The sequence below is a fragment of the Papio anubis genome, chromosome 14 (genome assembly GCF_008728515.1).
Source record: "Papio anubis isolate 15944 chromosome 14, Panubis1.0, whole genome shotgun sequence".
NCBI lineage: Eukaryota > Metazoa > Chordata > Mammalia > Primates > Cercopithecidae > Papio > Papio anubis.
The window spans coordinates 102,553,363-102,625,451 of NC_044989.1; the positions used below are offsets into that span (position 1 = coordinate 102,553,363).

Consider the following 72,089-nt stretch of genomic DNA (forward strand, 5'->3'; position numbering starts at 1 on the left):
GTACAACCCGACGGACTGTGCTGACCCTTGGCGGGCAGGAAAACAAGGGGCTTTGTCAGCTGTGACAGTGTGAAGGAGTCAAGGCTTAGGCTCCGGAGAGAAGATAAAAACGAATCTGAGGCCCGGCTACCTTGTGTACTCCTCGTGTGACCTTTGGCACTAACATCCTATGTCTCAGTTTTCCTACCTGTATAACAAGGAGGATAACAAGCTCGTCGGGTTGCTGTGAAATAATGAATGTTAAGCACAGCCCTGGCACAGAGAAAGAAGTCAGTCACTGTTAGCCATTATTGAGAGGTCATTTAGGTTATTCATTTAAAGCCACAGAGCCAACGGCTTTGCTGTTGTTTGATACAGGTCACTACTGACCAGTGGACAGTGTTCCCATACAGAGGGGTGTCACCCAGGAAATGTTGGGGGAACAGAGAAGCAGGCCCCGGCTGTGTGATCCGTCCCCACCCAACGCTAGGTCCACACTGGCCAATGCCTGAGGGCTAAGGATGTTAGAGTTAGGAGGGGATGTTAAGTGACATGAAATAATGAAACATCTTGTGCACAAAGCATCCCGTGTGTCTGGGGACTGTAGACGTTCGCCACAGAAGGCCATGCATCCCGTGGGTGCAGCTCTGCACTTTTCCACCGCAGGACCTGAGAATGTGCTTGGGCTGCAGTGACTGCCCTTTTATTTACCTGGCGAAGTTAGCTCCAGACAGCCTGGGCCTGGGCGCTGATCTGAGTCCTAATCAGCTCCTCACATCTCCCTCTCTTTAAGGAACCCTGGACACTAATCACATCTCCAGGGAGCCGCTGCCGCTCTGCCAGCATCTGCAGTGGATGCAGGGCGGGCCTCGTTCAGTCTCTAGGCAGTGGCCAGGGAGAAAAAGGGATTTTTTTAACTTTGCCGACAGTTTCAATTAAAAAACAAAACAGAATAAATACTTGTGTCTGTTGGCCATACTGCAGTGACATTTGTATTTTTTCAACGATTACTCAAAATTACTTTCTATGCAACCTCCATTTTAGTTGGTCTTTAAAGTTGCCCTGGTCTATCGATGTGTAACTCAGGGCCCCAAGAAACTGTGACAACAGCCCTACACCTCCCTCTAGGTCTCCCATACGCACTCTCGGGGGTCGCACTGGAGGAACCCCTTTTCCATACGGACACCCCAAGAAAGGACCAGGACTGTTACAAGAAGGGTTTTAATGTCCTTGGAATTGGATGCAGCCCTTCTTTCATTGAATGTATATGTGCTACGGGCACAGCTGGCTGGAAGAGGCCCTGCCCTCAGGGGCTTCCACTCAGAGTGAGATTCTAGATGGCTTCAGCCTGTCCGGTTGCCTGGGGCCTTGCTGGTCAGCTCTCCCTGTTGGACACCCACCCCCTTCCCCAGCAGATAGTGCTGGGGTGCATCGTAAGAAAGGAGGTGACACATCTAGGGAGGAGGTTGGTGGAGGCGAGGCCCATGGCTCCGTGACACTCATGCCCCCGTGGACGTCTGCCCTGCACTGCACCTGTCACCCGGCCCCTGGGAGACGGTAGATAATGACTGCAGGGACTCCTGGGGAGGTTTCCCTTCCCACCGCTACATTAAAGAACTCTTATTCCATCAGAGTTTTTTTTTTTGTTTTTTGTTTTGTGTGTGTGTGTGTGGAAGGGGTGGGGGGGGGTGTTGGCCTAAGTCTAATTAAGTCTAATTGGTGCAGTCATTATGTCAGAATGAATGTTATTATTTTAGTCAAAAGCAGTAAACTAGAAAAGACAGTCTGTATGACAGCTTTCCTCTCTGTCCCAGGGCTAAGGTTTTTAGGAGAGGCCCAACAAGACCTGAGTGTTTACTGTTGTCATCAACCCAGACCTTCCAGGTCCCCAGAGAACAAACAGAAAACGGACCTGATGAGTTTTGCCTCCCATAATCTTAAGTGAAGCTGTGAAGGTTCGCATATCTAGACTACGTCTACCTAGAGGGGGAAGACAGCTCCGCGTTCCTTTCCTCCTAGGAGTTGCTTGTCTACCCGGTGGGATTCCTCACCATCGAGTGCCAAACACAGTAACGGGAGGGCAGTGTGCGTTTGTTGAATGAATGAATGAAATATTCAGAGTCTGTGTGTGTGACGCACTGTACCATGTGAGTGCTGCACGAAGCAAATTAAACGCAAGCCTCACCTTTGGTGAGCTCACGTCCTTCTCACCGCCTGCTGGCTGCTGGGTGACATGAGAAAACATACAGAAAGGAATTCGTGTTTATACTTCCACCCAGCAAAATGCATATCTGATTACAGAAAAATCAGAAATGTCTGTAGATAGAGTGCGGGGTTTTATCAAGTCATCAAAGTAAACCGTGTTTTGCAAAATTGCCACAAAATTGTGCATGTTCTCATGGCCCTAATTTAGAATATGTTCCTTAAACAAAGAACATCTTTGTTTGATTCCATTTGTTTTGAAGCCCACATTCTACAGATACATTCTTTCCCAGTATGATACAAAAATGTAAGAATGCTAAGTGGAAAAATTAGATCATTTTGTCAGATGCATACATTTTCCAATTGGCAATTATATAGAAGACTAAAACATGGTTAAGTGTAATCAATAAGCATTCAGTCTAATTATCATCTAATAGTTTGGAACCTTGTGCTTTGAGGTTCATCTCCCTAAGGTGTTTGTTCGTGTGCTTATTTGAAATCTGTCAGTAAAGACAACTATTTCGTACAGGACACACAACGCCCCCTCCATGGATGGTTCTTGGAAGGTTTCCTGAGAAGTGAGGGAAGTGTCACAGGAAACCCATGGTGATTTTGAGCTGGAATCGCTAGCTCTGCCTTTGCTGTACTATAAGGTGTAATAATTAGAAGTAATTCTAGAAATGCTGAAGCCATCTAGAATCTTGCCCTAGCAGTTCTCTTACACCTGAGAACTGTTGTCCACGGCACAGGTTTCTCTTAGAAGGACTTTGAAATGAGCGATTGCATTCGTTTGCTAAGGCTGCCTTTACAAAATACCACAAACTGAGCAACGCAAACTACAGGGAGGTGTTCTCTTGCAGCTCTGCAGGCTGGAAGCCTGAGACCAAGGCGTCAGCAGGTGTCCTTCTGAGGGCTGTGATGGAGAATCTGCTCCAGGCCCTTCTCTTTGGCTTGTAGGTAGCCGTCTTCATGTTCACACGGCATTCCCTCTGTGTGTGGGTCTGTGTCCAAATTTCCCCTTTGTATAAACTCATACGGATTAGGGGCCCATCCTAATCCAGTGTGATCTCAATAGGCCTATTTCCAAATATGGTCACATTCTGAGGTACAGGGGTTAGGACTTCAACCTGTGAATTTTGGAGGCCGCACTTCAACTCATAACAGCTGTGGAGGCAGCTGACTCTGATACATTATTTGAGAGACTGAGGAAGGCCTCTCGTTCTCCCCTCTCTCCTCTCCCCCTGCCCCTCCGAGCTCTTTCCCTACCCTTCACCCACCGATGTCTGAAAACCCTTAGAGACTTGCCCCTTGGCATTTTAAAGTTGGCTTGGTCTCCTGGAATCTCACCCAGATCGCAGTCATGCCCAGGAGAGGCAGCGATAAGCCATTTCTGGTAAGCTCCCGACCGTCGTGGCTCTTAACCTCCACGAGTTCAGGTCTGTCCACACCTTCACTGCCAGGCCCGGCTTTCTGACTGGAAGGCTCGCAGCATACAAGAAAGCCATGGGGCACACTCAGTGGGATGGAGGAAGCGGTGGGAGATAGGTCCAGAAAGATCCAAAGGCAAAAATCAAAGGCAGCGATATCAGAGCAAGAGAAACCGGGCGGACCTGGGTTTGAATCTTGACTCTGTTACTTCTGGCTGGGTGACTCGGACAAGTCATCTGACCTCCCCATCTGCTTGATGTGCTTCTCGTCATACCTACCTGCAGGTAAGGATGGCATAAAATACCCAGGAAATACATTATGGTGGTTCTAATATCCTCGATGACGTGATCACTCTCCCTGGGCCCAGCCCGGCTGGCAGTAAAGGTGTAAGCTCTGCAATGCCTCACAAGACACAGCGGCTGTGAACTTGCCTTTGCCACAAAAGCTGCTCTTACAGTGAGAACAGGGCCCGGAGCCCCCAGCTCCCCAGGCTCCTGACCTGCGGTTGAGTTCTGCATGCACAGCCAGGGCTGCACAGCTTCCTGAGCAGCGGGGAGGCTGTGGGCAGGAAGGGGAAATGAGAGTGGCCGAGGCTGTGCACACCTGGGCTGGATCAATGGCCACGTTGTAGAGCCAGCCCTCTGGGACGGCCTGCAATGCCCGGATCTATAGCTGTGTTAGTCATTGCCTCGCCAGGCCTTCGTTTGTTTTTTAAACTTTCATTAGTGTAACTTTCACCTCCAGTAACTCATCTTTAACTGCCCTGCCTCCTATCTGACCCAGTTCGTTCACCATTCATCTTTTCTTCTTCCTAATACATTTGTTTTTCTTTACGCTGTCTTAGTTGTGTTCTCTCTCTTTCTCTTTAATTTTCTTCAGTCAGCTAGAGATGGGGAAGGAGACCACCTGAGATGAAGGAGAAAAGGCCACCTAGCTACATTAAGCTGGGAAAGTCTGTTTAGCCGACTTTGAGGTCTGCTAGCTCTCGGTCACTCGTCCTAGCAGACATGAGCAGCACCTTCCATTGCTAGAAGTAATCATTTACCTGAATTCCAGTTATCTGCAGGCTGAGCCCATTTCAACTGGAGAAGTCCTTAAGAAGGTTGCCTTGCCCAACCACACATTGCAGATGAGAAAACCAGGACTCTGGGAAGCTTACCAATTAGTTGTTCAAAGACACATAACCAATTGCAACTCTTGATTCGAGGATCTAAATAAACCTTGCCACATAGACTTGCCCATACCTTCCTTTGTTTATTCACATGGGAAATTTGTCTCTTAGAGCCTCTGTGAAATATCACTTTGAATGCCCACACGTTTACAAATGTCCTGAATAACCTCTCCAGATAGCCATTGAATGGAAGTGTGTTTCAGCACCACACTAAGATGGGCCCTGCCTTTTCATTCTGATTACATGGTGCAAAGTTATATAAAATTCCAAACCTTACAAGAATGTACGTAATCTCATTTCTAGGGACATGCTGCCAAAAATTGGTGCATAATTCTCTGTCTTCTTTTTTTACACGGCTACTAACTCTCTTACCGATGCTGTTGATTACTTTGGATGCGGACTCATACCGCCAATGCTGTTCAGAGCTTGTGTGTTTCACTTTACATGTCAGTAGGGACCTGAAGGTCTAACCCATTCTTAAGACATGTGCGATATTTCATCGTTCGGCTGTACCAACATTTATTTAATCTTCTTCTTCAGAGTGCATTTGGGTTACTTTTACGTTTTTAATACTTTAAAGTCTTTAAACAAAGCCCCAAGGAACATTCTTGAGGCTTTAGAGGCTTAAATGTTAGAAGCAGAAACACAGAGTTAAAAGATTAGAACTTTAAACATTTCCGTAGATATTGCTAGGTTGCAAGCCAAGAAGGTGTACTGATTTACACTTGCACCAACAATGTACCTGGGTGCCCATTTACTTTCTATACCCTCACCAGTGCTGAACCTCATCAGCTCATTTTTACACTGGTCAATTTGATAAATGGAACAATATGTCATTGCAGTTTAGTGAGCACATCTTGATTAGCCCTGGTTTCCTCTTCCTGGCCAGTTGCTGCTTCTTGGCTCTTCTCACCCCTTAATGCATATATACATGGGAAGTATCCACACATTTTTAGTCGATGTTTTGGTTAGCAAAACATAGCCAGAAGGCAAATAAATCGCAAATTCACACCCTAAAGTTCAGAGTAGAGAGTAAGTCACTGTCAGACAAGTACCATTACACGCCTCCATTAGCCCGGCTACGTGTCTGTAACCATATTCAAAACTCATAACCAAGGCATTTTCTAGCTGCCTTGACACAATAGGGATGACATTAACTGGATGAGAGCACTGAAGAACAATTCTGTTTCACAGGCAAGTGTCTTCTCCAACCAATCAGGCAGCCACCTCTACAATCCGAGGGTGATGCCTCACATCAGATAAAACTTGCAGGACCAATAGTGAGAAATGAACCTCGGCCCTGCTTGCCTGCACCACCTCAGTCTTTAATCCTCTTCCACTCTGGCCTGTTGAGCTATTTCCCCTCGAAGCATGGGGCATATGCTGGCTGGTCCCCAATAGACCTCATGTATGGCGGGTGCTGATGGCCATGAGAAGGAAGTTGCTAGGTAGATAGGTTCTGACTCTACCCTGGATCTGATTGGCTCTGGTGTTCATGGGGGTCCACTCTGTTTGGATTCCCCAGACAACGTGACCTGCCCTTCCACCCACCCCCTCTATTTTAACCTCATCTAATGATGCCTGGAAATGAGCCAGTTCCAGAACTGGCAAGAAACCTGACTTGTCCAGGTGGCCACAAGACCACCCCCAAAGCCAGCTTGGACCTCTGCCCCTGAGTGGACCTGCTCATAAACATGTTCTGTGTTTCTCCTCTCAGACACATATTTCTGAAATTAATATGTCACCACCCTCACTGGGGTCACTGCCTGATGCAGGGCAAGGCTATGTATACTCATGTACCCGGCAACGATATCTGATTTATTTTTTCAAGAAAAATGCTCACATTTGTAGCACTACATATGTTTCTTTATTTTTCCTAGATTAGTTTTTGAGTACCATGTTGCTTTCATAGTACTCGGCCTAAACACAATGAAGCCTACTTTAAGATTCACACTTGAAGAGTGTGAATGACATAACTCATTCAACCCCACTTATAAAAAGAGGAAACATGCAAGACTCATTAGGGTTTCTTAGGTGTTCATTTAGAAATTAATTACCAGTGTTTTTACACCCATCAGAACCTTCCCAGCTCTCTTTAGGAGACATTCCTAGAATCAGGACTTTATTACCACTTTTGAGCACATTTGCTCCATGACACCGTCTTTGAAAAGAAAAATTATTTTCCTTGGATATTCAAACCTGCAGAATATTGTGGACTAAAGTATGAATGAAAACTTGTTGAGGGTTGTGATGAGTGGGAGAGACTCTGTTGCAAAGGGCCCAGAAGATGATTAAGGAATAAGGAAATGAAATAGTTAAAAGACACTGGAATAATTCAGCCTGGGGAAAACCCCCAATAAGTAACTTAGGGGGAAAAGAAAGCTCATTAAGTTCTCTCCATCATGAAATTATTTATGCTACTTTTTTTTTTTTTCCTTTGTAGAGACAGGGATGGGCTGGTCTCAAACTCCTGGCCTCAATCCTCCTTTCTCAGCCTCCCAGAGTGCTGGGTTTACAGATGTGAGCCACCACGCCTGGCCACATATTCATGCTAATCCTAGAGAATACAATTTTAGAAGAAAGACAAAGGAAAATCACCTAAAGAAAATGTTGCTAACATTTTTATTAATTTCCAGGCACTTTCTATACACACATTATTTTTACATTGTTGTGATTAGATTATATATGTAAATAACAGTCATGTCATTGTACATTGATACGGATTCCCAAGACAGTTTGTTTCATGATCCTGGCTGCTGCTACCCTCCTCAAGCCCTGTCTGTTTATTTGTTTATTCAACAAATACTTACGGAATCGCTCATTAAGGGCCAGGTCCTGAGAAGACTGGAGGGAATCAGACAGAAAGGAACCAGCTCTAATGGAATACACATTCTAGATGAAGGAGATAAATGAGTAAACAAGAGTTAAGTGTGATGGGAAGCTACTGGAAATTTGTAGGCAGAGAGTAGCGTCATCTACTTTACCTGTTTTAAAAGGTTTCCTTCCTTGTGGAGGGTGGATTGCAGGCAGAGGAGAGCAGCAGCAAAGAGGGCAGGTGGGAGGTGGCTGCGTTCCTGGAGACCAGAGAGATGGCGGTGTATTAGTTTTCACGCTGCTGGTAAAGACATACCCGAGACTGGGCAATTTATAAAAGAAAGAGGTTTAACTGGACTCGCAGTTCCACGTGGCTGGGGAGGCCTCACAATTATGGCGGAAGGCAAGGAGGAGCAAGCCACATCCTACACAGATGGGGGCAAGCAGGCAAAGAGAGAATGAGGGCCAGGAGAAACGGGTTTCCCCTTATCCAAGCATCAGATCGCGTGAGACTTACTACCACAAGCACAGTTTGGGGAAAACCACCCCCATGATTCAATTATCTCCCACCAGGTCCCTCCCACAACCCACGGAAATTATGGGAGTACAATTCAAGATGAGATTTGGGTGGGGACACAGAGCCAAGCCCTATCAGGCAGTTTGGCTGGAAGGGATGGAGGGAGGTGGAAAGGAGAGGAAGGGACAGCAGTGGGGTCCACAGAGCTTGCTGATGTGTGTTATGAATATTAAACGGATGTGAGGGAAAAAGGAGGAATCTAGGATGGCTGCCAGGATTCTAGCTTGAATGACTGGCTGAATGAGGGAGACACAGGTTGGAGGTGAAATGGAGAGCCCTGTTGTGGGTGGGCCAGATGCCCATTAGACATCCAGGAGGACACATCAAGCTTGTGGTTGGATGGGTGCCTCTGGAGTCCAGAGCCAAAGTCATCTAATGGAGACTTGTTGACACATGGCAGCATATAAGACTGTGAAACTGGAGGAGACCTTGTGGAGAGAGTGTGAATGGAGAAGAGGAAGGCCCTGACTTTTAAAAGCTGAGCAGACGGAAAGGAGCAACATGGCCTATACCCCAACCACATGCTCCCTGCCCCCCACCACGGTCCCTGGGATATGTGAAATAAGAGATAGGCTCTTCTCAATAAATTAGACCATTTTTATGCAGGAATATGTAGTATCCTATAACCTCTTAAAACTGTGGAATTCAAAGCAGCATTCTACAATTTTGATTTAAAAGATGACAAGCTGTGTATTGACCATCCAATAAATCACATAATAAAATATATTTAAATTATTTTATAAGCCCACATTATAAAAATTTTTATTTTCAAGGGCTGCTTTTAAAATTTGATGGCATTTTTACACAGTTCTGTGTACATTTTAAAGTTTCCTTTGGAACTTACTTCTTGACCAATGGATTATTTAGAAGTGCGTTGTTTAATTTATAAGTGTTTAGAGATTTTCCTGACTTCCTTACCTTACTGAGTTCTGGTTTGATTTTATTATGGTCAGAGAACATAATCTGTATGATTTGAATCCCTTTACTTTTTTTTTTCTTTTTTTTTTTTTTTGAGATGGAGTCTAGCTCTGTCACCAGGCTGGAGTGCAGCGGCACGATCTTGGCTCACTGCAATCTCTGCCTCCCATGTTGAAGTGATCCTCCTGCCTCAGCCTCCCGAGTAGCCAGGACTACAGGCGCGCACCACCACACCCAGCTGATTTTTTGTATTTTTAGTAGAGACACAGTTTCACCATGTTGGCCAGGATGGTCTCGATCTCTTGACCTCATGATCCACCCACCTTGGCCTCCCAAAGTGCTGGGATTACAGGTGTGAGCCACCGCACCCAGCTGAATCTCTTTAAATTTTTTAAGGTCTGTTTTATGGTCCAGGATAGTGTATGTTTTCAAAAAGCCCTTGAAAATATTTGACATTCTGTTGTTGTGGGGTGGAATGTTCTATATGTACCTATTAGATCCTATTGGCTAATTGCATTGTTTAGATCTTCTCTCTTCGAGCTAATTTTCTTTCTAGAAATTCTATCAGTTGCTGAGAAGAAGCTGATGAAATATCTAACTACAACTGTGGAATTGTTTATTTTTCCTGTCAGTTTTATTAGTTTTGCTTCATGGATTTTGAGACTCCATCACTTGGTGTGCACATACTTAGGACTGTTATTTTTCCTAGTGGATTGATTCTTTTATTATTATATAATAGCCCTGTTTGTCCCAAGTAATTTTCTTTGAGATCTACTTAATCATATATTAATACAGCTACCTCTGTTTTGGTATTATTGCTTGCATCTATCTTTTTCTATACTTTTGCTTTCAATGTACCTGTCATTGAATTCGAAATAATTTCTTATAAGCAACGTATAGTTGAGACACTTTTTAAATCTCTAAACCAATCTCTGCCTTTTAATTAGTATATTTAGACTACTTACATGTAAGGTAATTATTGATATGTTAGAGCTTAAGCCTGCCATTTTATTTTCTGTTTTTTGTAACTTTCCTGTGATTCTCATTTCTGTTTCTTTTTTGTAATTTCCTATAGATTACTTGCACAAGGTTGAGAATTCCATCTTGATGTGTTTATAATGTGTTTGAGTGTATCTCATTGAATAGCCTGTTCAGTGGTTGCTCTGGGTATTATAGTGAACATATGTGACTTATCGCCGTCTACTGCTGTCAACATTTTACCACTGCAAGTGGCATGTGAAAACCTTACTGCCATTGAGGCCCCTTTACCTTCCCCTCATTGACTCAAGTGAGAACTGGTCTTATAATTTTTCATTCCCTCAATCAAATATGATTGATGACACTCCTAAGGAATAGGATAGCCTATTGTATGTACCCATATATGTTCTCTTTCCATTGTATTTGCTTCCTGATGCTCAAGATTCTTTCTTTCATCATTACCCTTCTGCTTGAAAACTTGTCTAGCCATTCTCTAAAATTAGGTCTGTTATCTGCACAATCTTTTGGTGTCTTGTCATCTGACAATAGGTTTACTTACCATTTATTCCTGAAGGATAGTTTTGCCAGATATAGAATTTGTGGCTGACAGGTATTTTTTTTCCTTTCAGAGCTTTGAAAAACGTGTCACTTTCTTCTGGTCTCCAGAGTTTCAGAGGAAGAGAAATCTACCGTCACGCAAACTGGTATTTCCCCACAGGTAATGTGTCATTATCCTCTGGCTGCGTTTAAGAATTCTTTTTGGTCTTAATGTTTTCAGAAGTTGAATTATGATATGTCTTGGCATGGATTATTTTGGATGTGTCCTGTTTGGGATTCGCTCACTTCTTGAATGTGTAGGTTTATGTCTTTTTGCCAAATCTGAGACGTTTTCAGCCATTCCTTCTTTGAATTCTCTTTCAGCCACAGAATCCTCTGGGACTCTGATGTTACAAATGCTGGATTTTTTTTTGTTGCTATTTTGACACAGGTCCCTGAAGCTCTGTTCTTTTGTTTTTCCGTTTATTTTCTCTCTGTTGTTCAGACTGGGTGAAGCCTTCAGGTCCTTCCTCAAGCTTATCAATTCTATCCTCACTCAGCTCCACTGTACTATTGAGCACATGTAATGCCTTGAAAATTTTTCAGTTACTGGGTTTTTCAGTTCTATAATTTCTGATTGTTTCTTTTTTATAACTTCTATTTATTTTCTGAAATTTTAATTTTTCCATTTGCGTCAACAGAATTTGTAATTCATTGTTAAAGCAGTTTTACAACGACTACTTTTAAATACTTGTGAAATACTTTCAACATCTGATTTGTGTCAGTATTGCCATCCGTTGATTGTCTCTTTTCTTTCAAGTTGTGATTTTCCTGGTTCTTGGTACAATGGGTAACTTTTTACATTATATCCTGAACAGCCTGGCTATTATGTTTGGAGATTATCGTTTTAGGTTTTGTGTGTGTGCTGGTTTTGTGGGCTGTGGGTGCAATGCTAATTTCATTTTCACAGCCTTTGTGGTGCTACTTTGGTCTTCCTGGTTTTTCTGGAGCTGCTGAGGCTCCCACTGGACCCTGCTGGTGCTACCTAAGGGGATATGAAGAATTTCCCTAGGCTGGCTCCTCTAAAGGTGGAAAGGGATCCTTCTATGCCTTGGAAATAAAGAGTGCTTCCTGGGCAGGATCCCTCTTGCTGGGGCCACCCTGCCACCCATGTCTCTGGGTGGGAGAGAGAAATCTCAGATCCCTGGAGACTAAAAGACAGAGAAGACGGGGCTTCCCACGGCAAAACCCCGCTTGCCAATACTGCCCAGCTTCTGGTGCCTCTCAGTGGAGGAGAAAGGTCTCAAGCCTGCAGGAGAGGAGAGTACTGCCCTTGTAGCTTTTTGTCAGTGGATCTCCTGATCCATCCCTCTTGGCATTGTCTGGGGAACTCTTGTTTCATCCAGCAGAGGCATGAGCCTTCCTGGGCCACTTCCTATTGCAAATTTGATGTTGGGAATCACAGATGTGAGTCTCTTTCTTCGAGTGGGTGGAAGGTTGTACACACAGCATAGCCATGCTGCCATGGTGTTCCTCCACTCCTTAGTTTCCAATCAGTTCACCTTCCTCTTTTCACCTTTCAGAGCACCCCTTTGGTTACCTCTTACAATAAAGAGAAATTCTTTGGGACTTAGGGCCAGGCAAACAATTCTTAGGCTTGACACCAAAAGCACAATTCAATGGATAATTTGGTCCTCATCAAAACTAAAAACTCCTCTATGAAAAATTCTATGAAGAAGATATAAAGGTAAACTACAGACAAGGAGGAAATATTCCCAAGCCACATATCCAATGAAGGGGATAGTATCTTAAAACTCAGTAGAATCAAGAGAATGAGAAGACAAGCCACAGAATGGGAAAAACATTTGCAAGAGACACATCTGATAAAGGACTGTTATCAAAAACATGCAAAGAGCTCCTAAAACTCAACAGCAAAAAATCACACAACCCAATTTAAAAATGGGCGAAAGGCCTGAACAGACACCTAACCAAAGGAAATATTCAGATGGCGAATAAGCATTTGAAAGGATATGAACAGACATTTCTCAAAAGAAGACATTCATACAGCCAACAAACACATGAAAAAATGCTCATCATCACTGGCCATCAGAGAAATGCAAATCAAAACCACAATGAGATACCATCTCACACCAGTTAGAATGGCGATCATTAAAAAGTCAGGAAACAACAGGTGCTGGAGAGGATGTGGAGAAATAGGAACACTTTTACACTGTTGGTGGGATTGTAAACTAGTTCAGCCATTATGGAAAACAGTATGGCGATTCCTCAAGGATCTAGAACTAGATGTACCATATGACCCAGCCATCCCATTACTGGGTATATACCCAAAGGATTATAAATTATGCTCCTATAAAGACACATGCACACGTATGTTTATTGCAGCACTATTCACAATAGCAAAGACTTGGAATCAACCCAAATGTCCATCAGTGACAGATTGGATTAAGAAAATGTGGCACATATACACCATGGAATACTATGCAGCCATAAAAAAGGATGAGTTTGTGTCCTTTGTAGGGACATGGATGCAGCTGGAATCCATCATTCTTAGCAAACTATCACAAGAACAGAAAACCAAACACTGCATGTTCTCACTCATAGGTGGGAACTGAACAATGAGATCACTTGGACTCAGGAAGGGGAACATCACACACCGGGGCCTATCATGGGGAGGGGGGAGGGGGGAGGGACTGCATTGGGAGTTATACCTGATGTAAATGACGAGTTGATGGGTGCAGCACACCAATAAGGCACAAGTATACATATGTAACAAACCTGCACGTTATGCACATGTACCCTACAACTTACAGTATAATAATAATAAATAAATTAAAAAAAAAAAAAAAAGAAAAGATGTTCCACAAGGGTACATATTACATAATTCCATTTATGTAATTTAATTGAAGTAAAAATTATAGAAGTAGAAAACAGATTTGTGGTTGCCAGGGACTAGGGACAGACAGGAGTCTGGGGAAGGAAGTGTGTGTGGCTATAAAACATCAACAGAGGGATCCCAGTGGTGAGGGAACTGTTCTGTATTTTAACTGTGGTGGTGAGCATACATACACACACCCTTACATATGTGATAAAATTGCATAGAATACACACACACACACACACACACACGTACCAGTAAAGCTGGAGCAATCTAAAATCAGTGGATTTTTATCAGTGTGAATATCCTGGATGTGGTAGTGTGCTGTAGTACTGCGAAACATTACCATAGGAGAAAACTGGATAAAGGTGTCTCTGTGTTATTCTGAACTTGAATCTATAACTATTTCAAAAGTTTTAAATTGCTTTAAAAACAATCAGTGGGTAATTTACTTCTTTGGTTGAACTGAAGCTGGGGTGTGTGTGTGCAGGTGCGCATGTATGCAATACAGAACAGAGTCTCAGGTTTAGTATTTGTGATTTCGGGGTCCCATGGGGTTAACTGGCGACTCAGTTGTCAGCCTCAACCCTTCCTGGATTCTGGAGAATGAGGACACTTAGAGGAACTCCTCTTTGTCACTTCTCCCCTTCCAAATACTACTGATTCCAACATTTCACACAGCTGTCTGCATCAATTCTAAAAACAGAGACATTGGTCTAGGTGAGGCTTTCCTTGTCCACAACACTTTTCTGTTGTTCTTTGATTGTTTGCTTTTTAATGGGAAAAATGGTGGGGAAAAAAATGGGAAAATTTTCTACCGCTGTGGTAGAAAATTAAATAGTTTATAAAGTTTCAATACTCGTTAATAGATGTTAAGTACTGCGACTTATTAAAATGCTAATAATTCTTTAGCATGTAAAAATTAAGCATAAAACCTCTAACATGATCAACTTAATTGTCTGTGGTACTGATGCAGAAGAATGGTAATGGGGAATGCAGAGTGAAATCTTTATATTGTGTATTTGTAACAAAAAAGAGCTTGGCCAAAGCATTATCTGAAGAGAAACTTAATTAGACCATTGGAAACATAACAGAAAGCGTCGAGTCAGTAATTGTGAGCAGGAGTCCAAATTCTCCAGGCTCCTAGAGGAAATCTGGGAATGTCTTTTGCTTCCTATGTAGATAACCTGGCATCCTCCCAGGACTGATTTTTTTTTTTTTTTTTAAACTTTGTATCAGATTATGGTATGAACATTTCTCCAAGTCAATAAAACTCTTAATACACATAATTTGGTGCTTTATAATGCTCAATGGAGTAAATGCATCATTATCTTCTTAACCATTAGAATATGTAGGCTTTCTTATTTTGCTTTTTATACCCATGGTGTTTATTATGTTCTTATGTGATAGTCCCAGGAGAAATACCAGATGAGAAAGAATGAACATCTTGATGTAATATGATGTAGTTTTGTCTAGATTTTTTTTCCAAAGGTGTTGTGTAAATTTACATCCCTTAGGAGAGGGTTTACCCCAGGAAAGCCTTTCCAGAATCTAGTGGTGTATGCTTAAAGAGAAACATGTGCTAATTTAGTAACAGGAATATGATATCCCACAGTTCTTTTAATTTGCTTTTTCTTGTTTGCTAGGTGGGTAAAACTTTTGCCCTGTACATCTGTTAACAATTTAAAGTCGTTTTTGAAAATTGTTCATGTCCTTTAAGTAATACCTATGAATGATTTCATCTATTTTATTGACTCTAAAATTCCATTGAGGAGCCAAAATGTAATTTACTTCATCCTTTTTCTGCTGTTGGATACGGGTTGTTTATGAATTCTACTATTATCAACTGACTCTTGTATTCATACAGTGGATGTTAAAAGGATGGCTTTTGTGTGTCAGTCACTGTTCCTATAGCAGTGAACTGATCAGACAGAGGGACTGCCCTCAAGGAGTTCACACTCCCCTGCAGGCAGATGAAACAGATCCTAAACGGAGAAGCACATGATATGTCAGCAGGAGCTGTGAAGCTCCTAGCAGTGCTGTGAAGAAAAATAAACAGGCTAAGGGGAATCAAGGGTGGTGGGGAGGCAGAGTCCAAGCTATTTTATGGGGAGTATTTAGAGAGGCTCTCATTTATAGGAGACTAGAAAGAGATAGGGGAGCAAGCCAGCAGATATCTGGGGAGAAAGTACTCCAGTCCGAGGATACAGACAATGCAAAGGCCCTGGGGCAGATATTAGAGAAAGGATAGGAGGCCCACGGGCTGGTAAGCAGCAAGTTAGGATGAGGTGAGAGACATGGCCGGGAACCGATTTGACTGTAAGCAGATAGAAAGCCGTCTTGGGGCTTGAGGCATGGAAGTGGTCGATACCAATGACCAATGACATGGCTTTTTGTAAAAGGCTCCTCTGGCTGCTGTGTAGGGAAAGATGATAGAGGGGCACAGGGGAAGCAGAGCCCAGTGAGGCCACTGCAATATTCCTGGTGAGTTATGCTGGAGGTGGTGAAAAATGGTTGGACTCTAGATGTAGTTTGAAGAATTGGCCGATGTGGGTTGATTGTGACATGTGAGAGAAAAAGAGAAGTCAAGGACAACTCAATTTTTTTTTTGCTTAAAGTACTACTCATGTGGAAGTAGAAAATGGCACATTGGCTCCAGAACTCTATTTTTGGATATAGGAAGTTTCAGACGATCCTTGAGCCAAGGATAGATGTGATGTGGGCAGCTGGTGGGAGCCTGCCACTCCTGTAAGAGGCCTGGATTGCAAATCCAAACCCAGTGGTCATGAGCAACTGGAAGTCCTAGTACCTCCTAGGGAGTGGGTTTGGAGGGGAGGAAGAGCTGAGAACTGAGAATTAGGCCCTGGGTACTCCATCGATCTCCAGGTAGGACTGATGAAGAGGAAGCAGTCTAGGAAGCAGCACTGAGATAGGAGAGCCAAGAGACGTGGTGCCCAGGATGCCAGGTGAACAAAACTGTTTCAAGGAAGAGATGGTGCGTTGGAGGAGGGCTGGAAACCAAGCATGACAGAAGCTGATGTAGATGCAAATGAAGGTCAGATTGGAGCACACTGAAAAGAGATTGGAAGAGAAAGTGGAGATGGAGACTAACAGACCACCATTTCGAGGCGTTTTACCACAAAGAAGAGCTGACAAATGGGGGCTGTAGTTCACAGGGGATGAGTAACAAGAGGGTTTATCTTCCTTTTTTATAAACTGGGAGATATTTCACCATGCCTGTATGTTCATGTAAAGAGGGGAGAAATTATGATTTGAGAAAAAGAGGGGCAATTGCTGGTGTGAAGCCCTTGAATAGGCAAGAGGGGACAGGAGCAATGCCCAAGTGGAAGTGTGGGCTGCAGTGGGCATATGATCAATTCCTCCATGGTAAGCAGGAACAGGCAGAGGACCTAGGTCTAGATTCGGGTGAGTTCCTAGGTTTGTTGGGGGAAGCTTGCAGAAGTTCTTTTCTGATTGCTTCTCTCTTTTCATTGGAATAAGCAGCAAGTTCATTGGCTGAGAGGATGGTTGGAGGCAAGAAGGGCGAAAATAGCTGTCAGGGAGAGCAGAGTGGGCACGTGAATGGATGAGGGGAGTTCAGGAGTGCTCAGGCACCACTTGAAGCAAGTGGGAGGGATTTTTCATTCAGACCTGCTGGCTGGCTGTGTGGTTGTTGTCAGCCCCATTCGGCTGCTCAGTTGCAGGTGTGAAGAGGGTTGGGTTTCATCATGATTGGGGATTTGCCAGCAAGTGTAGTGCAGGGCAAGAGGGCCAGAAATTCTAAGGGATAAGCACAGGAATGATCCCACTGGAATCTAATCCTGGACAAAAAGGAGGCTAAACGTTAAAGGATCTACTACGATGTTCTTCATGAACATAGCTTCTTTCATAGTCCCATCTTTAGACACAAGAGTCACAGCAATACCTATAGAAGCACAAATGTACAGTGCTCAAAGCTTAAGAGAGATAAGTTGAAAAGTTAGCTGCCTTACTAATTAGCTCCTAGTTAACTTCTTACTAACTTGATTCAGGAAAGTCTGAACTTTGCTAAGGCATCTTCTAGGGATAATGCATTTAAAAAGAAGGGTGGTAAAACTCTGGCTTGGGGAAAGAAGAAGGTGCATTTTCTCTTCAAGCTGCTTAACTAACATGGTGGCCTGGGCCTCACTCAGCCCATTAACTGGATCCAGGAGAAATTCTGTTATGCATTTAACGAGGTTTTTAGGTACCACTGGCAGCTGCTTGAGTGATGAGCTCTCAGGCAGTGTAAATGACATTCTTACTCAACCTCCAATCCGTTCAGTGAACAAATAGCAAAGCTCCTGCCCTCATGTAGCTTACAGTCTAGTGGGGAAGGAGGCAATAACAGAATTGAGAAGTAAGATACAAGGCAATTAAGAGGATAGAGTGTTTTAGGGGTTGGGGTTGGGGATTACACTGTAAATAGAGTAGTCATAGACAATCTAATTTTGAAAGTGACACTTATATAAATACCTGAAGGAACTAAAGGGGTGAGCCTGTGAATATCTAGGGAAGAGTGTTTCAGGCAGAAGGAACAGCAAATGCAAAGGGAGGAGTGTCCCTGGTGTGTTTAAGGAGACCACTGAAACTGGAGCAAATGGAGAGGTGGAGCTCTCCTCTGGTCTGTGTGATAAGGATAAAGTTGGAGGCGAGGGAAGGAGCAGAGAGAGCTGCAAGGTGATCCCTGCAGTCACCCAAGTGAGAGGCTATGGGGGCGTGGTCAGCGGGGGATGCCATCATGGCCCTTCACTCTCAGTTCTCATTCTACCTTTGCAGACCTCCTCAGGGAAGAGACCTATAGGACTTTGAGACAAGGAAAGTCTAAATAATTGAGGAAGTTTGACAAGGTCTCCACTGAGAACTAACTTGGAGAACAAGAAAACAACAACAACAAAGAGTTTCTGGGTTCCAAGCAGGAAGGAAGTCAATAACCATAGTCCAAGAATGGGAGAACTTGGTTGGATTTCTTGGTTCTTGCCACTTCCCCGTATTTATTAGCTTGGCACCCTCAGTGCATTTGTGGTGATTAGCCATAACAATGAAACGCCTCACAGAGACAGGAAGAGATTGGGAAGTCAAGCAGATGGAAACTTTCTTTGCAGCCAGGCTGGAATGGAAAGTAACTCACAGGGAACTGGGACCATGGTGACAACTCTAGAAGGCTCTGGTGCAATGGGGTGGGGGAGGTGCTTATTGTTGATGACAACTTTCTAGAGGCCTCTGAGCTATCCGAAAGTGGTAGAAAACAAGGACATTGTTTAATGCTTTTCCTGAAAGCTGACTATCTCCAAGAAGCCACATAATATCACCTAGCCATCTCCATCTTCAGAGAAGTGCCACCGGCATCTGAATTAACATCTGTTGCATTTTGTGCTGGACTGCAAAATGATGGTAATTTAATTTCATCACACTTTTGCTCATTCACAAGCTCATATTTTGGATCAAATGGTTCAGGGAGTTCAGTTCACTCCAGACAAGTTTCTAGATGACCCAACCACAACCTAGTTGCTTGGAAGAAGGAAAAGACTCACCCACAAGTGTCAAATCAGTAGAATTTTTGACTTTTACCTCCAATAGTGTTCATTCTTAAAGGTGACTTGATTCTCTTAAGAGCCTATTTTGTGGATATTTAAGGACAACCCTGTGGTGAAGGGATGTGGTCTGAAAGGAGCAGTTTTTCACAAACATCCAATCAAGAAGAAATAGAACAATCTAAATAGACTACTAACAAGAAGAGAAATTGAGTTATTAATCAAAAAGCTACCCACTGAGAAATACCCAAGTCCTAAAGTCTTACTGGTAAATTCTACTGAACATTTGAAGAAAAATGAATGCCAATTCTTTAACAGGTTTCCAAAAGACAGGAAAGGAGGGACCACTTCCCAACTCATACTATGAGGCTAGTATAACCCTAATACTAAAGGCAGACCAAGACATCACAAGAAAAAAAAGCCACAGACCAATATCTCTTATGAATATTGATGCAAAAATTTTCTGCAAAATACTAGCAAACTGAATCCAGCAACATGTGAAAAGGATTACAAACCATGATCAAGTAGTGTTGTATTAGTGTTCTCCAGAGAAACAGAGTCAATAGGATGTGTATATATACATTTATATGTATATGTAAAAAGACATTTATTATAGGGATTTGACTCATGTGGCTCTGGAGGCTGAGAAGCCCAGACCCAGGAGAGCTAATGGGATAGATCCAATTTGAGTCTTAGTCCCGATGTCCCAGCTCAAAGACGGTGAGGCAGAAGAGAGAATTCTCCGCTGGGTGCGGTGCCTCACACCTGTAATCCCAGCACTTTGGGAGGCTGAGGCAGGTGGGTCACTTGAGGCCAGGAGTTCAAGACCAGTTTGGCCAACATGGTGAAGCCCTGTCTCTACTGAAAATACAAATATTAGCTGGGCATGGTGGTGCGTGCCTGTCATCTCAGCTACTCAAGAGGCTGAGGCATGAGAATTGCTTGAACCCTGGAGGTGGGGGTTGCAGTGAGCCGAGATTGCACCACTCCAGCCTGTGCAACGGAGCAAGACTGTCGAAGAAGAAGAAGAGGAAGAAGAGGAAGAGGAAGAGGAAGAAGAGAATTCTCTTTTACTCAGCCTTCTGTTATATCCAGGCCTTCAGCAGATTGGATGAGGCCCTGCACAGTGGGGAGGGCCATCTGCTTTAAGGAGAGGAGCCTCTGGTCAAGATTACAACTACAAGTGGCCCCATTAAAGGTAGTGATGTGATTACTCCCAGCAGGTTCACAGATCCATGCAAGTTACCCAGGGTTCTTGTGAAGAACTGCTCCTTTCAGACCACATCCCTTCGCCACAGGGTTGTCCTTAAATATCCACAAGCAAACAGCTACCTATCAATTGAATTTTGGGAAACCAACATGCCTCCCTGACCTCAAATGAGTCCCCAAATCCCTCATTCAAAGAACTTTAGCAGATCGGATCACAGTTTTTGTTTCCCGTAACTAAGAAAATGTCCCCACGAGAGATATTTACACTTTGGTAATGAATAAAGTTACACACATTTCATGCTATACATGGATAAAAATGGAGAGACGTTGAGTACCTCTGAGGACCTAAAGATAATCTAGGAAGCAAAGGGTGATGAAAAGGAACCATTTTTGATTTTCAATGTTGGCTTTGACCCCTCTAATAGGCAATCAAAAATAAAGGAAGATCCCTTATCCTTGGATAAAGCTTTTCCATTGATAATGCATGTGCATGATCTCATTTGGTCTTTGTGAGTAGCTCAGTGAAGTAAACATGAATGTGATTCCCATTTTCAGGGAAAGAAAGTAGAATATAAAGATAATGATCACCCAAGGTCACCCTGCTATTGAACAGTAGAGCTGGGACCTAAGCCCAGGTCTCTAAATTCCAAATCTTTCAACGACACTGATGTGGAAGAATTTTGTCTACTTTTCCCCAGACAGAGGTTTTAAATCACAGCTGGTACCCTTTAATATGAGACAACAATTCTTTAAAAAATAATTTTCAAGGAGTTCCTTATATCAACTGAAAACTAGGAGAAGAAGAGTGACAAGCACTCCTTTTATAAATTCATCATTGGAAAGCTTAAGTTAATCTCTTGCCCCCAAAGACTGCACCCTATAGAGGATGTGTAAATTGCTATGCCATGAGCCTGCGTTTGAGAATTTGCTGTTTTAATTCAGGCCCTTGATGCAGCAATTGGGTTCTGACAAATGAATTAAGGAGAGTTTCAGAACTGGCCCTTGCTGGAGGGAGGAGGGGTTTGATTGAATTACGCTAAATCCTAGGAGACATGCTAATGATATTAGCATTTGTGCTGCTCAGAGTCAACAGGAATCTGCCTTGCCCAAGAGTACCTGTGCTGGTGGCCTGAAAGTGGGTCAGAGATTTTTTTTTAAGATAAACATTCTTATATTTCCATATTAAACACTATGTAGGTCATTGCATACCAAAGGGCTCAGTTGATATTGAAGCTGAAAGAATCAGAATTGTACGTCTTTCTGCTACACAGGGTTGTGGTGGCTGAGCAAGGGGCTGTTTTTGATGCAGGAGGTGGGGTGCAGTGGAGTTGAATGGGAAAAGAGAGGAAGGAAGAGCATGCCAGCCTCAGATCTTCTCTCTGAGAATCAGAGACCTTGGAAGGTAAAGCAGGACAAGCATGAGGTCTCCAAGGCAGGGCACTTTGATAGAAAAGGAACCTTCAACCCTCATGAGCAAACATGAACTGTACCCCCGGATCACAGGAGGCCTTGGTCACCCCTCTGTCCTTGTCCTCTGGCTAGCTAGGGGACCAGGAGCAGGCCCGCCTTGAGTCTGATGAGGTGTGCATTGAGTTGGGGGTGCTGTGAGGCAGGAACTGCATGTTGTTCAATCAGTTGCATTAGCAATGAGATATGGCATCTGCACCTCCTGTATCTTGTAGCCCTGACACAAAATCTGGGTTGCCCCACCCTGGTTAGGACTCTGGCACTGAGGACACCAGATGGGATTGAAGGATCACCTCCACCCTTGCTAATTGGTTTTTCTATGATCTTGGGGCTTCTTGCCTGCTTCTATTAAAACACTCCAGTTAGAGAAAAGCCTTTCTGGGAAACAAAGGGAGTCAATAGGATGTGAATATATACAGGGAGGTATGTCATCGTATTTTTATTGAGACATCTGGGGATGCTTTGAAACATACACCTTAAAAGAGTCATATTTCCAAGGCCTGAAAAAGAACAAGCGTGTGAAGTGACCTTGACCATGCAACTTCTTTTCCCTGACCTCAATTTCTTCATCAACTGATGAACTCAACAGGGATATTTGGGCTTACTGATATAATGACTGGAGGATTCCTTGAGGACACTATTCTGCCTAGGAAAGCCTGGAATATAAGGATGTTAGAGAGATACTGGTCAAGACCTTGTGCTAAAGTTGATTACTACTGCAGTAAGGGCTCTGCATCCCAGCGGGGCTGTCTGATGCCCTGGCCATGGGGAGTGGGCTTTTCTAACACCCTTTCCTAAAGAAGACCTTAGTTCACTCCACCTGGTTTACCTTTCACAAGTGGGACCCAAGACCCAGCTCTCAAAGTGAATGTGTCTAACACTTGTGAGCAGCTCTCGGGGCAGAGCTGGCGTGGACACCTCTGAAGGACCATCCCGGCTCCAGAGCTTCCTGCGTGGTTGGCTGAGGCCTTCGGTGGGCATCACAGCCCAATTTCTCAGCCTCCCAATCCCACCTCCTCTACTGTTGATCCTGAGAGCCCAGAGGAACTCCAATGGCAGAGATGGGATTGGGGATCAGACAAAAGGGAAGAGGTTGGACTAGATGACCACAGAGGTGTCCTGAGGCTGTGATGCTAAGTCTGTATTCACAACCCCAAGGAGTCTGGGCTACTAACTAATATGACAGATTCCTGAGCCCTGCCTTGGCCAGCCCCACTGACCTGCATTTTTAGCAAGCTCCAGGACCATTCACCCAACCACTAAGAGAGAGCAGCTGCCTTAGAAGGGAATCCTTGTGGTCTTGACTCCAGCATGGCTACAAGGCAGGTCGGTTCTTCTTTGTTAATATTTTAATATTTTTAATTTTTATTTATTTATTTTCTTGAGAGTGGGTTATGAGACTGGCTAATCTTTGTATTTTTGGTGGAGACAGGGTTTCACCATGTTGTCCAGACTGGTGTTGAACTCCTGGCCTCAAGCAATCCACCTGCCTCGGCCTCCCAAAGTGCTGGGATTATAGGCATGAGCCACTATGCCTGGCTGCGAAAGTTCTGAGTCATCTGAGGTCAGTGGGGAATTTGGCTGATGGTCTTCTGGGTGTAAAGGAAGAGGGCTGGGGCCACTGGGGAGCTGTATCTTTCACAGAATCAACTGTCATTTAAGGGAATATCAGCACCCACTGCCACCTCTTCTTGGTCCAGCACGCTGTCCTCACCTCTCAGAGTGAAGTGACCTCCAGATTTGAATGGTTTTGCTATTCCTGTTTCCTGCAAGGTCTGTTAGACTCCAAACAGATTTTTCTGGAGAGGTAATTTACATAGGTTATATTGAAAAATACAAGGGTCAGAGATTATTTGCAACTTTCAAGTGCAATTATCCAAGGATGTTGAGACTCATCCAAAAAAAAGAGAAAAACCTCTAATAGGCTATTAAATATTTATAGGTCATTTTATTATTAATTTATTTCGGCAGGAACTCAGGAAAGCCCCCACACTTTATAGCTGACCTAATCATTCAGAGCTAACCCTGGCCGCACAAAATGAGCATGAATCATATCATGAAACTCTGCAGCAAAAAAACTCAAATCTTAGCTTTACAGTTTTCTTCATTACCAGTTGAGCTGCCTTCCAGCTTTGCACCCAAACACACTTTCTCTCTGGTCAGTCCTTGCTTCGACAAGACCGTAGCCAGGGCAGCATGCTGCAGGGAGGGGCACGAGGCTTTGCACGCAGAGCTCCAGCGCTGGGTAGCCCCATGGCCTGGACAAGCTACTTGACCTTTCTGAGCCTCACCTCCCTCCCCTGTAAAATAGGGCCACTAAATTCCTTCCTTTGCAGGTTTCTTGTAGGGCTTAGATGAGATGGAGGCTGCTAGCACATAAGACGGGCTGAAGCTCCTATCAAGCGAGACTGGATATGCCTGAGTGCACAGTAAACAGTCGGATACATCCTCCTGCTCGCGGTGTTAGGCAGAATTAAATAAATGCCCAGAGCTGGGGCAATGGCAGCGGAGAGGCTGTGAGGGTCCTCACTACCTAGTCTGTGAAGGAGAAACAACAAATGACAGGACAAGGAGACAAGGCTAAGCACCAAATGAGCAGCAAAGATAAATACTCCAGAATTAATGCTGCAGAAGCACGTGATCTGGAAGGCCCAGGATGGCTTTCTAGAGCCGCGGTTCTCAACCTCGGCCGCACAGTGGCATCCTCTGAGCAACTTAAACAAGGTGCCGAAACCTGAGTCCTGCTCCCAGCGACTCTGATGGAATCTGTCTGGGGTAGAGGCCAGACATTTGTGTGTCTGGAAGTCTCTCACTTATTCCAGCGTGTAGCCAGCTGGGATCTGCTACGCTACAGGAACGTGACCTGAAAACAGTACTTATTTCCTCTGACATCTGAACGGCACTTGGCCATTTCCAAGCACTTTCACCTGCATAGCTTCAGGAGACCCAGACTGGTGGGGGAAGGGGAGGAGTTTGGACCAAGGCCTAGAGGGCTCTGTGACAGTGATGTTTCCCTTCCAGAGAATTCTGGGTCTATTCCTTGGGTTCTGTGGTCACAAAGCTATCAAAGTCACCATTTCACTCATTCCTTAGAGAGAAAAAACAATTGTCCCTTAAAACAGGTAAAGAGCCTTCAACATCCGGTAGAAATAGCTCCCAGTCTTTGCAGCTCATACCATTTGAGCAAAGGATACAAAATCACAAATACAAAAACCTTAAGCTTCATTAGCTTTAGGCTAGATCAGCCCCTGAGAGGGGGGTCACGTGCACTTCGCCCCTCACGAGGTTAGGTAATGTGCCCGAGGTCCCATGGCCAGTACCGGGTAGGACTGGCGTCGGAGTCCAGGTCTAACTCTGTAGCCTCTTCTTGGCTACTGGGAACCCCAGTATCTGTCCTGTCAGAGTCACTGAAACGTTTTTATTTGAATATTGGTCCCACAGTGGAAGTTAAACTTGTCTGAGCCCTGACCAGCTGTTCGTCTCCATCTGTAGGTACTGTCCCAGAAGTGCTTCCCAGGACGGGGGCCAGGAAAACCTCTACTGCCAAGGCCCACCCTTGCACACAGCGGCCCCCAGGCGAAGTGCCAAGGACTGCACGGGGAAACCTCTGGTGTGGCTCCAGCCAAAAGAAGGATGTTTATGGGCTGGCCCTGCCAGAACATTTTCTGGGGTTTAAAAACAGAGCTGGAACTAAGTCCTTTTAGGGAGGCAGGAAGCCAGTGAAGGAGTTGCTGCTGGCAGAAGGGAGCCTGGGGCCGTGAGGAGCCCGCCTGGGGCTGCGAGGAGCCCGCCTGGGGCTGGCAGACAGTGACAGAGAGAAGCTCAGGGATGGGATGGGGTAGGGTAAGAGCCAAGGGGCCACCGTAATCCCGGGAGCGCAGGCCAACCCCAGTGGTGGGGAGCAGAAGAATCAGTGTCCAGCCACCTCCACTCAGCCTGTGGGCCTTAAATGTCCTTTCATCCTTGTAGAGGGGAGGTACCTGCTCAGAGTCCATGGATCAGGGTTCAGCTGCCAGCTCACACTTCCACACCCTTACCTTGACTTTAGACAAGGCTGCTTGTCTCTTTTGGCCCAGGTTTTTCATCTGAAAAATGAGGAGATAATTATAGGTTCCTTGCATGGCAGTTGCAATGACCAGAGAGGAAGTATGCAAGAGTTGAGGCATGGTTTAAGGCCTCAGTGAACCACAGCTATGCTTGTGACACTAGCTTTTTAGAACATTTTATTTATTTTGAATGAATGAGGAGTAACATTGCTTACTCTCACAGTGAAATAGACATGGAGAACCTCAGGGTGGAAATGAGGACCTTGAGACTCCCAGAATCACCACAGCTTCTAGAACTCAGTGGCCTGCAGATGGTCAGTGGTGGAGAAAGCCTGGTGGATTGACCAGGCTCAGAACTCCAGAGAGCCCATGGTTGAGGGTGACTCTGCTAACTGAAGGCCTGCCTACAGGCAGCCTCCAGTTTGGCTTTTAGTGACAGCCCGTGAGCCTCAGGCTAGGAGCGCTGCCTGCGGTGCGCGGGGTCAGAATGCGTGTCTCCCATGCTAAGCCACGGTAGACAAGTCACGGTGAGGCTTATGTGACCTTTTCTGCTGTTAAAAGGAGAGGATTCTTTCTGGCATCTCGTCATAGGCTGTACTGATGAGAGGTGCTGGAGCGAGCCAGGAGGGCTGGTGTCCAGACCTGGCTCTGCTGTCGGCCAAGTGTGTATGACCTGGAGATGGTGTTTCTCCCTGCTGAGGTCCAAGAGGCCTCATTAGCCAAATGGAGGTGTGGCCTGGGTGACCTCCAAGCTGCTCACGCACTTTATTGCACCTATTGCAACAGTCCATGAAAATACATCTAATGAACCAACTTTGGCTCTGTTGTCAAGCAATAAATACAGTCAATGAATAAACGAATCAATCAGCCAGGCATTCAAAGAGGACCCATTCAGGGCTTAGTGTGGTTCTAAACACTTGGGAGCATTCAAGGAAACTTCGCTGATAGTTAACTCAGCCTTTCAAGAACCCACAGTACAGCTGGCATCCAATGTCCCACCCACTGCAGTGGCCTCTCCCAATTCTATCACCCATGTCTTTGTTTGAAACTCTCCTATGCACACTGATCTCGTTCTCTAAATGCCACTTCCCTATACAAGAAACCAGGGCTGCTTGGAGAAATGGCTGACTCCAGGACTGGGACAGGAAAGAACAAGATTGACCTGGACCATCTTGTAATGTCCGAACTTGAGGAAGTACTCAAAGAATGCTGGGGACATGTTCAAAGGACTCAGGAGACAGAAGCCAGCTTGAAAGGGCTCCCACTGACCAAAATATGGGACAATTTGAGAGCATCTAAACACGTCATGACAGTCATATATTTTAAACCATTAAAATAATAAGATTCCTCAAGTCCATGCCTGCATAAATACATAGTCACTACTGGGAAAGCAGTCACGTGTGGTCAGTGCATCCTGCTTAGCTGTGGAAGATGGGCCTTGGGCCTTGAACATTTTCTCATGGGAAGATAAAGAGCCTGCATAGCCTGTGCTGGGCTTATCACCTGGGAGGGGATAGCGCTCTCTGTTACAAATTCCATGTCCACATCAGTATGTGGGCTGATGGCCATCAGACACATCCCCAGCTTTTTGTATTTCAGACCCTACATGGGGAGAGCTGGGGGCCCTTGAAGTGGGTTGTGTGTGATCACACTGCCTACATCACCTATGGAGTGGACCCACCAGCCATGGGGTCCAGCGCAATGCCAGGGGCTACATCTTGCGTGCATGCTCTCTCTCTCCTGGCTGCAAGTCATCGCTGGGCCACTCGAGCCAGGTGTGCATGTTGTCTGTTTTCAAAGACCTTAAACCATGTCTGGTATCTTCCCTGGGTGACACTTACCTACTTTTTAATGTCGGCCATATGCATGTTATATTCTATCCTGCAGCCCCGCCTGACGACATGCTGAACAGGGAAATACCCTCAGATATACAACAGAGGGAAAACTCTTTCTTACAGTCAATTGCCAACTAATACATGTTGAATAATGGAGTTAAAAAAGAATGATGGAGTGGTTTTTTTTTTTAATCGGTATTTTGCAATTATCATGGTAATAACTGAATTAGGCAAAGAATCAGCAATTTTGCTAAAATGGTGGGGTGAAATTTTGATGAAGGCTATGACAATAATTACAAAAGGGAAATTGGTAAATTTAACAGATAAGAAACCTTCACCAAATAATCAGAGTTAATATCACCAACAATGGGACAAGCTGACATCAGGCACAGTACATTGAGAAGGATAATATAGATGTGAATTCCTGAATTTGGTCATTGTGTAATGTTATGGCAGATACTTAAGGTGGTCCTCATGGTCCCACCACCTGGTGTTCTTTTTTGAGATGGAGTCTCACTGTGTCACCCAGCCCGGAGTGCAGAGGCGTGATGTCAGCTCACTGCAAATTTCAACTCCCGGGCTCAAGCCTCCCAAGTAGCTGGGATTACAGGCGCCCACCATCATGCCTGGCTAATTTTTGTATTTTTAGTAGAGACAGGGTTTCACCATGTTTGCCAAACTGGTCTCAGACTCCTGACCTCAAGTGATCTGCCAGCCTTTGCCTTCCAAAGTGCTGGCGTTACAGGCATGAGCCACTGCACCTAACCCATCTGGTGTTCTTGACTTGTGTGACACCCTTCCCTTGAGAAGGCGCAAGACCTATGACTTTCTTCTAACCAATGGATTATGGCAAAAGTGACTAGAAGTCTGCAGTTATGTGCACATCATTACATGATTGTGTTATGTAAGATTGTAACCCCTTCCTGCTGGCGTCTCTCACTTTCTTGCTGGTTTTGAAGAGTCAAGCTTCCATGCTGTGGGTTATCTGTGATGGGAAGCACTGAGGGTGACCTCTAGGAGCTGAAAGCAGCCTCCAGCAGAGATATCACAAGGAGTTGAAGCCCTCGGTCTTACAGCTGCAAGGACTGAACTCTGCCAAGACAGGCAGATTCTTCCCCAAGCAAGCCTCAGATGAGACCATAACCCTGACCCACCCTTGATTACAGCCTTGTGCAACCCTATCCAAAGAACCCAGCTAAGCCATACCCAGGCTATGGGATAATCCCACTGAAACTATGGGATAATAAATGAGTGTTGCCTTGAGCTGCTAGGTTTGTGGTAATCTTTAAAGCAGTAATGGAAAATGAGAGTGAATGTGTTCTGTAACAGAGTGTCCTCACTTATGAAAGATGCATCCTGAAGTATGTAGGGAATCATCATACCTACAACTTTGAGAAGACTCAGCAAAAAATAAATAAAATAACATAAAACTATATATGTTCACAGAGAGAGACAGAGCCTATGTGGCAAAATGTGAACATTTTGTGAATCTACGTAAAGGATATATAGGAGTAATTACTGTAGTTTTTCTACAAGTTTGACATTTTTCTAAGTAACAAGCTCATGCCTGTAATCGCAGAACTTTGGGAGGCTGAGGCAGGTGGATCGCCTGAGGTCAGGAGTTCCAGACCAGCCTAGATGGCGTGGTGAAACCCTGTCTCTACTAAAAACACAAAAGTTAGCTGGGCATGGTGGCAGGCACCTGTAATCCCAGCTACTCGGAAAGCTGAGGCATGAGAATCACTTGAACTCGGGAGGTGGAGGTTGCAGTGAGCCAAGGTTGCGCAATTGCACTCCAGTTTCGGCAACAGAGGGAGACTCCGTCTCAAAAGAAAAGGAAAGAAAAGAAAAGAAAAGAAAAGAAAAGAAAAAAGATAAGCTCTGCCCCATCACATTACAACCTATTGTCCTGAACAGCATCACATTCTCAGACCAGTCCACATTCCACTGTGCTGGAAGGAGTAGACAGTGAGGAACCCACAATTTCTGAGTTTTAGTGTCTTCCCAACTACACTCTCCCCCAGCCTGACCTTGGGAATTACTGACACAATTATCATCTCTTTTGTTAACATTTGGTATGTATTGTTGTTTCTTTTGGTTTTGAAAACATGTGCCTTTGATTTTATCATTTCCTACCTTTTCTTGCAAGTAAGAGGTAAATTAATCTTATGCCTGATATCCTGTGTTTTGGCGTTTTGAACTTGAGCTTGCACTTGACTGTCCATGCTACTATTCATTTGTGTTTAAGGGTTGGAAAGTTCATCTGAGGCATTTTAGTGAAACTAGAGCACCCCATTATTTGTAGTGTCCCCAAGATAAGGAAGCATGACTTCATCATTGTTAAATGCACAGTTCCCGTAAAGAGTCAGTTGGGTTTTGGAAGAAATGGGCTATTTGATGTGATGGCTCATAATTGTGGTGAAGGTTTAGATCACCTATTGGCTCAGGTGCCCCAGGGGACTCGCTCTGAAGGGTCCCCAGACCCTAATCAGATATTGTGCAAATTTTGCTCTTGAAGACTTGGTCTGGGCAAGTATTTTTTGAGTAAGATTGCAAAAGCATAGGCAACAAAAGCAACAATCGACAAATGGGGTAACATCAAGCTAAAAATCTTCTGCGCAGCAAAGGAAGCAGTCAAGAGAGTGAAGCAACGATCCACGGAATGGGAGAAAACATTTGCAAACTACCCATCCTACAAGGGCTTAATCACCAGACTATGTAAGGAACTGAAACAACTCAATAGCAAAAAACATAATAAAAATAATCAGATTTAAAAATGAGCAAATGACCTGAAAAGACATTCCTCAAAAGAAGACATACAAGTGGCCAACAGGCATACGAAAAAATGCTCAACGTCACTAATCATTAGGGAAATGCAAATCAAAACCGCAATGAGATATCATCTCACCTCCGTTAAAATGGCTACTATCAAAAGACAAAAAAAAATAAATGATGCTGGTGAAGATGTGAAGAACGGGGAATGTTTGTGCACTGTCGATGGATGGAACACACATTGCGCACCCACTGTGGATAACAGTATAAAGGTTCCTCAAAAACCTAAAGATAGAACTACCATATGATTCAGTAATCCCTCTGCTGGGTAAACATCCAAGGAAAAGGCAATCGGTATGTTGAAGAGATCCCTGCACTTCCACGTTCATTGTAGCACTGTTCACAATAGCCAAGGGAATCAACCTGTGTTCATCAATAGGTGAATGAATAAAGGAAATGTGGTATGCATACACAATGGAGTACTATTCAGCCACAAAAAAAGAATGAAATCCTGTCATTTGCAGCAACACAGATGGAACTGGAGGTCATTATGGTAATTGAAATAAGCCAGGCACAGAAAGACAAATATAGCATGTTGTCACTCATATGTGCAAGCTAGAAAAAGTTGACCTCATGGAGGTAGAGAGTAGAATGATAGTTATTAGGGACTGGGAAGGGTAGAGGGGAGAAGGGGATGAAGAGAGGTTGGTTAATGAATACAAACATAGAGTTAGATAGAAGGAATATGTTCTAGGGTTTGATAGCACAGTAGGGCGACTATAGTTAACAATGATATATTGTATATTTCAAAATAGCTAGAAGAGAAGAAATGGAATGTTCTCGACACAAAGAAGTGATACATGTTTGAGGTCTTGGATATCCCAATTACCCTGACTTAATATGCATTGTATGCAAGTATCAAAATATTACATGTCCTCCATAAATATGTACAACTACTACATATCAGTTTAAAAATAGATGACAGCCAAGGAAGAAGGGCCTCCAGAGAGCCCAATGGGCCAGGACTGTGGGAGTAAATGAGCTTCCTGAGGTTACCTGAACCTTGGTGTGTCCATCTGTGAGTAGGCCCCTTTCCTGAAGAAAGAATGGAGACTGAAGGGTCCGTGCTGCTCCAGGTGATGCCGATAGGGCCTGGCGGGGCAGCACTGGCCACCCTCCCCTCACTTTCTGCTGGCACCATGCTGACTCAGCCGCAGGTCTGCAGCCAGGACACTGGGCCCTTGGGAGTCTCTGAGAAGCAGTCATTGGTCTTTCAGCTCATTACGAGCCAATGGCTGGCATGCTTGTCTCGTGGAAATAATTTCTTTATTCCCAATGCCCCAGTTTTCTGATAGCTTAACCACACGGATGGGTGTTCCTTTTTTTCTCCTGGACAGACGATGGCATCCTAGCACTTCCTTAGCATACAAAGCACCCGCAGCATCTTCCCTTGTTTGACTGAATCAGACATGCTGGAAGAGTCTGAGGTTCAGGGTTTTGCTTCCAGTCCTGGATGAAACAGATGAACGCCATAATCCCCGTATTTCCTAAAAGGGAGACATGAAAATCTTGCGTGTATACTAAAAAGTGTTCCCATCTCATTGAAATTCAGGCTTGAACTATCCACCCTGAACACGTCCAGAAGCCCTTTCTCAAATTCTGGAAGCAGTGATCTCGGGAGAGAAGTTTTCCATCTGTCTCCTTACGATGCTAAGCTGTTAGTGCAGTTCATTATTTATGACATCTCCTGCTTTACGGTAAGCCATGATTTTCTTTTTTGCCACGTATTAAGAATTCAGTCGGGTTGGTATAAAAATAGGGTTGTTATCTGCGTCTCCAGACTGACTTTTTGAACAGTATATTTTTGGGGGTTAGGGGGGTGGTTATAATTATTCCCAAACTACTTTCATTCTTATCCAGTACTTAATATTGACTTTGGTTATTCACAATAATGCTGCTTCTTATCAGGTGTGTGTGGCCGGAGTGGCAGTAAGGAGACACGTCTTCCGAGGCCCTGCATGTGTCTGTAGGGCTGGAGGACACTCGCTCCCAGAGGCAGAGATGACATGGGAGAATGTCAGCATATCAAGGCACAGCATCTCACAGTCACAGCAAATCCACAGTCTCCGAAGAGGCAGTATGTGGCATGTGCTTTTAAAATACAAACGAACAGACACAACAACTGGCATTCCAAACATCTCCTGGTCCTCCAGGGCAGATGGTGCCAAGGCAATGATGTATTCATCAGAGCTGAGCTCCCCAGGCTCACGTGGGGAAGAGAGCTGGGCTTTGGACTCTAACTCCCTCTTTTCCATCAGGGTTCAGCTCCCCCTTTTCAGCCCGGGCCGTCTGCTGGCTAATGCACGGAGGGAATCCTGGTCTACCAGCCTGCAGGGACATAGCTGAGTGCACCACCCTGGGGCAGGAAGGCAGTCCTGCACACGACAGCCCCAGGACAGACAGAAGGAGGAAGGCACTGACACCACGGCCCCCTCATTCCCCCAGTCCAGTTGTTATTGTCAACTCTCTTCTTGGTAACCCCTGACCCCTCATGTCCTGCCCACAGAGGCTCAGGGGTGGCGAAATTGCCTCAAAGGATGGTTATTTTAGTGCAACAGAATCAGATGATTTTCCACTCAGCATCTTGTTTGTAGAAATATCCTATTAGACACAGAAAGGAAAAGATCCGTATCTTTCACGCCATAATTAAAATATCACTTGTCTCAATGAAACATTATCTAGATTATCCCACAGAACAGTGTTGCTTACAACAGTGACTATAAATGTGATGCTGCCAGCTAGAACACTATGGAAAATGTTAGTTACTGCACCATCTCCTGCAGTTGTTCTTTTGATGTGCTGGCTTGGAATAAACAGACTTATCTTTCCTGTCATACAACACTGTCTTTAATTTAATGGAGATGTTATTAAGATAAAATCTCTATTCAATTCCATATTGTACCATATTAACACACACAATTAGTAATGCATTATCAGTTATGAAGAAAGATGATGACTGCTTTTAAGCTAAATTACCTTTATCACGGTAGCACATGAAAGAAGCGACAAATATTTATCCGAGTGTATGTTAATTCTTATTTAATTTTAACGCTGTTTTTATCAACCAAATTAACCAATGAATTTTATTAAAGGGAATGTTATTATAGAAAAGAGCTTCCAATACTCCCTTCCATCTGTTTTTATTTATATAATTTTGATGGTTCCTTTTTCTCTTTCATTTCATTTCTAATTAAGAGGAACACGTGGAAAATTGAACATTTGGGCTTAATTTTAACAGAATTTGGAATAATTAGAAGTGTGTTCTTGTTAATGTAAAGATTGTCAGTGTTGGGTTTGCAGGGCTTACGTCTGTGCATTTAAACTCCCTCCCACAAGGCGTCTTGCTCAGTACATCTCAAGGGGTGATGGGGGCATTGTAACATGGATAAATAATCTCACCTGGGTGATTTTACACTTAGAAAAGCCAAGCAATTCCTTTTTACAGTTTTAGAAATGCAATAATTTTTAGTACAAAGAGGTAGAATGTGAGAGCAAGACGCATCTTACAATTCAGGTTGGAGCACTCTCCTCCGCAATATATAAATCTTGCTTCCCTTGGCCCCGGAATCACCAGGAACTTGCAATGTGTGATTCTAATTGTGAACGGCACGTACAGATGGGAGAGACTGAAATCAAGGAAAGCTCTCCTCCTCGGACTGTGACTTTTTTTGACTTAAACTTTCTTGACCTTTTTTTCTCCCAAGGTGAGACGTCAAGTATAGTAGCAATGTCATTAGGAATGAATGTACCCTCAGGTAACAATCTGCAATCAGAAGGGACATACTTATTCTATCTTAGGGCATGTTCAAATTTGAATTACGCTAGTTTTGTCTTTTTGTTTTTGAGACAGGGTCTCACTCTGTCACCCAGGCTGGAATGCAGTGGCACCATCCTGGCTCACTGCAGCCTTGACCTCCTAGGCTCAAGCAATCCTCCTACATCAGCCCCCCAGGTAGCTGGGACTACAGGCATGCGGCTAGCATGCCCGGCTAATTTTTAAATTGTTTATAGACATGGAGTCCCACTATGTTGCCCAGGCTGGTCTGGAACTCCTGGTCTCAAATGATCCTCCCCCCTCAGCCTCCCAAAGTGCTACAATTACAGGCGTGAGTTATGGCGCCCCAGCCTATGCTAGGTTTCTTTTTTTTTTTTTTTTTTGAGACAGAGTCTCGCTCTGTGGCCCAGGCTGGAGTGCAGTGGCGCAATCTCGGCTCACTGCAAGCTCCGCCTCCTGTGTTCACGCCATTCTCTTGCCTCAGCCTCCTGAGTAGCTGGGACTACAGGTGCCCGCCACCATGCCCGGCTAATTTTTTGTATTTTTAGTAGAGATGGAGTTTCACGGTGGTCTCGATCTCCTGACATCGTGATCTGCCCACCTCGGCCTCCCAAAGTGCTGGGATTACAGGCTTGAGCCACCGCGCCCGGCCCTGTGCTGGGTTTTTTATTTGGTCTTTGGAAACCTTCAGAGAGACAGAACTTATTCCCATCTTTCATTACTTTTAGGAAGGAAACCACAGAGACTGCGCAACTTGAGAGAGGCCTCTAGGTACCGTCAATAAGCAGATGGCCCTGAAGGCCCTTGTTAATGCGGGTGGCACAGCTGGCGTCTCCCACAGCCATTTCACATGCGCCCCACTCTCCACACAGAGGCAGTCCAGCTTTGGCTGTCTCAGACACGTCTTCACATGGATCTGACGGCAAGTGTGCAAAACATAAAGACACCATCCCGTGAGCCTGGCAGGCCCTCACATCGGCCCAAGCTGACCGGAGCTCACACTAAAGGTCACATCCTGCTGTAAGAGCCAGGCTCAGGAAGACTGTGGTGAAAGCGCATTGTGGTTTAGTTAACAGTGAACGGAGTGGTTTGCATTTCCTGTCATCCATATTTCATGTGCTACAGTTGAAAGCTGCAGAGCAGGACACCTGGAACCTCCCAGTCTTCATGCTGACACTTGATGCGTGACCTTGAGCAAGTCACTGGTCTCTCTAAGCCGCAGTTCCTTGTCTGTAAAATGGAGCGAATACCTGTTTAATCTATCAAGTGCAATAAATCACACAAATTCTCCTCACGCTCAGGATCTTTTAAAGAGAGAAAAAATAACACAAAATTGTTTTTAAATAGTTGAAAACGTGACACAGTGCAAACTATCATTATCATTATGCTTTTAATTGAAATCTGAGTCATTTTTTTATTTCTTCTAAGCCAAAAAAAAAATCTGAACACTTTCCTGAAAAATAAATTGGAAAATGTCCGTGGCTGGCTGATAAGAAACCACTTCCAATTCCAGACATACCGAAAATGGCATCTCGGAAAATCCAGCTCTGGTTTGGATGCGAAGGGCATTTAGCATTTTATAAACTTGAAAACAGCCAAGGCGTGTTTCATCAAGTTGGAAACAATAGTTTGCATTTAGTCCGTATGTGTCAATCTTCAAGTTGCAACTTGCTAGTCAGACTGGTAGTGTCATTAATACCGTTGAGCGATGATAGCCATCTGAAAGCTGGGTTAGAATGGACAGGCTTACGGAATTTTATAGAAGCCCTAAATGACAATCTAATGCATCCAAAGCCTCTATATCCCCGATGTAAACCAGCACTTCACAGCTATGGAAGACTTATAAAATTCCGAGCCTGGCAATTTATACTTAATCTCTCTAAAAAGCACGTGTTCAGGGCAGGCCCCCACTCTGTGAGATGGCATTTGAGCACCAACACCTCTGCTATATAAAACACCTTATCAGTAGTAAATATATTAATTTGACCCCAAGGGAGAGAAGGTGAGAGCAAATCAGCCGCAGCAAGCCATTTACATTCTTTATTTCTGCAGATGAATTCTCCATCTATTTTCATCTTGTAATCAGGCACTTGCCAAATACACAAGAATTTCATTTTCTATCTCCACAGCATATGTGTCTCCTTACTTTGATATGTCCTGTTTTTAGGAAGTAGAGATGTTTTAAAATTGTATTTCAAACAGGAAAAAAATCAGTCTCCATATAATTAGTGAATGTAACCAGATTATTTGCAATCAACATATACTTAATGCCTTATTACCCTAATGGAAGTTATTGTAAGTGATGATAAAATTGGCAGAAATAAGTTATGCTAAGTGATGATAAAATTGGTATTATTAAGTGATGAAAACCTTTTACCTTCCGCTGTTTTTTTTTTTTTTTTTTTTTTTTTTTTTTTTTTTTTTTTTTTTTTTTCCCCATCTCTAATCTACCCAAATTCATCTTTAATGAGAGAACCTGGAGGACGCATTTATGGTACTTAGGCCAACAAGGAAAATACGGCAGTTTTTACGCACAGCCAGAACACATAAGCCAGTCTCCAACCTCAGAGGGCGGAGGCGAAATGGACAGTTGGAAAAGCTCTCAACCTATTGTTTGTAAGCTTTATATGTTCTTGCCTATTGGTGCATTCCTTTGTGTTCCTAATCTGTCGTTTCCCTCTTGACCAGTGACTCCCAGTCTTTGTGTCGGAGAAGAAATCAGAAACAAAATGATTATTCTGCAGGCGGAAGAAACACAAATAGAAAGGTATGTGCTGGCCAGGTGTGGTGGCTCGCACCTATAATCCCAGCACTTTGGGAAGCCGAGGTGAGCAGATCACTTGAGGTCAGGAGTTTGAGACCAGCCTGGCCAACATGGCAAAACCCTGTCTCTACTAAAAATACAAAAAATTAGCTGGGCGTGGTGGCACACACCTGTTATCCCAGCTACTTGGGAGGCTGAGGTATGGGAATCCCTTGAACCTGGGAGGCAGGAGGTTGCAGTGAGCCAAGATCGTGTCACTGCACTCCAGCCTGGGAGATAGAGCGAGACTCTGTCTCCAAAAAATAAATAAATAATAAAATAAAGAAAAGAAAAGAAAGGTTTGCGCCACGTAAATGAGAGAGGTCCTTGGAGCCGGGAGGGTGGGCTTCTTAGCCTCGGTGCTAGGAGCTAGGAATGGGTAACAACTGAAATTTCACTCTCCTTGACAGGTATCAGGTCACCCGCTCGCACTTGACTGATACTTGTGGGACACCTTGGCTCTCTTTAGGAACACATCTTTGACAACCTGAAGGAGAAAAAAAAGGAAACGTGGATTTCTAAGTTGGCTGTAACTGACTCCAGCTTTCCTGCTAAAAGCTCTAATGATGTCTTCCTGTCAGTGTGAGTGAGGTTGATGAAGCAGATGGGAACCTGTTTTCACGGGTGAATGAATGGCAAATCGCTGCAGAAGGGCAGGGTTGGCCTGCAGTTCCTAGGTCATAATGCTCTCAAAAGAAACAAAGCCGTGTATTTCCATTGCTCTCCCCCCCGCCCCACCCCCAGGATATAAGCTCTGTGCAGATGGGCACTTTGGCTTGTTCGTTCAACCACTTTCTCCTCAGCACCTAGGACAGGTTTGAAGGAGCTCTGCCATACTTGGGGGATGAGGACACACATGATGATGACCATCACCCAGGTTTGAAAAGAGGAACTGAAGGAGTTAATGATCCCTTACTTCCAAACCTTCTCATCTTTCCAGAACCTCCCTTTCTGCCTCAGTTTCCTCTCTCTTTCCAGAGGCTGGCATTTGGAAGCCCTGGGTCTTTTTGATTCTTCCTCCACTGCTCGCCACGTTCCATTCATTGGCAAATCATGTCCTTTCTAATCTACAGTGTCCTTTGCATTCCCTCTGCCAGGTACAGGGCTGGACCCTCTTGCCTAGGCAGCTACTGCAGCTTCCTCTCCAGTCTCCCTGCCTCTACAGTGCATCCTGCAGTCTAGGGCCAGGTTGGTCTTCCTCAAGGACATCTGTGGTCATTTTCTGTATGCCCAGGAATTTGCAGAAGCTTCCTACTGTTCCAGGCATGAAGTGCAGTTCCCTCGTACAGGCATGTAAGGCCCCCAGGATGGAGCCCAAAGTCACTTTCTTGGCCTTGCCCTCTCTGGATACATGATATTTGGATAGGGCTTCTTTGATGCTGGGTACATTTTCATGTGGCTGTTTTGAAATGTAGGTTTTAGTATTGTTCCAGTGCGGTGAGGCCTAGAGATCAGGAGATGACAACCATTGCAAAGATAGTTTGTTACTCACAGTTCCCGAGAAGTGAGGACAGGCCATGCCACGCAGGACCACATGGGAAGCACCAGGGGCTGTCGGGAGGTAGAGCGAATGAGGCGGAAACATGGGTGAGAGCCTTTATTGTGGTTTCTGCAGGAAGGAAAGGACAAGGCAGGGTAGGCAGGCTTAGGATCGGCTGGTCTGAATCATTCCAGTGGGCTCTGGGGTGTCGATGCCTTCCAGGGTTGTCTGGTACTTGGCCTTGGGTGATTATAACCTACTGGCATAGTAAAGGCAAGTCACTTACTATCTCTAGGATTTGGCTAGCCCTGGAAGGGGCAGTCTCTCCTGAGTCAAGCAGGGCCCCAAGATGTCAAAGCACCAGGAAATATGGACAAGAAAAAGCATGATTAATACAATGGTCTTGAAACCCCCTCAAATTATTAGACTATTAAATAACGCCTCAACTAGTCTCACCCCATCCCTGGGCTTCCCCCACTCTAAGATTCACTCCAACGCAGACGCTGCCCATACTCCTACCTCCAGCTCCGTACTCGCCCTTAATTTGCTGGAAAATGCTCAACAATGATGGGAAATTGGACTTGAGCTCTTTGTGTTTGCTCTCTGGGGAACCGCTGATCCTTACATTTAGATGTACCCCACGCCTCGGCCTCAGCACGGATGGCCACTTCTGTGTCTGAAAGCCTGTTGTGGTCCATTTCCTTTACAATTGGCTATTAAGAATCCAAACCAGTCATCTGTTCAGCTAGGCATTTGCCATTTGCCAATTCGTAACACTTAAAATAGTCATCTCAAACTATTCTGTTAATTTTTAATAGGCTCTGTCTGTGCAACTGGATGCTGATTCCTGAGAGCAGCCTCTCTGCTCAGCCTCCCAATTATTGAAGAACTTGGCCAAGCCCCTGAAGGCTTTTTTTCCATCTCATAGCCTTTTATTCCAGTTTTAGGATAACATAAATTCCACCTGATTACTCACTTCCCTGTTTTGTCCACACTTAGTCATTAATCAGTTCTATTAAAAATGGTGGCTGACTCAACTTGCCATTTATGTAAAAGCAGTTAACCTTCAGAATTTGTTTGAGAAGAACCCTCTTTTGAAAATCATTTTATTTCACATTTCTTGCTGGAAAACACATGTGGGTAATGAACACAGAGATGAGAATAGGAGACTATAATTTCTTATATATTTCTCAATATCTTTCTTTAAAAGAAATATGTTATTACCTTCTTAATCTATTAAGAATTATTTACTGTATTATAGTAACTTCGAAAAACACTATATATATATGCAACAGGTTAAGAATACTTATTTAAAACTATAATTAAGGTATATCCCCTAATCTGACAATAAATGAAATAGTAGATGTTAAAAAATGCTTTTGTGGTTAAATTTTTCTCCTCCAAATTTCTTTTATGCTGGAGGATTTGGAAAAAAGCTCTCAAGGAATAATTTTGTTGTCTGCTATTCATTATGGCCGTGTTTTTAGTACTCTATATTTTTTATCTATACCTAGATGCATATATAAGAATAAAGGACATCCAACTTTGATTGGCTAATTGCATGTGAAATAGTGAATCCTGTAGGACACAATCACTTGCAAAACTTGTAGGATCAGCTAATGCCAAATTTGCCCATCAGTGAAGATGATTAACATGGAGCCAAGCTTGCCTGAGTGGGTGATAATACAACTTTGGACACTGTGCTAGCTAAATATTTTTATGTAGATTTTCTCATTCAATCTTTAGAATATGCTTAGGAGGCAGATACTGTGATGTTTTCCATTTGGCCAATGAGAAAACTGAGCAGAGGCCTAGGGAGCCAGGTCCCTGACTCTGCCTTGGGTTCAGGCTGCTCTCTGCTGGGCCACCTCCCTTACCACACCGAGGGCCAGTGTATTGATCCATTCTTCCACGGCTGCAAAGAAACACCTGAGACTGGGTAATTTATAAAGAAAAGAGGTGTACATGGCTCACCATTCTGCAGGCTGTACAGGAAGCATGGCGGCATCTGCCTAGCCTCTGGGGAGTCCTCAGGAAACTTACAATCATGGCAGAAGGCAAAGGGAAGCCGGCACCTCACATGGCCAGAGCAGGAGGAAGAGGCTAGGTGTCACACACTTTTAAATGACCAGCTGTCATGAGAACTCACCATCATGATGACAGCACCAAGTGGGGGATGGTGTTAAACCATGAGAAACTGCCCCCATGGGCCAATCACCTCCCGCCAGGCCCCACCTCCACACTAGAGATTACATTTCAACATGCGATTTGGGTGCGGACACAGATCCAAACCTTCTCAGGCGGCCACCATTTTTCTCACAGTGGCCAGCTCAACATCACAATACGCCCTTGAAGAAAATAAAATGATCATACATGACCTGGAGATTTGATGACTATGTCTTGGTGACCATTTGGGCCAGGAACTGCTGAACGTCGACTGTCTTTATGGAGACTGCAAGCTTCACGGGGGCAGGATCCATGGGAACCTCGCTTCCATTAGTCCCTGCAAACCCCAGCCCAGTGCCGGGCCCACCACAGAGCCCCACTAAGGACGACCTCATGGACAGAGCTCCTGCCTAGGAGGTCACCTGGGGAGTCAGGTGCCTGGTTTGGACTCTTGCCTCTGCTCTTTGCTGTGTGACATTAGGCAAGTCACCTCACCTCTTTGAGTCTCAGCTTTCTCATCTCCAAATATGAAGATGAAATCTGCTTCCTGGATGGTTGTGAAAACAAGTGAGAAATTATTGTGAAAGTGTTTTGTAAACTGTAATTAATATAAATATAAGCAATTAAGCAAGATCCAATTGCCTTGCAAGGCACTGATGGTGAAGCCCAGGGACCTCCAGCCGCCTGCTCTCCAGGCACCCTAGCCATCCCAGGGACCCCAATGCCTGAGTCCATATTGGGCAGGTTCCCTTGGAATGCTGAGAATAAAGGTGAATATACTTGATAATGCCAAAGGAACTTCAGGTGAAAACTCCACACAGCTGAGTCCCTCTGCTCGCCCCGCTTCAAGGCAGAAGAAAGGTGATCTATGATACTCACCGTCACTCACTGTGTGCTGGCCATGTCCCATCACCAATGAGGCGAGCAGAATGGCCTCGTTCACAGAGGGGAGAGGTTGACACCACAGCCTGGAGGGCGGGCACAGGCCCCGGAGTGGGGCAGAAGCCACGGCAGGCTGACTTCCAGGGTTGCCATCCAACTCCAGAGCCCCCAGCCGAGGGTTCTGCACGGGGGTGCGCAGACAAGCTCTCCTCTGAGAACCCGAGGAGTTTTGAGGCTAGGATCTGTCTATCCCGCTCACTGGGGCCCAGTCCCATCTGGGAGATAGTGCCACAGAAGCTGCTGGCTCACCAAAAATTAAACCTCCAGCCAAGTCCAGGGCACAGTCTGCAAGGACCACCGTTCACTGACGGTTTGTGAGGAGGCGTGACGGTGCACGGCCAGCCCGGAGTTGCTGAGCCCCTTGAGGGGTGGGTGACGGCAAATGGTGGTGCTCCAGGCAGAGCGGGGAGGATGAGGGGGAGAAGGGCTGTGCTCTGCCGAGGGCAGGTTTGCAGGGAAAAGGTTTTAGTTTCTGCTTTTTATTAAGGTGAGATACACGTAAGAAGCAGCATTTAAAATTATACAGCACAACCCAGGAGCGTTTTGCATCTCCCCAGAGGCATGCAGCCATCACCCCTTTCCAGTCTGAAAACATGCCATCACCGCTAAAGGAGAGGCTGTGGGGAGTTTGGAGCTGTGAGCCTGACCACCTCCTCCAGGTAAGTCCTCAGGGTGCCTCGTGCTGCTTTTGCGTAAGTGGATTTCAGGAGGAGAGCCTGGGGGAGTCCACATCTGACTCTTCCTCAGGACAGGCGACACAGGAGCCGAAGGCCACTGGGACCCGCACCTAGAGTCAGCCTGGGGGTGGCAGGAGTCAGCAGGAGGCCACTGAAAAGGGGGAGTTTGTGAAGCCACCTTTACTCCAACTCCAAGGACAGAGAGGCCCCAGCTGACCTCTGGGTTATATAAGCCATTTGTGTGTCTAAAAGGCAGCTTCCCAAGCTCAGCACAGAAATTTCTAGCACATAAAATGCCTTCCTCCGAGCTGTACCCATTGTGCCTTGCATTCCAGAAGCAACTGTGCTTCAGACAGCTGCTGTAAATTGTCCATGAAGCAAGGCCGTTCTCCTATTGGCTCTGTGATCATCTCCAAGGCAGCTTCCCATCTCTCACTGTTTCTGCCTTGGGCTGATAATAGTGCAAAGCAGGCGAGGAAGGGAGAGGGCGGGGAAGGGGGCCCGAGCTCCCTGCTGGCCTTCTGGGCAGCAGCCTCCCAGGAGAAGGCGGCGTCCAGCTTCCTGGAGCCCAGGGCATTAGCTGTGCCCCTCCCCCAGGCCACTGCTCCCCACACCCCAACCTCTCCTCTTGTCTAGAGTCAGAGCTGCATTTTTTATTTCCCTCTGGTGCATTTCTGGTATTTCTTAGTTGTTTTACCGAAAAGTCACTTTGAAGAATATCTCTATTCTTTAAAGCGAGGTGTACCTATGTACTCTTGAGCTAACATTTTATTTTATTGAGGATTTCCTTATATTGTGATTATTTAATGGACAATCTGCCCTGCTGGGAATGGCAGCAAATAAAACTATTGACAGGAAAAAAAAAGATGCACTTTCTGAGACACACTTGGCAAAGTAAATCCAGCTTCTTACAAGAAAAGAATGTAATGAATTTTTCTCTATTTTTAGTGACACATAAATCCCTTTAATAGGTTTGAGCTCAAAACTCCATATTTGTCTTGGCCTGAAGTTCAATTTACAGGGTAAGTTTAAAGGACAGTGTGCTTGTCCGGCTCTGTGCATCAAGTCTCCCCAAGTGGGCAGAGAGGCCTGCAGGATCCAACGTGTCACGGCCACCCTGCAACTGGGACCCTCAGACATGTCCAGGGATAGAAAGGAAAGGGCCTCCTCTTGGCTTTTCTGGGAGGAGATCAGATGGGGATAAAAATGCCCACCATGGGCCTGGGAACAGCAGTTATCATATCCCAGTCCGGACAGATGGGAGGGAACAGTTTTGAAGTTCACCCTTAGGGAATTTAAATGAAGGCCCCAGTGGGAAGGGGGTGGGATCACTACACTGAAATGAAAGATGGAGAAAAAGAAAAGCATTGCAGCCGCTGGGTGCAGTGGCTCAAGCCTGTTAATTCCAGCACTTTGGGAGGCCGAGGCAGGTGGATCACCTGAGGTTGGGAGTTTGAGACCAGCCTGACCAACATGAAGAAACCCCATTTCTACTAAAAATACAAAATCAGCTGGGGGTGGTGGCACATGCCTGTAATCTCAGCTACTCAGGAGGCTGAGGCAGGAGAATCGCTTGAATCTGAGAGGAGGAGGTTGCGGTGAGCCGAGATTGCACCTTTGCACTCCAGCCTGGGTAACAAGAGTGAAACTCCATCTCAAAAATAAATAAATAAATAAATAAAGTAAAATAAAATAAAAAAGAGAAAGAAAAGCGTTGCAACCTAGGGTCACTGTAAGACTCTAAGCCTCCCTGTTGGACAACTTAATTTTTTTTAGGTCTTAACACAGACAGAGAGCCTTTGCCCTGCACAAGGCATATGGCTAGGATTACGTAGAGGGAGGCAGGCCCAGCATTGGCAATGAGGGGTGACTAAGTAGACAACATTAACGAGAGATCAAGGCCACGGCCAAACCGAAAGTTGCTCAAGGGCCACGCCATGTCACCAGCCCCGTAGGAAGGCAGAGGCATTGGAGGCTGCTGACGGCGAACAAGAAAGGGTGGTGTCTTGACTTCAGAGGCAAAAGACCCCAAAGGACCACATGGGACTAACCTAGGATCCCTGCCAGGAAGCTAGAAGGATGTTGTGGGGTGGGGGGAAGACGGGTGAGGGAGTAGTGAGCAAAGCAACCAGCAGACCCACCTCCGTGACCACAGCCTCAGGTTGCCATGGTTTGGGAGTCCCAACCCATATATGTTTACATCAGGGCAACACACTTGAGATGAAAGAACAACACTGCGGCTCACGTTGTCTGTAGTCCGGAGATCGCCCCTGTTCTTACCACATGCCATGATTAGTGAAAAAACAGGGTTCAGAGTTTCTGCGATTAGGGAGGGGCTGGCATCACTAGCTAGGGGTGTACCCGCGGTTCACCTCCTTCAACATCTGCCCAAACTGGCTGCCATACGAGCAGCCAAGACACACTGCATCACTGGATGACAGCCCATCCTTTCCACCCCGCTTTCTCCTTCCAACTCCCCCAGGAGTCAAACCAGGTGATACCCCCGTGTGCCTGGCAAACTGCCTTTGTATGATGCTCTGTGCTGCTTGAAGCACTTGAACATGCTTTCACTCTGTCCCCGTCGGCCCTCAGTGAGACAAGCAAGGCAGGGATGTGCCTCATAGCTTAGTCATTGAGAGACTAAGCCACAAAGAGGCTCCGCCGCTGCTCAGGGTCAAAGGCCCTGCGCTAGAACCCAAGTCTCTCCAGTTCTGATGGATGCGCCATGGCCCCCACACCCGTGGGATATCAGCATCCTGCTGGGGCGATTTTTAAAGTATCCCTTTGAAATGCACGTGGCATAGACATAAATAACTCATTTTTAAAATCTACATAATCTTAAAAATTACAACATACAGAGAATAGCCTCCATGAGACTGCCAGCATTGATAGCACAAAGCAATGGAGAATTGGAAATCAATCTGTTTTCCAGGTCAAAATCCTTTAGTACAAGCTCTCATTAAAGCCTTTTAAAAGCACCTTTGCTGCCTTCAAGTTCTTTAAATGTCTTTTGCCTTCTTATCGCTTTTGTGTGTGTGGTAAGAACACTTAACATGAGCTCTACCCTCTTAATGTTCAAGTGCACAGAACTGCATAATTAACTGGAGGCTCTGTGTTGTGCAGCAGAGCTCTGGAACTTGTTCTCTGCACTTTAAGTATAAATAGCACCACCTGAGCCCCTTCCATGAGGTCACCAGGTGAGTCTGTTATTCCAGTCATAGCTGGGAACCTGCACAGTGCGTGGCCCCTGGGTGTTTACTGGGGAGGCAACAGAGTGCATGCCTATTGTCCTGGTCTCATTTTTCAGAACGTCTGGTGGAGAGACATAGGCTTTGAGATTTGTCTGACTAAATCAGAGTAAGAAATCTACTCCAAACTTTACATTCTAAACTTGCATAATTTGAATAACAATGGGATCTGAGATCCTCTCAGTCTACGCCCAGGTTCATTCCCAGCAGTGCAGACATTGACCCCCGGCCGTTCTCCTTACAGTGGTGGAGGGACCAAATCTACCGATGTTCCTTCTGTCTCAGGAAAACAGAAGGACCGAGCCAATCTAAATTTCATTTTTTAAGAGAAGTATGTTTTGAAAGGAGGAGATTTATGCAAGTTTTCTGTTTAATTCAGAGCTACAGACAAATCTAGATTGATCACAAAAGTAGTTTCCACCCTTCCCCGTGGCATTGGAAACAGCACGTGCTGCACATGCCGTTGTGGAGGTCTGACCATCAGCGAATGCACTCAGTCATTGAGAGAACAAGACAAAACCCCCACACTACTCAGCACCTCATTTTGATTTTTACGCCCAAGGCCAAGTGTTAAATAGAGCTCCTCTGCCTTGATGAATGAATACATATCTGTGATTTACAAGGGGTAGCTGGCTCAGCAGACACATTTACGTGTGCTAATAACTGCAAACCAGGCAGCAACTTCCCCATATATAAAAATGATAACTGATAAATAAGCCAAACTAAACAATAACATCAACAGCAGAAAAGCTCTAAAGGAACAACAACAACAAATCTTGAAAACAGGATTTTTTTCCTCCGTCCTTCTGCCTCAGCTCCAGGGTGAGCTCTTCTTAGAAGGACTCTGCATTGGTTGCTGTCTGCTTGCTCCCCACCCAGATCTCTTCTCTCCCTTCCTCTGCTCTGTGTGTGCCCCAGTAGTAGGCTGCCCTCTGCAAAATGCATTGTGCTGGCAGGACTTCTGGTTGAGTTCAGCCAATGGGAGAGACTGGCAAGAGATGGGAAGGCATGAAGAAAAAGAGGGAATTTCTTCTTCCTTCTTCCAGACTTTGGGGCCAGGCCTCTAATTGTAACCAGGTCCATAACTCTGCCTCTTTGCTCCAACAGGACTGTTTCCTTTTCTTGTCCCTTAGCCCCAGGAGAAGCAATTGAGAAGAAACAAGGACCCATTCCTAGGCACCTACTAGGCCTGTCCCTCCCAACTCCCCATCATACATGCAAATAAAGGAAAGTCTTGAGTTCCTTCAAAGGAAACTCTAGGAACTTAGCTAGCCCTGAGAAAGTAAACGAGCAACTTGGTAAGCAAGAAGGTGATAGCAACTTAAAACAATAGCCAATGGAAGTTAAAAATCACGAGATGTTTGATTCCCTGTGGAAACTAAAGATAACATCTTAACATATGTCCTTGAGTTGTTCCTCAGAAACCCTGCCCTCACCAAATGAATCTGCTGGCCTGTAGACCTCAGATAAGAGGAAACTGCGGACTAAACTCTGACCACAGTTGTTTGTTCTAAATTTCTTCCTGAGGGGCCTGGAGGAAGTCACACCCACGGGCCACACCCGACATTCTTTTCTGCTGACTCCAAAGCTTCTCTTCCTTAGCCAATTGCAAATCAGAAAATCTTTGCATCCACCTATGATGTGTAAGGCCTTCCGCCACCTTCAAGATATCCCACCTTTTCAGGCCAAACCGACGTCTAACCTGCATGCATCGATTTACAATTTTGCCCGTGACTTCTGCTTTCCTGAAATCTACCCCTGCCTTTAAAAACTCTTGCTTGCAAGCCATCAGGGAGGTCAGGTCTTAAGCGTGAGCTGCCCAGTTCTCCTTGCTTGGCACCCTCCTTTCTCACTGCAAAACCTCAGTGTGAATGTTTGGTCTGACTGCACCAGGTGAGCAGACCCCAGGTGGGTCCAGTAACACAATGACTCCTCAGTGTTGCAACACATCTCTTGTTGGTTCCTTAAGCTTCTCACACCCTTGTATCTGATCTTTTCATCAAACTCCCTCTGCTTGAATTTTGTTTCCTGCTGGGACCCAGACAAATACAAACTCACTTTGCCACTCAGGATACATGAGTTAGCTGCCCTCTGATGCCCCTCTACAGTCTACTCTGGAGGCATTTATCAACTTCATGGTAATCATTATATCTATGTTGGTCTCCACATAAGACTCTGGGCTCACTGTGGCCTAAGGCTGGCATATTCACCTTTCACCCCTGACATCTACCACACTATCAGGCCTATGGTGGGAAGTTCGTCAACACCACTTGAATGCACGCGGAACCGTAGGCTAAATGAACAGGGTCTAAATGTTCTTCCAAACAAGCTACCCTTTACTTTTCACTTTAGTCTGTACATTCATTGAGCACTTGTTACCATGGAGTATGAGACATGTTTTTATTACAGGAAAGGGGTCCTGATCCAGACCCCAAGAGAGGGTTCTTGGATCTCATGCAAGAAAGAATTCAGGGTGAGTCCATAAAGCAAAAGCAAGTTTATTAAGAAAGTGAAGGAATAAAAGAATGGTTGCTCCAGAGACAGAGCAGCCCCAAGGGCTGCTGATGGCCTGTTTTTATGGTTATTTCTTGATGATATGCTAAACAATGTGTGGATTATTCATGCCTCCCCTTTTTGGACCATATAGGGTAACTGTCCTGATGTTGCCATGGCAACGTCATTGGTAAACTGTCGTGGCACTGGCAGGAGTGTAGCAGGGAGGATGACCAGAGGTCACTCTTATGGCCATCTTGGTTTTGGTGGGGTTTGGCCGGCTTCTTTACTGCAAACTGTTTTATCAGCAAGGTCTTTAGGACCTGTATCTTGTGCTGACCTCCTGTCTCATCCTGTGACTTAGAATGCTTTAACCATCTGGGAATGCAGCCCAGCAGGTCTCAGCTTCATCTTACCCAGCTCCAGATGGAGTTGCTCTGGTTCAAATGCCTCTGACATTTTGACTCGTGGAGGGAAAGTCACTCTGTAAATATCCAGCAAAAAAAAATCCAGATTGGGAGTGGGCAGTCAGGAGCCACCTAAACCAGGGTTGGAAATCTACAATGTCTACAGGGCCAGGCAGGTGATATAAGTGATTAATTTAGTTAGGTGGGAGCTGAATGAATTGGAGAGAACATGCCCTGTCTAAAGTGGGCCACTGATCCTCAGCTTCAGTAAATGGAGTGCTGAGACCATGTGGACCTGGTGTCTGTTCCCAATTTTCAAGAGATGTCCAAAACACTGGGTTTTTATTTTTAAATGTCCAGAACTAATCCAAAAATAGAAAAACACTGAGGGAACCAAATGCAATATGTCAAGAGACCAGAGGCTGCCAACTTCCCATTGCTGGCTTAAACTATAGACCTAAAGGCCAAGCAAGAATTAGCCAGGTAGAGAAGTTTCTGTGTGTGTGTGTGTGTGTGTGTGTGTGTGTGTGTGTTAGTGTACACACACATATGTGAGTGCATATGGTAGGGGCTGGGAATAGGTGCTTCAGTAGAAAGAGAATTCCAGGTAAAAAGAACAGCATGAGCAAACATCCCAAACAAAGTCAGAGCTGGCAGGTTGAGAAAAGAAGAGGAATTTCATTGGCTGAGGAATGGGACATGAAGGAGACATGGTCATGGAGAGGCTGAGTGAACAAGCAGGGCTGGTAGAGAAGGGCTTACTGGGCCAGTGTGGGAGGCACTGCTGATTGTGCTATCCCTGGCCATACTTCTTCACAACTGAACCTAATTTATTTAACTAGGAGGCAGCAAGTCACTGAGAGGAGTTGAGGCCCCTCCCCACTCCAAAATCTAAGCCAATCACGGTAATATCCCATGACCACTCCGGGAACTGGTTTCACACTAGAAAGAATGCAATGCTGTGCTTGCGGAGAAGACAGTGGGGAAAAGTGCTTTCTACAAAGATTTTCCTGATGACTAAGAGTGGCACAGGAACAAAGGTCCCCTCCCCGCCTTCTGCCTTTATTTGCCTGTGGGTATATTCTGGCTACATCTTGGGATCAAAAGAAAAACCAACCTCAGAAGAAGCAGCAATGTGCTGGAAGGCAGAGCGGCCAGATGCAGAGAATTTCGTCCATGATGAGATCATTGGGCTAAAGAATTAAGAGGTTTTGAAGCTTCTCTTCCTGGGACTTCTTGTTCTGTGAGGTATTCAATTTTCTTATTGTTGACCCATTATGAGTTCTGTTGTCTGATAATTACTGCAGGAAATGTGCGGAGTCATCACCACTGGTTAGGAACTTCACACTTTATCCCTAGGGCACTGGGAAGCCGTTGAAAGGCTTTAAGGAGAGAAGTGTCCTAAGTTGAAGGATCACTCCCACTATGGTGAAATAAAGGGACACTGACAGGCAACATAAGAGTTGGGGAGGAAGATGTATCTTTCATTTTGTCCCAGAAACTCAGTTCCCTGAGGAATCTCTTCCTTAATCTGTCACAGCACCTTTTGTATGGTTGGCTCTTATGTTTGTTCAGTGACTGAGATGAGTGGCTGAGTGGTCATCCCTTCCCTTACTGCCAAAATAGCTGGAGGTCCGCCCCCAGACGGGTCAGTAGAAAATATCCACAGGTTTCCTTAACAAGAATTGTCAGTTAACTTTTTTCTTTTCTTCCTTTTTTTTTTTTTTTAATCTTCTCCTTTTTTTTTTTTTTTTTTGCAAAAAGTATTTCTATTGCCAGAACCAGCTCTGTAATCAATTGACAGAGCATAGTGCAAAATGAATACATGAAGCCCCTTGTCCAAAAAGAGGGAAAAAAGTGCCATTAAAGGTACTAAAATACAGCCAAGTGTGGTGGCTCACCACCACACCCAGCTGTAATCCCAGCACTTTGGGAGGCCAAGGCAGGAGTATCACCTGAGGTCAGGAGTTCGAGACCAGCCTGGCCAACATGCTGAAACCCTGTCTCTACTAAAAATACAAAAATTAGCCAGCCATGCTGGGGCGCACCTGTAATCCCAGCTACTCAGGAGGCTGAGGCAGGAGAATCGCTTGAACCTGGGAGGTGGAGGTTACAGAGAGCCGAGATCGTGCCACTGCACTCCAGCCTGGGTGACAGTGAGACTTTGTCTCAAAAAAGAAAAAGGTAGTAAAATGAAAAGGTTTTCACTTCCCTACGTATCTCCTCTGTTCATATGCATGTTCCATTGCCACATTGGACTTAACTTGCAAAACACAAGTTCAAAGAGCTATTAAGAATTTAAAGCTAGTGAGAGCAGAGCATCGAATATCCAGCCTGGGACCCTTCTGAGAGCGGGGTCCCATGGGCCTGAGCAGGTCTTGCATCCATGAAGTCAGTCCTGCCTGGAGCCAAGAGCTTCAAGCTGTGAGGTACACGTGCAACAAGCGGGTGGGCAGGACGGAGGGATACGCAGGGCTGGGTTTCTAGGGTACTAATTGCATTCCAGTTATTGATCCGTGGGCTTTATAATTATGACTTACTGGAATGTGTGTTTTTAATACAGTTCTTTCTATCTATATTATATTTTCCAATTATAAAAATACAAGCAAATGATAAAGATAAATTCATCATCGTGGGTTTAGTGAATTTTCTAAATTTTTCTCTCCTGGGATCTTTTTCTCTGTTTTCATGATTGTTTTGGGTGTTTCTACCATGTCATTCATTTCCTTCCAACATCTCAGGAGTAATCCAGATGCACAGGTGTCAGGTTGCACACTTCTTTACGATCCTGCAGCACAGTAAATAAACCCAGAACAGAGTTCAGGGACGAATGAAAGGGTTAACATTTTCCAAAAGCATTGACAGAGATAAAAAAAAAAAATTGTTTCACACATCAGAAAGCACAACTGACTCTCTTCAGTGCACAAATCATGTCCACTCCCCTGTCTCATGGCTGTAAAAAGCCTTCGTGTTTGTTCCATATAGGCCTTGTTCTTCTACAAAGGACTGGGCTAACCTCTGTCTCCAAGAGTAACAGGGTCCACACCCTGCAGGCCACCCACTGTGCCTTCTCCACCTGTCGTGACAGCACTGCTACTCCTGCTCATGTGTCTCCAGGAGGAAAGGGGCTCTAGTCCCATTCAATGAGGTGGGCTGTGCCGTCCTTGCCCTGCTCACCAAGTTATTAAATGGTGATTTTAAATGAGGGGCTGGGCTACAGTTTTAGAGGCTTCCTATCAAGTGATCCATGTACAAAATACAATACTTACCTATTATACTTTATCAATATATGTCATCATTTCTAAGACAAACATTCTTTTTTTTTTAACTTTAACTTTTGGGAATTAAGACACGCCTTGCAATCAATGACATCGTACGTCTTTTGTCACCAGTCCTGGTATAATTGCCCCTGCCTGGGCAGGCACTGACATCTGAAATACCAGCATCGAAACCATGCAGAATAGAGATCAGCTGCTGGGACGAATATCTCTGAGGTCAGAGTAGAGTGCTGTCTAAACTCGTGGAAGCCAGGGTTGTCAGGACAGGGTAGGGAGATGATATTTAGATAGTAAACCAGGCATATTTAGCAGTATTCTCAAAGCAGGAGCCACAAGTGGGCTGGCTCTACAGAAAGAACGTTAGCTGAGGAGCCCAGCACCAGTGCTTTTAGGGGCTTCTTCAGAAAATGCTGTATCACCAGTGAGTTTGATGGTCTTACAGCACAGAGCGTAACATTGGACAGGAAAATGTCACCTTCTCTGAATCACACAGTGCCTCAGGAAAGTCAGACTGCATGCAAAGAAGTTTTAGGAATGCCTGAAATGATTAATTTCACTCATGTTTTCATTTTTACGGAATTGCAAGAGTGCTATGTGATAAAAATCTATGTCTAATTAGGATGGCTATTATTTTAAAATGGTAAATTGTAAATACTGGCAAGGGTGTGGGGGAAGGGGGACCCCATGCCCTGTGGGTGGGAATGTAAAATGGGGCAGCCAGTATGGAAAACAGTAGGGAAATTCCTCAAAACATGAAAGATAGAATTACACGATCCAGCAATTCCACTTCTGGCTATACACCAAAGTAACTGAAGGCAAGGATTCAAACAGATATTTGTACACTCATGTTCATAGCGGTATTATTCACACTAGTCAGAAGCAACCTGAGTGTCCATCCATGGACGAATGGACACACAAAGTGTGCATATACACAACGGAATATTATTCTGCCTTAAATGGAAGGAAGCACAGACATGGGCTACAATGTGGATGAACCTTGAAGACATTATGCTAAGTAAAATAAGCAGCTCACAATAGGACCACCACCGTATGATTCCACTTACATGAGGTACATGGAATAGTCAAATCCATAGAGACACAAAACAGAGTAGTGGGTAGTAGGGGCTCGGAGGAGGAGTTACCGGGGAATTATTTAATGGGTACAGAATTTCAGTTTGAAAAGACGGAAAAGTTCTGGAGATAAAGGGTGATGATTGCATAGCAATAGTAAATGTACTTAATGCCACAAAACTGTGCACTTAGAAAATAGTTGGAGGCCAGGTGTAGTGACTCATGCCTGTAATCCCAGCACTTTGGGAGGCCAAGGTGGGAGGATTGCTTGAGCCCAGGAGCTCGACAGCAACCCTGGCAATAGAGTGAGACCCTGTCTCTACAAAAATAAATTTTTCAAAGTTAGCCAGGCATGGTGGTGTGTGTTTGTGGTCCCACCTACTTAAGAGGCTAAAGTGGGAGGAACGCTTGAGCCTGGGAGTTCAAGGCTATTGTGAGTCATGATCACACCATTGCAAGCCAGCCTGGTGGCAGAGAGACCCCCTCCCTCCCAAAAAAGGGTTGGAATGGTGAATTTTATATTATGGATATGTAACTCCAATTTAACAAATCTATCTTATTAAACCTATATTAGCTCTGTTACTAAGTATAAAATTATAATTGAAGTGATAAGAAAGCATTTTGCTACGTTTAGTTTCCAGCATTTTTTTTCCCTTTGGTGGTAACTAAATGATGATGCATCTTTCAGACACTGACGTCCTAGATTTGTGAAATATGGCCATATGCCTTCTTTCACCCTCTCCCTCTGTATAAAAAAGGTCCAGGTGAGAGTTTCAGCTATGGAAAGGGAAAGCTCTGCCCTGCAACTTCACTTCTTATCAATTATAGGATTTACTTCACACCCAGCACAAATCTAAGAGCTGGGATTAGAGACCTAATTCTCAACCTCAGTGAGTATATGACTTCTTGGTCAGGTAAAAATAATGCAAAATGCTTAGGGGTGGAATTGTAAGTTCTGGGCCAGGAATCTGAAGAGGAATATTCTAGTCTAAACTGCACCTGACAAGTCACCTTGCTTCTCTGGGCCTCATCTGCAAAATGAGATGTTTAAATTAAACTTCTGAGTCCCCTTAACACTTTTCTGCATCCATGAAGATAATTAGACAACATATAATCAAAGTGAAGCATCAACAAATAGAACAGAGACAGTGCTTGTGTGAGCACCGAATGTGTCCCTTTTCCTCCTGGGCCAATATCTTCACTACATTACAGAGTCTCTGGCAGAGAGGCAGGGCCAGCTGCCTGAGTTCTGGCCAAAAGAACATGGTTAGAAATTACACCTGCTACTCTCAGACCTGGCTTCTGGAACATTCCAAGGAGATCCTCCACTCTCCATCCTTCTTTGGTGCCCTAGGAGGTCACGGGTTGAAGATGCTTCTGCCACAATGGAAGGGACTTGGTTCCAGTGCCTAACCCACGTGGACTGTGACATGAGCAAGAATTACATTGTCATTCCTTTAAGCCACTCAGATTTTGTTTGTTTGTTTTTAATAACTAGCGTACCCTGAATGAAACAAAAAGCAAAGTATGAGTTTCATAAGAGTTCTGGTCATGCGTGGTAGCTCATGTCGGTAATCCCAGCACCTTGGGAGGCCGAGATGGGTGGATCACCTGAGGTCAGGAGTTCAAGACCAGCCTGGCCAATGTGATGAAACCCTGTCTCCACCAGAAAATACAAAAACTTAGCCAGGTGTGGTGGTGTATGCCTGTAGTCCCAGCTATTCATGAGGCTGAGGCAGGAGAATATCTTGAACCCAGTAGTCAGAGGTTGCAGTGAGCCTGGATCACATCACTGCACAGCAGCCTGGGCGACAAAGCATGACTCTGTCTCAAAAAATAAAAAATAAAAATAAGAGTTCTTCAGATGTAGGAAAGGTCAGAGGGGAGGTCGTTGACACAGGCCCTAAAGGTACAAACAAAATGGAAAAGCCCTGGCAGAAGCAAAAAAACTCAGAATGTGGATATTTGACTTTGGTTTGTTCTGAGAGCTGGAGACGAATGTTTGACGTTATAATCCACCTCCATGCCCAACTCCCTTTGCCCACCTGCCCCCACACATATCCAGAGATTCTCCATCGTCCAACAGTATCACCGGAAAAATCTTCAAAGTGACTCTGGATGGATCCAGTAATATGGAAACAAAATATGCCTCACCATCAAGAAGCCAAGTCACTCTGGAGCCTGAGTAGATGAACTGTGCGTGTGCTAAGCGTTCCCGCGAGATCCCCTGAGATCCACCTTGAATAACATATGCCAGCAAACCCAAACCGAGAAGAGGATGCAAAGCAGCAACTGGACAGGGATGGACAAAATCCCAAAGGTGGAGCTTGCTAGGGTCCTCCCAGGCAGGAGGCCAGGATGAACTCTAAGACGCCCACTGTGCAGGTAACAGGCAGCATGGGGGCTATCAAGGAGGAGCCCCCTCCACAAGTCCTTTGGGGAAGACCCACCAGCCCAAAGCTGCATCACTGGGTTCATCACAGAACACCAGGGGAGGTGTGGGGAGGGAGGATGGAGACAAGGGAGAAAAGCAGGTTGGGAGAGGGAAAGAGGTGGGGAGGAAGGAAGAGGGGAACGAAGGGAGGAAAGAAGGAAGGAGGGCACGTGCGGGGGCAGGCTATAAGAATTGATATAACTTTGAGGGAAGCTTGCTAAGGATCTTAAATAAAAGGCAAAACCTTCCTAAATGGTTCAGGACCAAACATCCAAGAGGTCAGTTGACCCCTTCTCCATGACCAATTGATCTCCTTACATAAATAAGAAGGGTCAACATTTAACCAGAAAGCAAAACAAGGGTTGTTTCATTTACCTACATCCAAGCCTCTGAATTCCTGCAGCTTCCAGGAGGGATTTCAGCCATTTAAACAAGACTTTGCAAGCACTTTATTGTAACTGCAAACTCAGAGACAAAGATGAGAATTACGCGCGTGTGAACAATGATTGCCCTTGGCTAGGAGAGGAAAATGGGATGGGGCAGTAGATTGGAGCCAGGCTGGGGGACAGGAATGGCAAACAGATCTCAGGTGGGCTCACAGATCTCAGGTGGGCTCCCACCCCAGGGTCTTTGCACTTGCTGTCCTCTGCCTTGAAGGCTTTCCCCCCGGATGTTTGCAGGGCTGGTTCCCTCACTTTGATCAGTTCTCTATTCAAATACCATCTCTCAGAGGGCCTTTTTTGAATCCCATTAGCAAAATAACACCCCAGGAAACTCCATCTCCTTACCCTGCTTTAGTTTTTCTTCATGATGTTATTTTCCCTGTCTGACGTTCAATTGTATACCTGTTTGTCTGTCTCCTATGAGGGCATATGCTTTTCTGTGTTTTCTGCTTTGTCCTTAGGACCCAGAAGGGTGCTTGGAGCGTAGGAGCCACAAATAGTTACTTCCTGAGCAGTCTTCCCTGCTAACTCACGCCTGTAGCTAGTGACCATTTGGATGGCTGCTTTGAGAAACATTTGGGAGAATCAGAGTGTGGTCATCAATGACTGACATCCTCCTCAGCCTTTGGGAGGCAGAGTTCCACTGCCTGGTAGGCTGGCAACACTGCTGCCTGGTAGAGGGGTGGAAATGGTACTGAATTGGGACTTCACCAATATGGTAGCCAATGAGTTAGAACTACAAGTGTAGAGGTGAGAGGAGTATCATAACGAAAATGTGGCAGGGTAAGAGATTTCCCCTGGCAAGGCATACAGCTTCTGGCAGAATGGTGCTGATGTGGGATAAGCCTGGAGCTGGGAGACTGCTGTGGGCAGCAGCCCAGGTCTGGGGTGGTGAGGCCCTAGGTGGAGAGAATGCTTTCAGCAGGTTGCACTGGATGGTGAGCCTTGTTTGAGATCTCACCCCTCAGGAAGCAGGGCTTGTTTGAGATATTGCCCAGGGTTAAAGGAAGGACAACTGAGATGAGGAGGGACCAATCTGTCCACTGCCACCACCCCCACCCCCACCTCAGCATCCCAGCATTCTCGCATTACCCACAGCTGTCGCCTCCTACCCAGTTCAAAGCAGAGCTGAGAAGAGTCCATGAAAGACGAGTCAGCAGTGAATAAATAAGCCCACAAGTTAATATGTCATTAGGCAATATCCTTTAAACACTCTTTAAATTTGGACCTGTGACACAATTTCTCTTGGTTCACGAAGCAAAACTTGACAGAAAGGAAACCTCCCTCCCCTTTTAAGCTTGAAGAGTCTGCCAGGCCAGACAATGCCAGGAATCTTCTCCATCATATATTTAATCATAAGTTGATTGTGAGCTCTTAAGCAATGTCCTCAGTGCCATGCCAGGGCCCAGCACAATAGTGCTGGCTTCCCAGGGCTGAAACACCTTCCAACTCTCTCTCTTCCTCTCATCTCTCTCCCACTCTCTCTCTCTCCAAAGCAAATAAATGAGCATCGCTGAGCATCTTGGATCTGCATCACCCAATTTCTGGGATAGAACACAGAATTGATAGGCACATCTTTATTTCTCTCTACAATATGTATTCTTGTGTAATAATCTCCCTCCCATTTCCTAGAGTGTCTTCCAGCCAAATGATGACAAACATGATACAAACACCACTTGCAGAAGAGATGGTCTTTTATTAGTTCTTAGAAAGGGCTTCATTCCCTTCCAGGCTTGTCTTTGTAACTGGGAACCGGCTGATGGTTGGGAGTAAAGCAAATAGATTAGAAGAGTAAACACCAGGTTTCGGAAAGACGATTATGCTTATAACGGTAAAATAATTATAAGCAGGAACCTCTAAGCAGACTCGAGTTTACCCCCAGGAAGAATTGTACTATTAGAGTTTTATGATGGATTAAGATTGGGGTTTCAAACGGTTTAATTGCACCTCTTTTGAAGTGCTACCACTTGATTTCTAGAAATAGGGAGAAAATAATAATTTCATATTTATAATTCTTTTTTTTTTTTCTGAGGAGCTGTCTGGGTTTCAGAACTGATTTCTCATGCAGAGGAGATATGGAAATGTCAGCAAATTATTCAGAGTTCCATTTTAGCAATCACCACTCGGGATGATTTAGTCTGCTACAGAAACCGGTTTCTGGTTCTGGTACATAGGTTCTTTTTATGCAAATAGAATTCTACACAAATGACTCCAAATCCCAGGTTATTCATTTCTCAATTATCATTCACTTTTAAGCAAGAATTGAGTTTGAAAGTATCCCCATTACGGGCTATCTGTACAATTTGTGCCACCTGCATACCGCCTTTCCGACCGAGTGACTTTGTTGAGGCCACTTGAAATTAGCAGCCATTAGGTCTTATTTCTGCAAATCTACATGCCTCGGCCCAGATATTGCAGATCATTAGTGAGCCCAAATGGAGGCGTAGGGAATGAGCACCCGCCAGCACTTGTCACTTCACTGTGACTGCTGCCTGGTCTGATAAAATGGAACGAGCCAGCAAGAGGGACTTTTCTTCCGCCCAGGACGATTGAACTGTTGCATAAAATGAGATCGCGCACAGAGCGGAGACAGTGTGATCTCACTAGAGAGACTGGCATTAATGTGCGTCTCCCAAGTCACTCAAGTGAAGGGAAAGATTCCAGCGGATGGCAGGAGGCCAAGTGACAAAGAAAGCCAAGGGCACAATGGGAAAGACGCTTTGAGGCCGCACTGGGGAGAGGTGAGAGACACGGACAATGGCCCAATTACTGCGAAGAAATCAAAGGCGCGCTGGCTGTGCACCAGGCGCTGAATTTTCGAGTGACTCAAAGAATGGAAAGGCTAACCCGGTGTGCGTTGTCTGACGGATGCAAGGTGGTGCGTGCGGGTGTCTGGGCCTTTACAGTGTGTCCTCGCCAGATGAGATCCTCTTTTAGGCCTGCCCAGGGAGAGTCACGGTACAAGGGGAGTTCCTGCAAGGTTCGAGAGGTCAGACCTCCTGGAAGGAAGAGTCCCCGCAGCCCAGAAGATTTTCATCCTCCCTGGAGGCCTTTCCCTTTGTGGGGGCCTCTCCCTCCACCCAGCTGTGCCTACATCCCCCCACCTGCAGTGGCTTTAAAGCCTGGGGATCCCCTTAGCCACATCGTCCCTCTAATAACAAAGCAAAATCATCCCAGGACACCTGGGAAGCAAGCCACTGCTTAATGAAAAGCAAATGAGGGCCATTATACTTAAACTACAGTATTAGTTGTTGCCAGAGACAAAATGTAAGAACTGCCCCGAGATATTTTTGTTGCCAAAACAAAGTAAATCAGTGAGAGTCCATAGAGATACATTTGTTCCTTCTAAATAGCACACCTTTTTGGATGACCAAACATTCTGGTTTGCCTGGATGCTCCCTGTGTTAGCACCGAAAATCCCAAGAGAAACCTGCAGTCTCAGGGAAAACGGGGCAGTCGGTCACGCTGCTTTTAGCTAATATCAGGGTAGTCAATTTAAGGTATGGTAAGGTAAATGACTCCGTGTTTTCAGACCTGGGTAGCAAAAAGCAAACAGAAGATTCACTCTCTTTGCTTTATCTACAGACATAAAAGTATTATGACAAATTCCACATGACCCAGTTTAGCAGGTAGACCCCAAAGACTCTGGAGCCATACTAGCTGGAACGGGGATCCCTGGTTCCACTACCCACCAACTGTACGAACTTCAGCAAGTTAGCACTCAACTCCTCTGTGCCTCAGTTTCCTTCTCTGTGAAGTGGGGGTACTAATAGAATACGTTTCAGACGGTTGTTTCAGAATTAAATGAACTGGTAGAAGTGAGGGTCTTAGTGCAGTACCCGGAACATGGTGTTTATCATGACTTAGTTACCATCAGCATTATTGCTATTATTATTACTTCTCTTTTCATAAACTCCAAATTGCCACCAGGTATAGCAAGGGTTAAAATACATGTAACCCCTGAGTACAAATTAAACCTCCTATCACTACTTAACTGCTGTAATTCCTGTGTCATTAAACATTGTCTTCTTTAGACCTAAGAATGTGATTTTTTTCCTTCTTGACCCTGTGCTGGCCTGGAACCTTCGCATGGCCCTGGCTGCAGCTGCTCCATCCTGCTCAGGGAAAGGCACCCATTGGCTTCCTAATACCCCCTCTGCCGAAGTTTTCTTTTGAACCTGTAGTTCAGAATCCTGAGCTCTGCTGTCTTCTTTGCTTTGTGACGCGATCTGGGCTCACTGCAACTGCCACCTCCCGGGTTCAAGTGATTCTCCTCCCTCAGCCTCCCAAGTACCTGGGATTACAGGTGAGTGCCACCACGCCTGGCTATTTTTTTTTTTTTTTTTTTTTTGTATTTTTAGTAGAGGTGAGGTTTCACCATGTTGGTCAGGCTGGTCTCGAACTCCTGACCTCAAATGATCCACTCACTTCGGCCTTCCAAAGTGCTAGGATTACAGGTGTGAGCCACTGTGCCTGGCTGCCCTGCTGTCTTCTGTCTCTACCTCGGGGCACTAACTGCCTCAACACACATACATACACACACACACAAACACACACCACATACACACTGTTGTGCACCATTCCTGTTGCTCCACGGACCCCAGTTCATCCCTAGAGAGTGCACCAGAATGTTTTCACCATTTCCACGTGGATTCAAAGTTGGGCCTTTCCCTAATGAACCTTTAAGAAAGGGAAAAAAAAGACACTCATAAAATACCTTTATATGTGATTCTCTTCACTGTCACATTACAGACATCAGTTATGTAAAAGACTATGTCAAATCTCAAAACTCTTGTGTACATGCTGGTCCTTTGACATATTCAACAAATAATTAAAATCACACCCTTTGTCTCTAGGACTTCACACAAGATACCTCCCGACACGTCATTTCATGTATTGAGGAACCGCTATGTGCAAGGCACGGCATTAGGGGCTGGGAAACTGTCTAGCCTTGGAGTATGTGTGTGTCTGGTTGGGGGCAGCTCCAATGTGAACTATTTAGGATTAAGCAGAGGTCAAGAAATTCTGACTAGGAATGGAGGGAATAGAGGCTGACCTGGCTCCAAAAGTGCAACTGGTGGTCAGGCACTGTGCTTGAGTGGGGACAATGGTTCTGATATGTGAAGTTATTAGTTCTAGGTGACCAGTCAGGCAGCTCAGAGGCTGAGTCCTGGTTCCTGGAGATCCATCCACTGCCTATGGAAGAGATTTGAGATGCTGGAGACAGAGATAGTGAGAGTATCATAGCCAGGTGGGCTGGACCTCAGGGAAGGACACCGTCATTGAGGGAAACTGAGGAAAGAGAAGATCACATCGAGAAGGCCCAAGTGGGATGGGAGGTAGAAGATGCTGCAGGTCGGGAGGTATTCATGGGATTCCGCGAATCCTTGTCTGGTTAGAAGGAAAGGAGACATAGAGGGGGGGTCAAGGGCATGTGTGGCTCTGACCCTCAATGACCTTATCTCGGGCCCAAGCATTGCCAGGTGGGAACTGAAAATTATTAATGGAGTTGAAACCGTTCATCCATGTATCACTCAGGGTCCTGGCTGGACACAGAGAGTACCACAAACTGGGTAGTTGGATGATTTAATAAAGGAGCTATTACAAAGGTACAGGCAGAGTTTAGGGAAATCAACAAAAGCATTAGAGACAGCCATTACCACCCTGAGATAGAACTGGAGAGAGGAGGGCTGCCTGATGGACGTCGTGGCCTTCGTGGAGGGGGGCAGCCAGCCCAAGACCGTCCATATGCAGGGAGCTGGCAGAATCAATCCCTCCACCTCACTCTCTCCCCACCCGCTAACCAGAAGGCAGAGGGCTGGGGCATCTGTTAGGGTGGTCCACACAGGCTAGTGTCCCCGGACAAGGGAACTAGCCAGCTGACTTCACCCTTCTGCCCCTTAGAGTCCTTTCTTTTATTCAGGAAATAATTTGTATCTCCAATCAAGGGACCACAAAGTCCCCTCAGTGACTGTATTAGGGTTAATTTGGTCACACTCTCCTGAAACCTAATACATTATCCATGACTTGTACTCTTCATGAGGGGGAGAAAACAGGAGGAACCACAATTCATTATCAGACACACAGATGCTACCGTCCCCTCTTCTGTACTTGGTCAAGGTCTGAGCTGATGATATCGCTTCCTTCTTCCACCTTTCCCTCTGCCACCACCTTGGACAGACAGATAGGGTGACTCAGATCTTTATTCCTGCAAAATCTCGGTCCTCAGTGGTCTTGCCTTCATCAGGTTGCCAAAGTTTTTTATTTGTCCAGGATTTCTGGCAAGTGAGTGCTAAAAGGTACCCTAGGGAACCCCTGGTGAGAAACAAGAGTTTTTCCTTCCTCCATGCTGTAGAGGTCACCCATCTCCCCTTTGGTAATCAGATCAATCTGTGGATTTACTTCAATAATTACAACGTAATCAGAACCACCACTGTAATCACTGTCACCCGCTGGTTAAGATTCTGATCTCGTTAGTTATTCTCCAGGAGCCATCTGGCTATTTCAACAGGTAATTGGAGTAGAGATGTGGCTGGAGTCTCTGCTCTTGCTTATATCAAGTCTTTGATAGCAATACTCATCTCTGCAAATTCCCAGGAACATGGCGTGTCTTTGGTTGACTTTCTTAATCATGGGTGCTGGGGAAATTCCAGAGACTTCTACTTGATTCTTCCTACTGTAGTAGTCTTCGCGCCATGTCCAGGAACCAAGTGTATCTATTCCCATTATAATCCTGATAGTAGGGAAATTAACCACAGGATGGGTTCCCAGTCTCAGTAGACCTTCTGTGACATGGTCTAGGGCAAAGACTTTATCTACCACTTATTTCAAAATGTCTCTACTGTGATGTGTGGCCCACAACTGCTGCAAAATAGGTGAGTCCCAAAGTGGGGAGGGTTTTTGGCTTTCCCCAGGAAAGAACTTAAGGAGAAGCAGGTGATGTTGAACAGTACTGCTCTTCGGGCAGCAGAGATACCTCACAGGCAGTATACCTCGACTGGCAAGGAGGGCTTTTGGCAAATCTGTTTATACTAATGTAAACCCACTTTCAATTATATACAAATTAAGGGGTGGGCCAATGCAAATTAAAGGACAGGTTATTTAGAACGTTCTAGTAAGGGAGGCAGTCATTTCCGGGTTGTTGCCATGGAAAGGGGTGGTAACTTTCGGGTCATGGCGATGGCATCTGTAAACTGTCATGGCGCTGGTGGGAGTGTCTTATGTTAATGAGCGTAAGGGCAGCTAGGGATCACTTTCATCGCCATCTGCTGGTTTCTGCCGGTTTTTCACTTTATCCCATCTGGACCAGATTCTGTGTCAGTCAGCAGGGTTGTGACCAGAAAACAAGTCCTGCCGGTCCCTTAACCTTACAGTGGCTACTGGTTCTCCAGGGATTAGCACAAGTTCAGAGTCAGGGTCTAATAACACCTGGAAAGTCTGGGTACCTCAGGACACAGTCTTGAAAAATGGCCTCAGGTCTCTCTGGGGAGGTTTAGAAGATTCTTCACAGTATACTGTACCTCTGTGTACACAGTGCTGTATCCTTCTTCAAAGGAACCCAGTCACCCCTTCAATTAAGAAGTTCTTGGCCTGGCATGGTGGCTTATGTCTGCAATCCCAGCACTTTGGGAAGCCAAGGTGGGTGGATCACTTGAGATCAGGAGTTTGAGACCAGCCTGGCCAACATGGTGAAACCCCATCTCTACTAAAAATACAAAAATTAGGCCGGGCGCAGTGGCGGGCACCTGTAATCCCAGCACTTTGGGAGGCCGAGACGGGCGGATCACAAGGTCAGGAGATCGAGACCATCCTGGCTAACACGGTGAAACCCCGTCTCTACTAAATAATACAAAAAATTAGCCGGGCGAGGTGGTGGGCGCCTGTAGTCCCAGCTACTCGGGAGGCTGAGGCAGGAGAATGGCGTGAACCCGGGAGGCAGAGCTTGCAGTGAGCCGAGATCACACCGCTGCACTCCAGCCTGGGCGACAGAGCGAGACTCCATCTCAAAAAAAAAAAAAAAAAAAAAAAAATTAGCCTAGTGTGGTGGCACATGCCTGTAATCCCAGCTACCTGGGTGGCTGAGGCAGGAGAATCTCTTGAATCAGGGAGGTGGAGGTTGCAGTGAGCCAAGATCAAGCCACTGCACTCCAGCCTTGGCGACAGAATGAGACTCTGTCTCAAAAAAAAAAAAAAAAAGATGTCCTTGAGCTACAAAATGGCTTATATCTTAGAATTGCATAAGAGACCTTGAATTCCCACTATGGCAACTCACGTTAGGCTTCTATTAATCAGACCTCGAATTTTTTTTACCTCCATAGATCAAGCAGCACCATCTATTTCATTCTCAGGGACCCCAGGGACCCAGCTGTTATCATATGGACATTAAAGCATTCTGATGACAGCCCCTCTGTTGTTTATTGTGATAATTGCACCTGCCTTGTCCCTGAAGGTTAAACAGAATCACCTGGATTCAAAAATGTCAAGTCTCCATTTAGATAAGAAAATTCAATAAATTGCCACACCTACCAATATCTCCAACTTTCAGAAGACACCACCTCAGAGCTGCTGTTCAATGACTTTCAATAATTTCCCCGGGCAGTTGTAGCACAAGGCCCACTGCCAGCTCCCTTGTTGCCTTGAGGACCTAAAGAGAGTTCATTCCATTGCAGCCCTCATGCAGGGACACAAGGCCTGCTCTGAGAGGTGATACGCCATACCCTCAAAAGAATTTCAGAACTTTGCTGAGTTTTACTGAAATTCTCAAGGATTGTAGGCCCCGCTTCTTTTCCAGTGCACTTCTTATGGCCTGGTGATTCTTAGGCACACCAAAGTTTCAATGTGTTATGAGGGGAGTTCAGCCTCGTTGACTATAGGCCACCATTTGAGTCCAGACCTCCTCGAGTCCTAACCAACTACTAATGCCATCGTCAAGTGCGCAGACCAGTATTTTATTTTATTAATTACTTTTTTTTTTTTCTGTCACCCAGGCTGGAGTGCAGGGGCGCAATCCTGGCTCACTGCAACCTCCGCCTCCTGGGTTCAAGCGATTCTCTTGCCTCAGCCTCGCGAGTAGCCGGGATTACAGGTGTATGCCAGCACGCCAGGCTAATTTTTGTATTTTTAGCAGAGGCGGGGTTTCACCATATTGGCCAGGCTAATCTCAAACTCTTGACCTCAGGCGATCTGCCTGCCTCGGCCTCCTAAAGTGCTGGGATTACAGGCGTGAGCCACAGCACCCTGCCTAGACCAGTATTTTAAATCCTAAACCCTGAGCAAGCACATCTATATTAATTAATTCATCCCAATCTTGCTTTGGATTTTTCTTCCTTGGTTTTATGTCCAGAGAATTCACTTCCATACGTGCTTCCTAGACCCTTGCTGATAAAACTCAGCAAAGTTGTGAGACCCTGTAAGGGTGTGGGTTATCGCTTCATAGAGCCGTCCCGATACATCTCCAACTGGCCTGCAATGGAGCTCTCTTTAGGGCCCAGAGGCAATGAGGGTGGTGGCAGTGGGTCTCCTGCTACAACTGCCAAGTGCAGTTACTAAAAGGCTGGAGGGAAGGTGCTTGGGGAAGGGCAAGTGTCTGCTTTCTGCCTCAAGGGATTAAGGGGGATTTGGTAGTTCAAAACTCTCCTCTATTGTCTGCCCAAATGTCCCCATCTCATTTCTTAGGGTGCATCTTATTCTCTACAGTGTCCTAATGTAGTGACATAAGAAACCTTAGCATAAGAGACCTAGTAGGGTTGAGCATTTAATAGATACAGTAACACTGCAGTCGTTACAACCAGGTCCTGGCCTTGGTCTGTAACTCCCCTACAGCTATACGATGTAAGGAACTCACTCAATGCTTCCATAGAGGTTTTCTGATTGTCCGAGAATTCTCAGTTTTCTTTTAAGTTTGTCTTTTCCCTACGTTAACTCCACTGGGCTATCAAAAGCAGTCATCTGAACCCACATCATTTATAATGACTATTATGCCTGCACTGGGTTGGATAATGTTCCTTCAAAACTCATGTTTACCAGCCAGGCACGGTGGCTCACGCCTCCTGTAATCCCAGCACTTTGAGAGGCTGAGACAGGCAGATCACGAGGTCAAGAGATTGAGACCATCCTGGCTAACACGGTGAAACCCCGTCTCTACTAAAAATACAAAAAAATTAGCTGGGCGAGGCGGCGGGCCCCTGAAGTCCCAGCTACTCGGGAGGCTGAGGCAGGAGAATGGCGTGAACTTGGGAGGTGGAGCTTGCAGTGAGCTGAGATGGTGCCACCGTACTCCAGCCTGGGTGACAGAGCGAGACTCTGTCTCAAAAAATAAAAATAAAATTTTAAAAACCTCATGTCTACCTAGAACCTGTACGTGTAACCTTATTTGGAAATAGGGTCTTTGCAGATTTTTCTAAGTTAAAAGGAGGTCATAGTGATTTAGGTCAGCCTTGAATCCAATATGACCAATGTCCTTATAAAAAGAGGGAAATCTGGACTCAGACATACAGGGGAAAAGGCCAGAAGCAGATTGAAGTGATACCTCCATAAGCCAAAAACACTGTGGTTTTCTGACAGCCACCAGAAGCTAGAAGGCACAAAGAAGCATCTTCCTAGAGCCTCTGGAGGGCGCGCAGTCCCACTGCCATCTTGAGTTTGGACTCCTAGTCTCCAGAACTCTGAGAGAATAAATTTCTGTTGTTTTAAGCCACCTAGTTTGTAATACTAGAAACTAATATATTGCCATGACAACTGATCGTCACAGCCACCCATCTCCCAGTACTTGTCCTGCCTCTCCCTCCACTCCCAGACACACACACTTCAGCCCATGCTGCCATGGGAAATCACTGAGTGGTGCTGCTGTGTTCACCCCCACTCCCTCAGTCCAGATGTACTACTACTCAGGGCCTGAGAATCTGCTGTCATTGTTTGCAACCACCCATCTGATCACGCACAAGAAGATTTGAGAACCACTGGCTTAAACCTTAAGGTGCTTAAGTAGTAGCTCTTTATGGCACGTCTTACTGGAATGAGCCTGCAATGGTAGGATAAGATAGAAGGGCAGTCTTTTGGAAAAGACCTTTTAAAGCAACTCATCAATTCTGGTGAGTTTTAGAATATAAATTGTTTTGGAATATGAGGACTAAAATCCCAACCACACCTCTACTGATTGAGTAGCCTCGGACAGGCTATGTAATATTCATGTCTTAGTTTCTCTGGAACTCCTACATGTTATTCTTACTTCTCCCCTTTCTGCCTCCAGAGTTCTTCCATTCACAGGTATAGGGTAATAATGTGTTCGGAGGGGCTCAGATCACCTGGTCAAGGAAGCCTACTCTGTCCTTGGGGGCTAGTCATCAGTAGTTGAGTTATCCCATCACTTGCTGCTCTGTGAGCACCAGGAGGCAAATGCAGGCAAGGTGTGCTAGCCCTGGGAGCTTCCGTGATGTCTTTTTACCTCTTTACCTGCTTTCTGTCCTTTCACTTCATTTTCTCTGTATTCCTCTCTTTCCACATTGGACTTGCATTTTCTCTTCCTCCTGTTGCTGCCTACCCACACACTTCTGACACTCTGACCTTTCTCTCCATTTTGATAGTTTTAAACACTCTCCTGTCCATCCTGGATTACAAGCCCCTAGATGCCATGCCCCCAGTTAATACCCTATACTTTTTCTCTTCCTTGGCTTTTAAAGCCACATTTTTTCTAAGAAGCTGAATCCTACTGCATATCCAGCTCAACTACTATTGAAAGAAAAGCCAGGATCCATTACTTTTTCCACCCAGAGTTCAGACACAGCAGCATTTCCTAGCGTTGACAACTTTCTTTTTCTTTTTTGTTTTCTTTCTTTCTTTCTCTTTCCTTTCTTCCTTCCTTCCTTCCTTCCTTCTTTCTCTCTCTCTCTCTCTTTCTTTCTTTCTTTCTTTCTTTCTTTCTTTCTTTCTTTCATTTTTTATCTTTCTTTCTTTTTTATTTTTTTGAGGCAGTCTCTTACTCTGTTGCCCAGGCTGGAGTGCAATGGCTTGATCTCGGCTCACTACAACCTCTGCCTCCTGAGTTCAAGCGATTCTCCTGCCTCAGCCTCCTGATTAGCTGGGACTACAGGCATGCACCACCACACCCAGCTTTTTTTTTTTTTTTTCAGTAGAGTTGGGGTTTCACCATGTTGGCCAGGCTGGTCTCGAACTACTGACCTCAGGTGATCTGCCTGCCTCAGCCTCCCAAAGTGCTGGGATTACAGGCATGAGCCACTGTTCATGCTACACCCTGGGGCTTGCCCTCCAATCCCACCCTGGCAGAGTGCTGGTTTGAGAACACCAGGCTCAGAGAATCATCTTCTTGTCTGTCCTGTGGGTCACGATCTCAAGGTTTCACCAAGCGCCCTAAGAGGATGAAGTATCCTGGTTCTGTTGAAGCCTGGACACAAGAATGTCCTTGAGAAAGCATTGCTGAAATCTCTATTACTGGAATGTGGATTAAAAAGGCTTGCTGGGGTGAGCTGCTAAATCTTTACAACTGTTTAGGATAAAGCACAAATGAGAAAAATATGTTTGACTAGGCTTTTTGTTTCTGACGAAAGAGTGTTCTTAATTCTCTTCTACTGAAATAGAAGTGTTATGATCCAGCAGAACGACCGCGGGCCAGATGCTGGGGCTATTGTCCTCAAGGGCTGTGCTCTCTGTTGCTCTCCAACTCTGTCTTGTTCCCTCTTTCTTTCTCTCTCTTTCTTGATCTCTCTCCCCCTCCTTATGACAAGGAAAGCCAATATTTTGCTTTTATTTAACAACAGTCCAGTGACTATGAGTCACAAACATGATCTTCTGGGCCACTGGTAAACATTTTAGATGGCCCTGGGTATTTTGGTGGGCTAAGGTTTTACTGATTAGGACATTTAAAAAGAAACTGGCATACAGTGGCAGTTCAGAATTGGCAAATTTTACTGGCAACTAAGAATTGCAGGGGAAGGCTGGGCGCGGTGGCTCAAGCCTGTAATCCCAGCACTTTGGAGGCCGAGACGGGCGGATCACTAGGTCAGGAGATGGAGACCATCCTGGCTAACACAGTGAAACCCCGTCTCTACTACAAAATGCAAAAAACTAGCCGGGCGAGGTGGCGGGCGCCTGTAGTCCCAGCTACTCGGGAGGCTGAGGCAGGAGAATGGCGTAAACCCACGAGGCGGAGCTTGCAGTGAGCTGAGATCCGGCCACTGCACTCCAGCCGGGGCGACAGAGCCCCAGACTCCGTCCCCCACCCCCCCAAAAAAAAAAAAGAATTGCAGGGGAAACTAAACATCGGTGATTTTATAGGATTTTTAAGTAAAATTATTGTGGAAATATACATTTAGAAAATTATACAAATCATATGTGTGTAACTCTAAGTTTTCATTGAATGCATACACATATGATGACCACCCAGATCAGGAAGCAACACTGCCAGCACCTCAGATGCTCTCTATGTGCCCTCTTTCATCACTACCATTATCCCCAAAGGTGACTCCTATCAAGCCCTCTACCATCATCAGTTTTGCCTGGAATTATAAGTGTGCACTCTTTTGTGAATGGGTTCTCTCAGGCAAAATTCTGTTTGTGACATCCATTTGTATTATTATTGCATGTAGCAGTAATACATTCATTGCTATTGATCTAGGGCAGGGACCGGCAGACTACAGCCCACTATGGCCTGTTGTTGTATGAGTCGCAAACTAACAATGGCATTTATTTTATAAAGGGTTGTAGAAAAAATAAAACAATGAAGACCATGCAACAGAGGCAATCTGCTGTCTGCAAAACTGGAGATGTTTATTATCTGGCTGTTGACAAAAGAGTCTGCTGATCCCTACTGTAGAGTATTCTGTTGCAGGACTATACCACAATTTATTGATTCATTCTACTGCTGAAGAATGTTTGGGTTGTTTTTTGTTTCAGCATTCATCAGTAATGCTGCTATATTCTTGCATGTGCATTTTGGCATGTGCGTGTACACATTTCTGTTGGAGATATACCCAGGGGCATAAGGTATGCAGATATTCAGCATTAGTAGATTTTATAGCCAAAGAGTTGTATAAATTTACACACTCATCAATAGTGAAGTTCCAGTTGTTCCACATCCTTGTCAACACTTGGTATTGTCTGTCTTTATTATTTTAACCATTTTGGTGTATATGCAGTAGTATCTCCTTTTGATTCTGGTTTGTATTCATCTGATGCCTCATGATGTGAAACACTTTCATATTGAACATTTGTCTTCCCTTTGTGATATAGCTGCTTGCATGTTTTGTCCAAGGTTTGTCTGTATTTTCTTCATTTATTGGTACAATTTCTTTATCAAACTCTCTGTTAGATATGAATTGCAAATACTTTGATCTATTCAGTGATTTGCACCTTAACTCTCTAGCATTCTGTTCTTTTGAGGAACAGAAATTCTTAATTCTTAAATTCTTAAATTTATCAATTTTCCTTTATAGTCAATGCTTTTGGTATCCTATTTAATAAATCTTTGCCTAACCCTGTGTCACAAAGATACTCTCCAATGTTTTCTTCTAGAAGTTTTATGGTTTACCCTTCACAGGTAGATTTACAATTCACCTGGAATTGGTATCTTTGTATGGTGGGATGTAGACGTCAAGATTTTTGTCCCTTATGGGTATCCAATTGGCCCAGCACTGCCTTTGGAAAAAATGTCCCCACTGTGCTGCAGTGTCACCCTTGTCATAAATCAGTGACAGTGTACATGGCAGTCTGTTTCTGGACTCTCTATTGTTTCCATAGAAATTACTCTATGGGTATGGCCGGGTGCAGTGTCTCACACCTGTAATCCCAGCACTTTAGGAGGCCAAGGTGGGCAGATCACTTGAGGCCAGGAGTTCGAGACTGACCTGGCCAACATGGCAAATCCCTGTCTCTACTAAGAATACAAAAATTAGCCGGGCGCAGGGGTGGACACCTGTGGTCCCAGCTACTTGGGAGGCTCAGGCAGGAGGATTGCTTGAGCCCAGGAGGTGGAGGTTGCAGTAAGCCATGATCATGCCACTGCACTCCAGCCTGTGTAACAGAGCAAGACCCTGTTTCAAAATAAATAAATAAATAAATAAATAAATAAATAAATAATTACCCTGTGGTTAGATAAATTCTTCATCTTTCTTATTCTTCAAGGTTGTCTTGACTCTTCTTGGCCCTTTGCATTCCCATATAAACTTACTGAATCAAGGTCAATTTGAGGAGAAATGAGATTTTTATGGGATAAAAAATAAATATGGTATATCCTCCATTTATTTAGGTCTCCTCTAATTTCTCCATATACTATCTTGTAATTTTCAGTGCAGAAGAATTACACAACTTTCATTAAGTTTATTCCTAGTTATATGATATTTGTTGATGTTCTTTTAAATGGTATCTTGTTAAATTTTTATTTTGTGATTGTTCCTCATACGTAGAAATATGATAGATTGCTGTATGTTGACTCTGTTTTCCGTGTTCTCACTAAATTTATTATTAATTCTGAGTGTTTGTGGAATCTTTCCTATGTAAACAATCATGCTGCTGTGAAGAATAACAGTTGTATTATTTCCTGTCAATTCTTGTAATTTTTTTCTAATCTTCTTGTACTGGTCATATTATACCATATAATAGTGAACAGAAGCCGTGAGAGTGAGGCTGGGCGTGGTGGCTCATCCCTGTAATCCCAGCTACTCGGGAGGCTGAGGCAGGAGAATTGCTTGAACCCGGGAGGCAGAGGTTGCAGTGAGCTGAGATCGCACCACTGCACTCCAGCCTGGGTGACAGCAAGACTCTGTCTCAAAGCGGTGGCGTAGACACCCTTGTTTCATTTCGTTCTTTTTTTTGAGATAGTCTTTAACTCTGTCGCCAGGCGTCTAGTGAAGCGATCTCGGCTCACTGCAACCGGGTTTCGCGACCTCTCCCTCACTTCTCCCCAGCCTTCAGGACTTCTCCCTCCCTGCGCCCGACTTCCTGTATTTTTAGTAGAGATGTGGGGTTCACGGTGACAGCCAGGATGGTCTCGATCTCTGACCTCGTGATCCACCCATGCCCAGCTCCAAAGTGCTGGGATTATAAGTGTGACCAAATGTTTCTTATAGACTATTTACATAAAAGTATTCTATCATTTCAAGGAGGTTTACTTTATTTCCAGTTTGCTGTTTTTTAAAGTAAATAAGTCTTGAATTTAATCAAATGCTTTTTATCAATCTGTTGAAAGAATGTGATTTTTCACATCTATTGTGAAATTACATCCATAACATGAATTACATTGAGTGATTTTTCAAATGTTACACTAACATTGCATTACTGGGGAAAAAAACAATTCCTTGTGATATGTTACAATCTTCATAAATTGCAGGATACAGTTTGCTAATATTTTCTTTAGGATTTTGCATCAGAAGAGAGATTAACTGGCATTTTTTTTTTTTTTTTTTTTGGTATTGTCTTCTC

The 72,089-nt window shown here is 44.9% G+C and overlaps 2 long non-coding RNA genes across 3 annotated transcripts; one reads left to right on the forward strand and one right to left on the reverse strand.

The window, feature by feature from the left end:
- Nucleotides 1-30,917: 30,917 nt before the first annotated feature.
- LOC116270330 lies at nucleotides 30,918-40,505 on the forward strand. Of its 2 annotated transcripts, none has more exons than XR_004178367.1 (3): nucleotides 30,918-32,138; nucleotides 34,945-36,983; nucleotides 37,430-40,505. It is a non-coding gene; the product is annotated as an uncharacterized LOC116270330 (long non-coding RNA). The 2 variants fall into 2 exon arrangements; XR_004178368.1 differs by having other exon boundaries at nucleotides 30,919-32,138; nucleotides 36,905-36,983.
- A 16,838-nt stretch (nucleotides 40,506-57,343) lies between these two features.
- LOC103877151 lies at nucleotides 57,344-59,189 on the reverse strand. The gene is made up of 3 exons (XR_636731.4): nucleotides 59,017-59,189; nucleotides 58,506-58,631; nucleotides 57,344-57,414 (listed from the first exon to the last, which is right to left on the reverse strand). It is a non-coding gene; the product is annotated as an uncharacterized LOC103877151 (long non-coding RNA).
- Between the last annotated feature and the right edge of the window lie 12,900 nt (nucleotides 59,190-72,089).